The 72,089-nt window shown below is 45.5% G+C and overlaps 1 protein-coding gene across 1 annotated transcript; it reads left to right on the top strand.

Annotated features, from left to right (window-relative positions):
- Positions 1-13,437: 13,437 nt before the first annotated feature.
- NDUFA9 (NADH:ubiquinone oxidoreductase subunit A9) lies at positions 13,438-61,067 on the top strand. The gene is made up of 11 exons (XM_077468576.1): positions 13,438-13,587; positions 25,566-25,736; positions 25,863-25,960; positions 30,029-30,120; positions 36,806-36,947; positions 42,188-42,290; positions 44,716-44,783; positions 47,372-47,448; positions 50,153-50,248; positions 52,228-52,294; positions 60,794-61,067. The coding sequence occupies exons 1-11, from the start codon at positions 13,539-13,541 to the stop codon at positions 60,962-60,964; spliced, it is 1,134 nt and encodes a 377-aa protein (XP_077324702.1). The 5' UTR covers positions 13,438-13,538; the 3' UTR covers positions 60,965-61,067.
- Positions 61,068-72,089: the final 11,022 nt, after the last annotated feature.

The following is a 72,089-nucleotide window of genomic DNA, read 5'->3' as shown; positions in this document are numbered from 1 at the left end:
AAGAAACAAAACAAAAAAAAGTAAAAGAAAAAACTGGCAGTACATGTGCATAACTGTGAGGGTACTTTAAAGAGTTATTGGATCACCCCATTCAGATAGCTATCCTTTGTCTCGCTCCATATAGGGGTCAGAGAGGCAAACAACTGGGCCCCTGATATCCAAACCTCCATTTCGGCTTCAGTGCTATAATAAGCACTAAAGTAATGATAATGGAAGAAGTGCTGGCACATGTGTTTTCAAGAGCACTCAAATAAAGAAGGGAAAGAAGAAAAGTAACTATAATAGAATGAGGTGGAGAAATAGGGAATAGAAGGTAAAGAGAGAGAAAAAGAAAAAGGGGATGCACTCCAACCCCGGGGGGAATGCCCTCAAGCCTCGCACCAAATAAGCCCGTTACCCAGTTACGAGGTCTCTAATCCATGGATCCCACACTCTGTTGAACCAAGCCATTCTATCGGTAAGTATTGCCGATAAGCGTTCATTCACCATTATCCAGGACAATTTTGTTTTAAGTAAGTAAAAGGGTATTATTGGTGACCTCCACGACTTGGCTATGGAGATCCTCGCTGCCACAAATATAAAAGCTATACGTTTTCTCATTGGTTTTGATGCCCTCTCTACGGGGCATCCCAGCAGCGCATGCAGAGGCGACTTACGGAGGTTTACTCGGGTCAGAGAATATATAAAATTGTACGTGCGTATCTAAAACCGTCACACCTTCAGGCAAGACCACCATATGTGATACATGGTGCCGTCCGCATTACAGCCCCTAAAGCACCGCGGGGACGCCCCAGGGGCGAAGGTGGCCACTCGAGCTGGAACCATATACCACCTCATCAGCACCTTATAGTTTGCTTCAATCAAAGAAGTGTTAATAAAAGATTTAGATGCACATTGTACTATTTTGTTCCACTCTTCCATTTTCAAGGTAGTGCGCATATCCCCTTCCCATTTCTCCATATAAGGCAGCTTCTGAGAGGTTGAGAATAAGATGCTGTATACCCTAGATATATGACCCATGAGGTTGTCGTATGTCCTACAGGCAGTTTCCATTGGGGTGCATGTGGTGAGTTCAGATGTGCGACTCAATGTCGCCAAAAAATGCGCTATTTGAGTGTAGCGGTAGAATTCTGACCTCGGGAGCTGATACCTTTCTTGTAGGGACATTCGCGACAGAGCCCCTCTATGGTCACAGAGGTCAGCTATACGTAGCAAACCTTTGTTGGTCCACCATGAGAAGTCTTGAGGGCAGAGACGCGGGGCGAACATGGGATTATTAAGCAAAGGGGCTAGTGGAACATGCCTGGATCTGAAGGTGTGGGTAGTAGCTAGCCTATCCCACAAATTTAGAGAGAAGGACAAAGTCGGGCACATCACTTTAGGTCCGTCTTTAGCTTTCATCCACATTAAGTGGCTAATCTCTTTTCCTGGAAATTGAGAAGATTCCAATAGCATCCAGAGCGGTCTGGCTTGACGTGTGTGAAACCGAATTAGTTGTGAAATTTGTGCCGTCTGGTGGTATTTGAACAAATCCGGCATGCCCAGGCCACCCCTAGCCTTAGGTGTATACATCGTCTGTCTGTTCACCCTGGGTCTTCCGTGCTCCCATATATAATCCAACAGTTTTGTCTGGAACCTCTGGAGCTCTCGCCTATCAATAGAGATCGGAAGGGTCCTGAATAGGTAAAGCACTTTTGGTAAAACTGTCATCTTAATTGAACACAACCTGCCAAACCATGATGGGGGGCTATTCGACCAACGTTTAAGATCTGCAGATATTTTTTTTAAAAATAGTGGAGGAAAATTGTGTTTATACAATGAGGTAAGAGTAGGGGTCAGTGTAATACCCAAGTATGGTAAGGTCTTGTCCTGCCATTGAAAGGGAAAAGAGCTCCGTAATGCTCGGACTATATGTGGTTGTAGGGACACAATGAGTGCCTGAGATTTGGAGTGGTTTACCTTTAATCCTGTAAATGTCGTGAAATGTTGCAGTACCCCATGTAAATTAGGTAAAGAGGTGACTGGGGAGGAGAGAAGCAGTAAGATATCGTCTGCGAACAATGCACATTTATGTTCACGTCCGCCGCTTGTGATGCCTAGTATGTCTGGGTGTTCACGGATCTTAATGGCCAGTGGCTCCAAAGCTAATATAAACAGTAGGGGGGACAGGCGGGTCCCTCTGCGTATGTGAATGTTTGGTGACTGGCAACCTTTGATTACTAAATTTGCCGTGGGGGTGTTATAGATCATTTTAAGCGTGGTCAAGAAACTTGGTCCGAATCCATATTTTTCTAAAATAAAGAATAAGTAATCCCAGGACAGAGAATCAAATGCTTTATGTAGGTCGAGGGAGACCAGTAGTGCTCCCCTCTGTCCCCCTCCATCCCAACCTGAATTCAATGCGGAGATAAGATCGATGATGCGTCTGGTCTGGTCTGGGGCTTGTCTAGTAGGGACAAACCCCGACTGGTCTGGATGAATATAATGTGCTAAGAACCCATTCAATCGTGTAGCCATTATCTTAGTCATTAATTTGAAGTCCACATTGATTAGAGAAATGGGTCGGTAATTCGTGCAGTCACTATGGTCCTTGTTCGGTTTAGGTATCACATGTATGTAGCCCTATTCTCGTGTGGAGGTAAGGGGGAACCCCTGCGCAGTTCATTGTAAAAAGAGCAGAGATGAGGAGTCAGAATCTCGCTAATTTTGCGGTAATAGTGGCCCGAAAGACCATCAGGGCCCGGAGATTTTGTCGGGTTCAAGGATTTGATGGCCGCCGCTATTTCACTCTCTGTAAACTCTGACTTCATCATCTCCGCATGATCTTTAGACAGTGTGGGAAGCACAGCTCCTTTATTCTTGACCATCGGGTTGTTACGCCACCTTCAGGAGAGGACTAGGCAGAACATGTTAACATGTACAAAAAACAGAACTTTCTAGTTCAGCCCCAAGAGGCGGTCCCTTCAGTAGCAACCCCCAGCCTGCTTCCTGCAGCCTCAGTATGTCAACAAGCAGTATAACGTAATCAATAGGAGGGGAGGGTACTTTGTCAGTCAGTGAACTCCAGAGAAAAGGATTTTACGGTGAGTACAAAAATCCTATTTTGTCTTATGTTCACTGACTGACACAGCTCCAATCAGAAGTGCACCCTAACGAGGGAGTCACCACCTTATCTAACCGCATCAGAACTTGTGGTAACAATGCAACAGTGCATTATACTCAAAGGCAACTGTATTTTCTTTAAACAGAAAAAGGAGTGCAGAATTGCAACATTACACGGCCGTCCGCAAAACTTTGCGGCCAAAGCAGGTATCAGACGATGCGCTTACGTCCACTCTGTAGAATTTGGTAAAAGTGTGAACGGACGACTAAATTGCTGCCTTACACACCAGAGCGACTGACACTCGATGTCGGAAGCCAAAGAGGCCCCAATTGTCCTGGTGGAACGGGCCATGGCAGGAAAGGGGGGCACCTGCCCCTTCAAGGCGTAGGCCTGTACCACATCTGTCTGATCCACCTGGAAATGGTGGTTGACGAGACTGCCATACCTTTTTTTCAGACCAGCTACCGAAACTAACATAGAATCTAACTCCCAAAGGGGAGCCGTGACAGACAAATATATCCTTATAGCCCTGACCACATCCAGGGAATAAAGGGCCACCTCTTAGGATGTGTCGGTTTAGGACACAGAGATGGTAACACAATATCTTTATTGATGTGGAACGCCAAAACCACCTTCGGCAGAAAGGAAGGTTGTGGACACAACACCACCTTATCCTTATGAGTAAACATGTAGGGCAACTTGCGAGATAAGGCCGCCAGTTCTGAAACCCTCCTGGCCAATGTAATGGCCACTAGAAAGACCATTTTCTGAGAAAGAGTCAACAAGGGAATTCCTCTGATGTTCTCAAACAGCGGTTTCTGAAGTGCCGATAACACCAGGTTCAGATCCCACGGGGGTAACGGTGGATGCACCGGAGGAACTACAAGTCTGACCCCCTGAACAAAAGTGCTCACTAGAGAGTGAGACGCCAGGGGTCACTGAAAAAAGACAGCCAAGGCTGATATCGGTCCTTTAATGGTGCTTAAAACCAACTTCTGGTCTACTCCTCGCTGTAGAAACAGCAGGATCCTGGAAACTGAATAGGTGCACGGATGTCACCCTTTCTCCTCACACATAGAGATGTATGCCTTCCAGGTACGACGGTATATCTTCCGAGAAGAAGATTTCCGTGCTCTCAACATAGTTGAGATCACCGAGTCCGATAGGCCTCGGTACCTTAGCATCTGACTCCCAACAGCCATGACACAGAAGGTCCTCTCGCAACAGCAGTCGCCAGGGAGCCTTCGAACCAGGCATACTAGGTCGGCGCGTCAGGGACGCCGAGGCCAATCTGGGACATTAGTATTACTGGAACCCCCTCGGCCTTCACTCTGTGGAGAAGATGTGGTAATAGCTTTAGCGGAGGAAAGTCATAGATCAGTCTGACCTGATCTTGATTGGACGCCCTCATAGTCTCATCGACTATGTGGAGAGGCAAAGCCTGATCGCTTGGATTTCGAGCACATTGATCGGCAACTTGGGTTCCTCACTCGACCAGAGACCCTGGGTCGACTGTACTCCCAGTACTCCACCCCAGCCGGTCAGGTCAGGTCACAGTCCGATGCAGAGGTAGGACCTCAGCCACCAAAGCAGGGAGTCCCTGACTGACTGGCTCACCTGAATCTGCCAATCCAGGGATAACGGAGATATGTCCCATTTTGTCAATATCTCCTTCTGAAAGACTGGTGTGAACTGGGCATACGGTACTGCCTCGAGGGAGGCCACCATGAGGCCCAGAACTTGCATGCAGAAATGCAGCGACGACCACCTGCGGTTCAGCAATAGTTTTACCGCACTCTCGCTTCCATGGAGTACAGCGGTAAGCCTAGGTACTCCAAAGGCTGAATCGGTATGAGCACCGACTTTTTTAGGTTCAACAGCCACCCAAATTCCTGCAGGGTTTGCATGGCGATTGCCACATCCTCTAATTCTGAGGTGCAAGCTGCTCTCAGCAGGAGATCGTCCAGATAACCCGCGATTGCAATCCCGTGTTGTTTCAACAATGCCAAAATTGCAGTCAATACCTTGGTAAGGACTCGGGGTGCTGAAACCAAGCCAAAAAAAATGATAAGCCACAAACTGGTAGTGGGCTTCCCCGACTGCAATTTGCAGAACCCTCTGATGCCTGAGGCATAGGGGTATGTGCAGATACGCATCCTGGAGTCCAAAGACGCCAGGGAGTCCCCTTGATGGAGTGCAGTGACTACTGAGCGAACTGATTCCATTCTGAACCTCTGTACTTTAACAAAGCATTTGAGGCTATTAGGTCCAAGATTGGACGTACCCCTTCCTTTTTGGGGACTACAAACAGATTGGAGTAGAAGCCCTGGAACCTTTCTGACGCTGGCACAGGCACTACCACCCTGCGGCTTAGCAGGTCCCATACTGCCCCCAATAGGGCCTCCGAGCGAGCCGGGAGTAAGGGTATGCTGAAGGGGAAGAATCTGTTTGGTGGCCAAGAGAGGAAATCTATCTTGTAGCCAGGGGAAGTCAGTTTGCAGACCCATTGGTCAGATAGCCGAGAGGCCCACCTGGCTGCAAAGGAAGGCGACCCCCCACCTATATGACGGGTGGGGGCAAACCTTCATGCGGTAGCACTTTTGCTCGTAGGCTTGCGGTTCCAGAGACACTTTTGTTCCTCAGAGGTCGTCCTGTTGGACTGGGAGCATTTAACTGAAGTCCTGGGTGGACGAAAAAAAACTATTTTGAGCGGAAAATGAGGGCCCTTGCCTGTGGCGTGGCTCCTTAGTCTTCCTGGCCTGTGGGAGCAAGGTACTCTTCCCACCTGTGATTCTTAATAATGTCATCCAACGAGGCTCCAAAGAGCCACTCACCAAGGAAGGGTAGATCCGTCAAGGTTTTTTTTTTATTTTATTTTTTTTAAACAGCACAAGTTTATTGAACACCTCAGTTATAACAACTCATTACAGTAGGTACAGACATTAAACTCTTCATAGGTGAAGGACAGTAATATATCATACAGTAAGGAAGTTTCCTGACAATTGTGGTATGGACTCCAACACAACTCACTCCACACATGTATGTAGATTTTCCGCCCACCTATCCCATATTCTGTGGTATTTGGCTGGACACCCACGGTGTCTATATACTAGTTTAACCAAGGGTAGCTTACGATTAATGTCTATCACCCATTCCCGCATGGTAGGCATGGTTGGACGCATCCAGTATTTAGCCACTAGCTTTCGTGCAGTAAACAGCGTAGAGTGCAAAAATGTAGCCAAATATTTATCAACAGAGGTATCAGGAAATATGCTGAGTAGACAACTCTTAGGGTCAAGTTGAAGGGGTGAACCCATATGGTCGTGTAGGAACTTAACAATCTGCCCCCAATACTCCTGGATCATTGGGCATTGCCAGAGAAGATGGTAGAAAGTACCAGTCGTACAAGAGCATCTGGGACACTTCGGGTCATAGTCAGGGTGATACTTAGCTATCCGGACAGGGGTGAGATATGACTTATGCACCACATAGTACTGCGTTAGTCAGTCAGGTAAGTTAAGTGAAGCCTGTTTAATGTTCCTTCAAGGTTTTTTTTAGATGCCTGGTGTGCCAATCAGCATTTCAGCCAAATCAGGCGCCTCAGCACCACTGCTGACACTGAAGCCCTGGATAGCAGAGGAAGCGTATCCAGAATCACGTCCCAAAACGTACTTAAGGCCGTGCACTAACTGGTCTGCTAGTTCCACGCAGACGGGAGTAGCCTGCTGCTTCTCCAATTTACGGTGCAAATGTTTGCCCATTCAGTAAGTGTCTGCGACACAAGTGCTGTGGTCAGTACTGGTCCTATTGCCGACCCCCTCAACCATAAATAAGGAACAGGCCACTGCCTTGGTTCCTGCCCGTGGGGTCCTTAAACACAGGAGCCCCCTCTACCGGGATCGTGGTTACCTTATCTAACCTGGATACTGGAGGGTCCACGACCGGAGGAGCTGACCATTATTGCAGAAGGCTCTCCACAAGGGGGTAATGCACCGCCATGCTTTTTGGGACCGAAAAGGTCAATTGCGGTCGCCCCCATTCCTGTATATGAACTTATCTAAATAAGTCAGATATGGAAACACCTTAGGTGTACAGGCTGGCTTACGGGACCCAAAAGGGACCATTACTGCAGCAGAAGGACCTGCTGTATCCTAATCTTCATGGTATCGCGCACAGCTGTGATAAGTGATCCAACTAGTGCTTTTCTTGCGCGGGCCTGGATGGGGACTCATCCTCACTGTCCGATCAGTCCTAGTCAGAGTCATCTGAAACAACAGAGCAGGGGTCACCAGTCTCAGCAGGGGCCTGAGTTTGCATCACAGCTCTCCCCGGAGGATGGGGGGGGGGGGGGTAAGGGGCCGCTTTTTACCACCTTGCGCCTGCACACCACCTCCGCCCTGGCAACGAACGTTTTCAGGACCGCCGACAAGGTGTCTACAGTCACTGCACTGTCAGTTTCCAGACGAGCTGGTTGCAATTGCAGGGAGTTAGGGGGAAGAAACATCAGTTTCTGAAGCCATGCTGACCCACCCTGTCTGCCACCCTTGGGGACTTAGGAAAGGCGTATAGTCCCACCACCGCAGGAATCACCACCCTGACTGAGTTCTGCGCCATTCAGCTAGTCGTGCCTGTATCCTGTGTCAGCTCCCAGGTGTCTGTGAGAAGAAACTGCGCTGTTCTGAGCCTCAGGGACCAGAGCTGGGCATAAAAACTGCGCTGAGCTACAACAAAATGGCCGTGGGGCGTCCAGTATAAAGGACATAATCACAGGGAAAAATGGCCACCGAACTACAGTAAAATGGTTCCTGACCATGCTTCTGCCTGAGTGACACCAAACATGGCCGCTAACCAACTGTACAAAGAGAGGAACTGTGAAAAAAGACAGAGAAAATGGCGGCAGAACAGTGCTAAGGCGATCAGCATGTGCAGACCTCCAGACACCCAGCGGGGAGACAACAGACACCCAGGGGCACAGCCACCCAGCGCAGCCCCCCACCCAAGGTGAGAGCCCCCAGGGGACCTCTATCTATATGGCACACACACCGCTCAGCAGCCCATGCAGCATCCCCCACAGGGGGGGGGGATAGGGACATCGAGAGAAGTGAGGGAGGAGAGGAACCCCCGAATCAACCTCCCAGGGAATGCCTAGCTGCTCAGCTCCCCCGAGGCAGAGAGAGCTGTACTTACCATTCTGGGCGAGCTGGGGACATCCCATCACAGACCCACTTCCCAAGAGTATGGGGTGGCTGCTGCCCATGACATGACATTGCGCTCACCGACTTCCCCTGGAGCCTGAGGGGCATGTCGTGGCCAATCCAGCGAGTAGCTATGGTCTGCACATGCTCACTGGCCAGGCTGGAGAGTCTACAAGGATAAGGATATCCAGCCTGTCACCCAGCCGGCTGTTGATAGCAGATCACAGGATCTTAATCTTGCGCAAAAAAAACAAAAATTCTGCAAAACATCCATGGACCGATGGGCCCGCAGGGTTCCTAGGTACATCTCCTTCACTAGCCAAAAAAAAAAAACTGAAGCTGCAGGAAGCAGGCTGGGGGGTTGTTACTGAAGGGACCACCCCTTGGGCTGAGCTAGAAAGTTCTGGTTTTTGTACATGTTAACATGTTCTGCCTAGTCCTCTCCTGAAGGTGGCGTAACAACCCAATGGTCAAGAATAAAGCAGCTGTGTCAGTCAGTGAACGTAAGAGAAAGCATAATTAAATCCAGTGATAATTTACCAATTCAATATATGTCAATTACAAGAAACCCAATTCTTTCAGTAAGTGAATATATATATAATTATACATTCATAATCCTCTAAGTATTAAAAAATGTCCCATTCTTCCAAATACAAATAAACATAATATCAACGTCTCGTGTCTCTACTTTGCCGATCACCTCCTGTGCTAAAAGAACATCTTCAGTGTGCTATGGTTTCTCCCCACTAGGGGCCGGTGATCGGCTTTCCAGGTATAACAACCGATGCGGCTAAAAGCCGCTTGGCTGTTATACCGAAGGAGCGGGAGGGGACGCTGCGAGATACTGGTACCGTATGATAGTTCTCTAAATTTGTCTATGTCCCTCGGTTACGCTCAAGTCTGTGGCAGAGACTTTTCTCAAGTATTTCACATCCAAGTCTGTGGCAGAGACTTTGCTTTACTTAACACCCTGCCGGCTGCTAGGCCTAGTGAGAGGAGGTCTATCCGCAGGTTGTCAGAATCCAGCTGTGAAACGTTTATTCTCTATTTTTGCAGATCCAAAAGTACCTGAACTTTCTCCTAAACCCTCTATCCTTCATTAAGAGACTGTTCTATCTTCGAAATAAATAACCCAAAAGAAGATCCAGTGTCAGTTTCTGCATTTGTTTGGGCCATCTACCACGGGAAAGCCTAGACGGAGACGAGGTCAAGAAGGTAACGGTAAACCCAATAAAACTAGCAGCTCCTTCGGGGGTCAGTGCTACACACATTATCCACTTAACGACCGCCGCATGCCATTGTACGTCATCACAATGGCATGTACAGGCACAAGCACGTACATGTACGTGCTTGCCTTCCAGCGGGTGGGGGGTCCGATCGGACCCCCTCCCGCTGGATGCGGTGGTCAGTTTCACTTCAGGAGCGATCCGGGATGAGGGGATGGCCGTTGGTTTCTGGCCATCCCCTCTCGATCGCTCCTGGCGAATGAGAAGCTTCCTCCCACTGTGTATTGTATACACAGGCAGGGAGGAAGTGATGTCATTCTCCTCGGGGCGGTCTTTTTGACCAGACTACGAGGAGAAGACTAAAAGTAAGTGCACCAACACTACACTGACATGTAGGCACACATAGGCACACAAACCCCCCTCCCCCCGATCACGCCCCCCCTCCCCCTCCCAGTCACAGTGTCACTGATTGCAGTGATCATTTATTTACTGATCACTGCATTCAGTGTCAGTTGTAAAAGTAAAAAGTGTCAGGGCAGTTAGTGTTAGGTCCAGGGTAGCCCCCTACCACCCCCCAATAAAGGTTTAACCCCCTGATTGCCCTTAGAGTTAACCCTTTCACCCCCTTTTGCCAGTGTCACTAAGCGATCATTTTTCTGATCGCTGCATTAGTGTCGCTAGGTAGCTAGTTATTTTTTTAGGTTCACCGCCAGGTTTTTATAGCGCTAGGTACCCCGATATACTACCCAATAATGGTTTTAACCCCCTGATTGCCCCTAGTTAACCCTTTCACCAGCGATCACCGTATAAGTGTCACTGGTGACGCTGGTTAGCCAGTTAGTTATTTAGGTTCCCCGTCAGGTTTTTATATAGCGCCAGGGACCCCCATATATTACCTAATAAAAATTTGAACCCCCTGATTGCCCCTAGTTAACCCTTTCACCAGTGATCACCGTATAAGTGTTACGGGTGACTCTGGTTAGTTAGTTTGCTTTTTATAGCATCAGGGCACCCACCATTTATTACCCAATAAAGGTTTAACCCCCTGATCACCCGGCGGGTGATATCAATTAGGTTTTAGGGTCAGGGTCTGCGTCGCCCCAGGCAGTGCTAGGTTAGTGCCAGTACCGCTAACACCCACGCGCAAAGCATACACCTCCCGTAGTGGTATAGAATCTGAACAGATCAATATCTGATCTGATCAGATCTATACTAGCGTCCCCAGCTGTTTAGGGTTCCAAAAAAACGCATTGTTAGCGGGATCAGCCCAGCCCACCCAAGTGCAGTATTGATCGATCACTGTCACTTACAAAACACTAAACACATAACTACAGCGATCGCAGAGTCAGGCCTGATCCCTGCGATCGCTAACAGTTTTTTTTGGTAGCGTTTTATATTTAAATCCGGAAGGCAGTCCTTGGTTTTCGGGGTCCCGTACGTGGCTAGGCTCCCAAAAAGTCCCCCACATGTGGTATCCCCGTACTCGAGAGAAGAAGCAGAATTTATTTTGGGGTGTAATTTGACTTATGCCCATAGCATGTGTGAGCAATATGTCATTTAGTGACAACTTTGTGCAAAAAAAAAAAAAAATTGTAATATTCCTGCAACTTGTGGCAAAATATAAAATATTTCATGGACTCAACATGCCTCTCAGTAAATAGCTTGGGGTGTCTACTTTCCAAAATTGGGTCATTTGGGTGGGTTTTGTGCTATTTTGGCATTTTATGGCCTTCGAAACTGTGATAGGTAGTGAGGAGTGAAATCAAAAATTTGCACCCTTAGAAACCCTGAAGGCAGTGATTGGTTTTCGGGGTGCCGTACGCAACTAGACTCCCAAAAAGTCCCACATATGTGGTATCCCCGTACTCAGGAGAAGCAGCAGCATATATTTTGGGGTGCAATTCCACATATAACTATGGCATGTGTGAGCAATATATCATTTAGTGACAACTTTTTGTAAACTTTTTTTTTGTGTCATTATTCAATCACTTGGGGCAAAAAAAAATATTCAATGGGCTCAACATGCCCCTCAGCAATTTCCTTGGGGTGTCTACTTTCCAAAATGGGGTCATTGGGGGGGGGGGTTGTGTTAGTTTGGCATTTTATGGCCTTCGAAACTGTGATAGGTAGTGAGAAGTGAAATCAAAAATTTGCACCCTTAGAAATCCTGAAGGCAGTGATTGGATTTCGGGGTGCCGTACGCGGCTAGACTCCCAAAAAGTCCCACATATGTGGTATCCCCGTACTCAGGAGAAGCAGAAGAATATATTTTGGGGTGCAATTCCACATATAACTATGGCATGTGTGAGCAATATATCATTTAGTGACAACTTTTTGTAAACTTTTTTTTTGTGTCATTATTCAATCACTTGGGACAAAAAAAAATATTCAATGGGCTCAACATGCCCCTCAGCAATTTCCTTGGGGTATCTACTTTCCAAAATGGGGTCATTTGGGGGAGGTTTTGTGTTAGTTTGGCATTTTATGGCCTTCGAAACTGTGATAGGTAGTGAGAGGTGAAATCAAAAATTTGCACCCTTAGAAATCCTGAAGGCAGTGATTGGATTTCGGGGTGCCGTACGCGGCTAGACTCCCAAAAAGTCCCACATATGTGGTATCCCCGTACTCAGGAGAAGCAGAAGAATATATTTTGGGGTGCAATTCCACATATAACTATGGCATGTGTGAGCAATATATCATTTAGTGACAACTTTTTGTAAACTTATTTTTTTTTTTTGTGTCATTATTCAATCACTTGGGACAAAAAAAAAATATTCAATGGGCTCAACATGCCCCTTAGCAATTTCCTTGGGGTGTCTACTTTCCAAAATGGGGTCATTTGGGGGGGGGGGGGTTGTACTGCCCTGCCATTTTTGCACCTCAAGAAATAGATGAGGCAGTCATAAATTAAAAGCTGTGTAAATTCCAGAAAATGTACTCTAGTTTGTAGACGCTATAACTTTTGCGCAAACCAATAAATATACACTTATTGACATTTTTTTTACTAAAGACATGTGGCTGAATAAATTTTGCCCTAAATGTATGACTAAAATTGAGTTTATTCGATTTTTCTTATAACAAAAAGTAGAAAATATTTTTTTTTCTCAAAATTTTCGGTCTTTTTCCATTTATATCGCAAAAAATAAAAATCGCAGAGGCAATCAAATACCATCAAAAGAAAGCTCTATTTGTGGTAAGAAAAGGACGCAAATTTCGTTTGGGTACAACATTGCATGACCGCGCAATTACCAGTTAAAGCAGTGCAGTGCGAAATTGTAAAAAGACCTCTGGTCCTTAGGCTGAAAATTGGTCCGGGGCTAAAGTGGTTAAATAAAAAAAATTGGGATAACTTTACTGTTTCGTTTTTTTAAAGTTCATGAAAGTGTCCCTGCTCCCAAAAAGTTGCGTTTAAAACACCGCTGCACAAATACCGCGTGACATAAAATACTGCAACAATCGCCATTTTATTCTCTAGCTTCTCTGCTAAAAAAAAAATATATATATATATATATATATATATATATATAATGTTTGGGGGTTCTAAGTAATTTTCTAGCAAAAAAATACGAATTTTAACTTGTAAACGCCAAATGTCAAAAATAGGCTTAGTCGTGAAAGGGTTAAATACGGACCAAAAACATCGCCTAATAATAGGATGATATGGGGTGTTGAGTGTCCGCTCCCTCCTCCGAATCCCCCAGACATGTGTTGTAGTACACATGGATCTGGGCTCACGCTATTACACATCACGGAGCCCAGACACACTGAACCGCTTCTTTGTGCAGCTCTCTGATCGCTCAGTGCGCATAAGCGCTCTGCCTCTCTGGGACGTCACCTCTTTACCACATTCCAGCTCGAGGCCCCGTCCCTCGATGTGCGCTTGCGCGCTGGTCACGGCTGCGGGTTTCGTCTTGCGCATGCGCAATGCATCCCAGGCACTACTCGACAGAACACTGTCTGGTGTATACAGTGCGGCTTCCGTAGTTCGCGCAGGACTGTGGGAGGCCGGACAAGATGGCGGTGATTATCCTCTGTAGGGCGGCCGGAGGCCGGGCAATGTCACGTAAGTCAACCGGAGCTGTCAGTTGAGAGGGAAAGTTTGGAGTAAGGGTGGATTTTACATAGAGCTCACTTGGGGGTTATAATGTACACATCTATTAGAGGGAGAGTGTGCTGTTGTGACGTCCAGGTCATGTATAGAGAAGGAGGAGGAAGGGCACACCAACATGCCAACAAAAAGATCCCCTACAACCAGGACACAGCATCAGACATCACCCGGCATTACACCACAAGTCCGCCTGTTTGCAGTAAATTAATAAATAAAAAATGCACCCATATTGCAAAAAGTAAAAATGTCCAATTTGTATTTCTTTTATTTTTGCTTGCAATGTAACTGAGATGGGTGGAGTGTGGGTGCGATGCTCTGCCCGCTGCACACTATTCCTCTCTAGCCCCATGTCCAAATATAGGTACAGACCTTCATCTGTGGATACACGTCCTTCTATCACAGTGGAAGATGGCACCTGTTGTATTTTCATTCTTGGATTAATGGCGCAACTTACTGTGGCTGCACTGGTCTGGTGACACTATACTGGTTTGTGGGTGGATGGGGACACCGGCTGGCTGCACTGGTTTGGTGACACCATACAGGTGTGGGGGTGTCTGGGGACACTGGACAGGTGTGGTGGCAATGGGGGACAATGGCAGGCCGCAGCGGTACGGTGACACTGTACAGGTGTGGGGGTGACTGGGGACACTGGCTGGCTGCACTGCTTTGGTGATACTGTACAGGTGTGGGGGGGACTGAGGACACTGGACAGGTGTGGTGGAAATCAGGGACAATGGCAGGCTGCACTGGTACGGTGACACTGTACAGTTGTGGGGGTGACTGGAGACACTGGCTGGCTGCATCGGTCTGGTGACACTGTACAGGTGTGGGGGTGACTGGTGACACTGTACAGGTGTGGTGGGAATCGGGGACAATGGCAGGCTGCAATGATATGGTGACACTGTACAGGCATGGAGGTGAATGGGGATACTATTCAGGTGTGGGTGTGACTGGGGACACTGGCTGGCTGCACCGTTATGGTGACACTGTACAGGTGGGAATCGGGGACAATGGCAGGCTGCACCGGTATGGGGGTGACTGGCGACACTGTACAGGGGGGAATCGGGGACAATGGCAGGCTGCACCGGTATGGTGACTCTGTACTGGTGTGGGGGTGACTGGGGACACTGTACAGGGGGAATCGGGGACAATGGCAGGCTGCACCAGTATGGTGACTCTGTACTGGTGTGGGGGTGACTGGGGACACTGTACAGGGGGAATCGGGGACAATGGCAGGCTGCACCGGTATGGTGACTCTGTACTGGTGTGGGGGTGACTGGGGACACTGTACAGGGGGAATCGGGGACAATGGCAGGCTGCACCGGTATGGTGACTCTGTACTGGTGTGGGGGTGACTGGGGACACTGTACAGGGGGAATCGGGGACAATGGCAGGCTGCACCGGTATGGTGACTCTGTACTGGTGTGGGGGTGACTGGGGACACTGTACAGGGGGAATCGGGGACAATGGCAGGCTGCACCGGTATGGTGACTCTGTACTGGTGTGGGGGTGACTGGGGACACTGTACAGGGGGAATCGGGGACAATGGCAGGCTGCACCGGTATGGTGACTCTGTACTGGTGTGGGGGTGACTGGGGACAATGGCAGGCTGCACCGGTATGGTGACTCTGTACTGGTGTGGGGGTGACTGGGGACACTGTACAGGGGGGAATCAGAGACAATGGCAGGCTGCACCGATATGGTGCTGCTGTACTGGTGTGGGGGTGACTGGGGACACTGGACAGATGTAGTGGCAATCGGGGACAATGGCTGGCTGCACTAGTATGGTGATGCTGTACTGGTGTGGGGGTAACTGGGGACACTGGCTGGCTGCACTGATCAGAGAGACAAGAACCTTAGAAATCCTGTAAAGGGGTGAGCTCTGCATGTTGTCCATCCTGAAATATGGGTATAATATGAAACGTGGTCAGAAAGGTGGAGTTATCTTTTGATGCTCGCCTCTCTCTTTGCTCATTCCTCAGTGTTTCACTTTCTTGCAGAGCGTTCACATCAGGGTGGGGCCTGCGTCCCATAGCCGATCCAAAAGCCTCTGTGCCATGTGATCACTGTAGCCAATCGCAGTGAATAATAAAGTAAAATTCAGGCAAGGCAATCGACTGCTCAGATCCAATCACTGCATCCTGGGAAGAAGGGCAGGAAGTTGCATGCTTTCCCATACCTGAAAGTGGAGACTATTTCTCATATGTACTATGTATACACATACAGTCACCGGCCACTTTATCAGGTACACCTGTTCAATTGCTTGGTAACACAAGAATGGGGAAGAATAGGGAATTTAGCCCTGATTCACGTTGGTGCGATTTGACATGCCAAAACGGCAGCAATTGCCGGTGTTGTGCCATATAGTGTCTGGCCATCATATAGTGTCCGCGCCATACTGCGCATGCGCAGTACGGCGCAGACGAAGCTTCGGAAAATCTCCGAAGCTGAACGGCGCCTGCGCCGTGAGTGGAGGTGGTAGCCCCACCATCCAAGCGGACATAGGGTTGTGAATATTAGAGGGCCCCTCGCGGGTGAGCTTCGCTCGCCACGCTTCGGGCTCGGCCTCGCTGCGCTCGGCTCTTTTATATTCCTACTCTATGTCCACTTGGATAGTGGGGATAGAACCTGGACTCGCGACGCAGGAGCCGTTCATCCTCTGCAATTTTCTGAATCTGTGTTGCTGTGTACTGCGCATGCGCAGTACACAGCGGACACTTTTGGATTTTGGATGGAGGACCTTATATGATAAGACACTGGCAATGGCACCGATTTTCAAAAAGTTATTTCTTTACTACTTTTTGCAATTTTCAGGGTGCAATTTCCATTGACATCTATGAAGAAACCCACACAGATGTCTCTGAAATCGATGCCGAAATCAGTACTGATGTGTGGTAAAAAAATGCTGCGAGATCAGCTGAACTTGCACCATTTCATTCCCGTACTCGGTGTGAACCTGGGCTCAAGTGACTTTGAACAAGGCATGGTTGGTTGTGCCAGACGGGCTGGTCTGAGTATTTCAAAAACTGCTGATGTCAAAACACGATTCATCCATCTCTAGAGTTTACAGAGAAAGGTCTGAAGAAAAGAGAAAATATCCAGTGAGAGGCAGTTGTGTGGATGGCATTGCCTTGTTGGGGTCAGAGTAGAATGGGCAGACTGGTTTGAGATGATAGGCAACAGCACCACACCAGGTGCCACTCTTGTCAGCTAAGAACAGGAAACTAAAGCTAAAGTTCGCACAGGATTACCGAAAATAGAAGTTTGGAAGAATGTAGCCTGGTCTGAGTCTCCATTTCAGCTGTGACATTCAGATGGTAGGGTCAGAATTTGCAGTAACAATGTCAAAACACGATTCATCCTGGCTTGTATTAGCGGTTCAGACTGGTGGTGTTATGCTGTAATGGAGATATTTTCTTGGCACACTTGGGGCCCCTTAGTACTAGTTGTGCATCATTATAACACCACGGCCTACCTGAATATTGTTGCTGACCATGTCTATCGCTTTATGTGCCCATCTTCTGATGGCTACTTCCAGCAGGATAATGCACCGTGTCACAAAGCTCAAATCATCTCACCACTGGTTTCTTGAACATGACAATGAATTCACTGCACCTTTGGAATGTGGTGGAATGGGAGATTCGCATCATGGATGCGCAGCCGACAAATCTGCAGCAACTGCGTGATGCTATCATGTCAATATGGACCAAAATCTATGAGGAATCTTGTTGAATCTGTCATGAAGAATTAAAGCTACACCAAAAAAAATAAAAAATGAAAAGTCGCTGGCTAGCTGTGTCCTGGGTCCTGTTCTTCATGCCTTGGAAGGTGTCTGTGAGGCTATGCTGGTGTCCTGCGCAGTGCTGTGCTCACCGCCATTGTTTTTTTCCCTGTACCTCTTGGATCTGCATTCAGCGGCCATTTTAGGTGTGGGCTAGGGCAAGCATGCTCTCCTGGGCCTCAGCGGCCATTTTCCTTGTGATTGTCCCTATACAGGACGCCGGCGGCCATTTTCTTGAAGCCTGAACACGTGGTTTATTTATTTATTTTTAGTCTTCTCTAGCGGCAGCATGTACTCTAACGCCATTTTCACTATGTTTTATGTGCTTGTGCTGGACGCTGGGCGGCCATTTTCTTGAAGCCTGAGCACACTTCAGAGCAGTTTTACCACCATTTGCAGCTGCTTCCACCGACACAGCACTGTTTCCTCTGCACCTGGGAGCTAACAGGGACTACATACACTACCTGCTGGATAGCGCAGAACCCCTCAGGGTGGTGAGACCTGCGGGAAAGAGCCCCTCAGCCAGCGGCAGTAAGGAGGGTGGGACTGTCACTCTCCTAAGTCCCCTTCGGGTGGCAGACAGGGTAGGGTCATCCTGGCTTCAGAAACTGGTGTTTCTTCCCCCAAAATCCAGGCAATTGCAACCGGGTCTCCTGCGGACTCCGCAGTGCCTCTGGAATCCCTGACGGCGGTCCTCAATTTGTTCGTTGCCAAGATGGAGGCAGCACATGGGCAAAAAGGTGCAAGAAAGCTCTGACGGATCTTCCCTTCCTTGGCGACCGACTTTTCGGAGCCTCTTTGGATGACATTATTAAATATGCCACCGGTGGTAAGAGTACCCTACTCCCACAGGCCAGGAAGGCTAAGGCGCCACGCCGTAGGCAGGGGCCCTCCCTTTTCCACTCACAAATGGCTTTTTCATCTGCCCAGAGCTTCGGCTAAATGTCCCCAGCCCGACAGGACGACCACGGAAGGATAGAAACGTCCCTGGAACCACAAGCCTACGAACAAAAGTGCTACCGTGTGAAGGTTTGCCCCCACCCATGTCTCGGGTGGGGAGTCGCCGTTGGGAGTTTGCAGCCCGGTGGTCCTCTCGACTATCCGACCAATGGGATTGCGATCTGATTTCCTCAGGCTACAGGATAGAGTTTCTCTCTTGGCTGCCAGATTCTTCCCCTCCAGCATACCCGTATCCCCGGCTCGCCGGGAGGCCCTCTTGGGGGCAATAAGGGACTTGCTGAGTCACAGGGTGGTTGTACCAGTTCTGGAATCGGAACGTTTCCAGGGATTTTACTCAAATCTGTTTGGACGTACCCCTTCCTTTTTGGGAACTACAATCTTGGACCTAAAAGCCCTCAATCACTTTGAAAGTGCAGAGGTTCAGAATGGAATCAGTTCGCTCAGTAGTCGCTGCGCTCCATCAAAGGGACTCCCTGGCATCCTTAGACATCCAGGATGCATACCTTCACATACCCATATGCCTTCGGCATCAAATGTTTCTGCGATTTGCAGTCGGAAGCCCACTACCAGTTTGTGGCATCAGCCCCCTGAGTCTTTACCAAGGTATTGGCTCCAGTTTTGGCGTTTCTGCGGCAACGTGGGATCATGATCGCGCGATGCTTAGACCAGGGCTTGACAAATTTGTTTGGAATCTAGGAGCCAGCTAAAAAAGTTAGGAGCCAGGTCCGTAACTGCAATCCGGACCTGTCCCTGGCCTGACATGGAGACGAGTGAGGAGAAGAGAGCGCGCCCCCCCCCCCCACCTGTCTCCAAGTCATTGCCCATAGCTCTTAGAGGGACATTTTATTTATTTTTCAAATGACAATTGTTTTTTTTTTTATTCATTTATTTTTTTTTTAATTGCATTTTAGTGTAAATATGAGAGATGTGAGGTCTCTTACCCCAGATCTCATATTTAAGAGGACCTGTCATGCTTTTTTCTATTACAAGGGATTTTTACATTCCTTGGAATAGGAGTAAAAGTGACAATTTATTTTATTTTTTTAAAAGAACAGTGAAAAAAAAAAAAAACAAAGAAAAATAAGAAAAAAACATTTTTTTTTTAAAATGTGCCCTGTCCCGCCAAGCTTGTGTGCAGAAGCAAACGCATATGTGAGTAGCGTCCGCATAGGAAAGCGGTGTTCAAACCACACGTGAGGTATCGGCGCGATTGGTAGAGCGAGAGCAATAATTCTAGCCCTAGACCTCCTTTGTAACTCAAAACATGCAACCTATAGAATTTTTTTTTAACGTCGCCTATGGAAATTTTAAAGGGTAAAAGTTTGTCGCAATTTTGAAGCGTGACATGTTGGGTATCAATTTACTCGGCGTAACATTATTTTTCACAATATAAAAAAATTGGGCTATCTTTACTGTTGTCTTATTTTGTAAAAAATAATTTTTCCCCAAAAAAGTGCGCTTGTAAGTCCACTGCACAAATACGGTGTGACAGACAGTATTGCAATGACCACCATTTTATTCTCTAGGTTGTTAGAATAAAAAATATATATAATGTTTAAGGGTTCTAAGTAAAGGGGAGGAGGTGGGCGGGCAGTGAAAGCTCCATTAGCATTGCTGGCTGTCATACCAACAGCCACCACTAGAGGGCACCAGATTCTAGAAGGAAACATTCGACCGCAGAAGGCCTCAAAGCCGCAGCCTCAATTGCCGGCGGCGGCACGGCCCAACGCGATCACGCCGGGGGGGGGGGGGGTGCACGGAGACAGGATACCCCAAGCTGTGCTGCCCCAGGCGCCAGGCCGCAAATGTGACCTTGCGCCCGGGGGTTTGTTGAGCCCTGGCTTAGATGATCTACTGAGAGCATCTTCCTCCTCAGAATTGGAGGAGGATGTGGCGATCACCATGCAGACCCTGAAAGAATTTGGGTGGCTGTTGAACCTAAAGAAGTTGGTGATTGTACCGACCCAGCGTCTGGAGTACCTGAGCTTGCTGCTGGACTCCAGGGAAGCGAGAGTTTTTTTCTCCCTTCAGATAAACTGCAGACTCTCAGATCTGCGGTAAAATTGCTGATGAACCGCAAGTGGTCGTCGCTCCACTTCTGCATGCGAGTCCTGGTACTCATGGTAGCCTCTTTTGAGGCAGTCCCATATGCCCAGTTCCACACCAGAGTCCTGCAGAAGGAGATTTTGACAAAGTGGGACAAATATCAGTTGTCCCTGGATCAACAGATCCAGGTGAGCCCGTCAGTCAGAGATTCCCTGAACTGGTGCCTGAGGTCCCTGGTGATTCAGTCCGGGAAGTCGTTCCTACCTCCTGAAGTGGACAGTGATCACAACGGACGCCTGTCTATCCGGCTGGGGTGGAGTGATGGAGGTTCAGTCGGCTCAGGGCCTCTGGTCGGTGGAAGAATCCAAGTTGCCGATCAGGCTGTGCCTCTCCACATGGTTGATGAGACTACAGGGGTGTCTGGTCAGGATCCAGTCAGACAACGCCATGGCTGTGGCATACGTCAATCGCCAAGGAGGAACAAGAAGCTCAGCCGCCACACGGGAGGTCGCTCACATACTTCAGTGGGCAGAGTGACATGTGTCGGCCATTTACATCCCAGGAGAACTGTCAGGCGGACTATCTGAGTCGCTAGATGCTGGACCCAGGAGAATGCGGAGGTATTCAGGCTACTGTGTCTGAGGTGGGGCACACCAGACGTGGATCTTCTGGCCTCCCGTCTCAATCAGAAGGTGCCGATAAGAGATCCAGGACAAGAGATCCGTGGGCAGATGCATCAGACGCGCTGGTGGCTCCGTGGGATCAGTACCAGCTGATCTACGCCTTTCCTCCACTGAAACGTACCACGTCTGCTCCACAGAGTGGAAGTCGAGGGGATCCCAGTGATTCTGGTTGCCCCAGATTGGCCTCAGTGACCTTGGTAGGCAGACCTAGCACGCCTGGTGGCAGACGCCCCATGGCGACTGCCGTTGCGAGAGGACCTTCTGTCTCAAGGTCCGATTCTCCACCCTGCTTTACCATTGTACCTGGAAGGCTTACATCTCCATGTGTGAGGAGAAAGGATGGCATCCGTGCTCCTTTTCTATATCCAGGATCCTGCTGTTTCTTCAGCAAGGAGTAGACCAGAAATTGGCATTTAAAGCGGGGTTCCACCCTAAAGTGGAACTTCCGCTCATCAGAACCCCCCCCCCCCCCCCCCGGTGTCACAACAGGTATTTGCACCCACTTCCGGGCATCTTCCTGTCCCTGCGCGCTGTCTGCTGGGACACACACGGGTCCCAGAGACAGTGCGGACAATTCCTATTGCACTGCGAGACTCGCGCATGCACAGTAGGGAACCAGGAAGTGAAGCCGCAATGCTTCACTTCCTGATTCCCACACCCAGAATGGCGGCGGCAGCCACCGAGAGCCGAGCGAGCGATCGGCCTCGGCTGCCGACATCGCTGGATCCTGGGACAGGTGAGTGTCCTTTTATTAAAAGTCAGCAGCTGCAGTATTTGTAGCTGCTGGCTTTTTAATTTTTTTTCACAGTGAAATCCCTCTTTAACCACTTCAGCTCCGGACCAATAAACACCTTAAGGACCAGAGGTCTTTTTGCAATTTCGCACTGCGCTGCTTTAACTGGTAATTGCGCGGTCATGCAATATTGCACCCAAACGAAATTTGCGTCCTTTTCTTCCCACAAATAGAGCTTTCTTTTGATGGTATTTGATTGCCTCTGCGATTTTTTTTTTTTGCGATATAAATGGAAAAAGAGCGAAAATTTTGAAAAAAAAAGATATTTTCTTCTTTTTGTTATAAGAAAAATCGAATAAACTAAATTTTAGTCATACATTGAGGGCAAAATTTATTCAGCCACATGTCTTTAGTAAAAAAAATGTCAATAAGCGTATATTTTTTGGTTTGCGCAAAAGTTATAGCGTCTACAAACTAGAGTACATTTTCTGGAATTTACACAGCTTTTAATTTATGACTGCCGATCTCATTTCTTGAGGTGCTAAAATGGCAGGGCAGTACAAATCCCCCCCAAATGACCCCATTTTGGAAAGTAGACACCCCAAGGAAATTGCTGATGGGTATGTTGAGCCCATTGAATATTTATTTTTTTTGTCCTAAGGGATTGAATAATGACAAAAAAAAAAAAAAAAAATTTTTTTTACAAAAAGTTGTCACTAAATGATATATTGCTCACACATGCCATGGTTATATGTGAAATGACACCCCAAAATACATTCTGCTGCTTCTCCCGAGTACGGGGATACCACATGTGTGGGACTTTTTGGGAGTCTAGTCGCGCACGGCACCCCGAAACCAATCACCACCTTCAGGATTTCTAAGGGTGCAAATTTTTGATTTAACTCCTCACTACCTATCACAGTTTCGAAGGCCATAAAATGCCAAAATAGCACAAAACCCCCCCAAATGACCCCATTTTGGAAAGTAGACACCCCAAGCTATTTACTGAGAGGCATGTTGAGTCCATGGAATATTTTATATTTTGCCAAAAGTTGCGGGAATATTACAAACTTTTTTTTTTTGCACAAAGTTGTCACTAAATGATATATTGCTCACACATGCTATGGGCAGAAGTCAAATTACACCCCAAAATAAATTCTGCTGCTTCTCCCGAGTACGGGGATACCACATGTGGGGGACTTTTTGGGAGCCTAGTTAACTAGCTACCTAGCGACACTAGCGACACTGATGCAGCGTTCAGAAAAATTATCGCTTAGTGACACTGGCAAAAGGGGGTGAAAGGGTTAACTAGCGGAAATCAGGGGGTTAAAACCATTATTGGGTAGTATATTGGGGTACCTAGCGCTATAAAAACCTGGCGGTGAACCTAAAAAAATAACTAGCTACCTAGCGACTGTAGCGACACTAATGCAGCGATCAGAAAAACGATCGCTTAGTGACACTGGCAAAAGGGGGTGAAAGGGTTAACTAGCGGCAATCAGGGGGTTAAAAACATTATTGGGTAGTATATCGGGGTACCTAGCGATATAAAAACCTGGCGGTGAACCTAAAAAAAATAACTAGCTACCTAGCGACACATGCAGCGATCAGAAAAATGATCGCTTAGTGACACTGGCAAAAGGGGGTGAAAGGGTTAACTAGCGGCAATCAGGGGGTTAAAAACATTATTGGGTAGTATATCGGGGTACCTAGCGCTATAAAAACCTGGCGGTGAACCTAAAAAAATAACTAGCTACCTAGCGACTGTAGCGACACTAATGCAGCGATCAGAAAAACGATCGCTTAGTGACACTGGCAAAAGGGGGTGAAAGGGTTAACTAGCGGCAATCAGGGGGTTAAAAACATTATTGGGTAGTATATCGGGGTACCTAGCGATATAAAAACCTGGCGGTGAACCTAAAAAAATAACTAGCTACCTAGCGACACTAGCGACACATGCAGCGATCAGAAAAATGATCGCTTAGTGACACTGGCAAAAGGGGGTGAAAGGGTTAACTCTAGGGGCAATCAGGGGGTTAAATCTTTATTGGGGGGTGATAGGGGGCTACCCTGGACCTAACACTAACTGTCCTGACAGTTTTTACTGTCACAACTGACACTGAATGCATTGATCAGTAAAGAAATGATCAATGCAATCAGTGACACTGTGACTGGGGGGGGAGGGGGGGCGGGGGGGGGATCGGGGGGGGTTTGTGTGCCTGTGTGTACCTACATGTCAGTGTAGTGTTCGTGCAGACTTACTTTTACTCTTCTCCTCGTAGTCCGGTCAAAAAGACCGCCCCGAGGAGAATGACATCACTTCCTCCTTCCTGTGTAAACAATACACAGGGGAGGAAGCTTCTCATTGGCCAGGAGCGATCCAGAGGGGGTGGCCGAAAACGAACGGCCATCCCCTCATCACGGAGCGCTCCTGGACCGAATCGGACCGCCGTAACCAGCGGGAGGGGGTCCGATAGGACCCCCCACCCGCTGGAAGGCAATCACGTAGATGTACGTGATTATGCCTGCCTGTGCCATTGTGCTGACGTACAATGGCAATACGGCGGTCCTCAAGTGGTTAAGCACTATTCTTCCACACACTTTTCTTTTTTGTGGGTAAAGTTTCACTAGTTCCCACTTGCCATGGTGGAAGTTTTCTATGCTGTGTTTTCCCACCCCTCGTTTGGCAATGCTTGGGGAAGTCCCAATGGCTAAGAGAGGAACTGTGTCAGTCGGTGAATATAAGAGAAAATAGAATTTATTTATTTATTTTTTATTTTTTGTACTCACCGTAAAATCCTTTTCTCTGTAATTCACCGACCGACACAGCACCCGCCCATCTTTACTCTTTACGTTATACTGCTTGTTGAGGTACTGATGACTGCATGGCAGGCTGGAGGGTTGTTGCACAAGGGACCGCCCCCTGGGCGGAACTGAAATGTTCTGAGTGTTACATAACAAGTATTCTCCTTGTGGTGTGCATAACAACCCAATGGCTAAGAGAGGAGCTGTGTCGGTCTGTGAATTACAGAGAAAAGGATTTTACGGTGAGTACAAAAATCCGATTATTTTTATTTTATTTTTTATTTATTTTTTTCGGCATTTCCTGCAAGTACAGCAGCTCATTCAAGTGAAAGGGCTGCTCTGCCTGTGCAAACTTGGGACACACTGATCGCAGAGGTGTGAACCAAGCCTTAGGCTTTGTTCACATGGGTGTACTATAGCATTTGCTCATGTGAGCGCCATGTTTTCCCGCACAGGAATGTGCAGGTGTTTGTTTACCTCCACCTTGCAGGCAGTCCCATTCATGTCAATTGAAAAGCAGCAGCTGCATGGACACAGCCACTGCTTCCAATTTTGACATCCATGTGGGTGCATGGGCCCAGATGTAGACGGCATGCCTTTTTTAATGCGCACCTTTCACCCTCCAGATGTCGAATAGAGAACACCCATACATCCCCCTGCAGATAAACACATCCCTTGCATGGACGTATGCTCGTGGGAATGAGGTCTTAGAAACACATCCAGCTTTTCTTTTTTTTTTTTTTTTTTTGTAAAGTCATCTGGGTGGGCTAGGACCATCTCCTGTGGAAGTCTATTCCATGTTTTCAGAACTTTCCATGAAGAAACCTATTTCCCTGCAGATGCAGAGTGCCTCCTTTTTAAATTACACATGTGGTATTCGTTAATATATCATTTTATTAAATTTTTATTTTATTTTTTTATTTAGGGCCTCCGATTTCATCTTTGGCAGCGTCTGTCCCAGTTATTCTGCAGCAGAGGAATGTCCACCATGCGGTCATTCCACACGGTAAACCTGGGCGCTCTGCAGTTAGCGGTGTGGTGGCCACAGTCTTTGGAGCCACAGGGTTTTTGGGCCGATATGTTGTCAACAGGCTTGGTAAGTATCAATACACACAATACAGTGTTATTTTATGCAGGATGGTTACTGTTCTTGACTTTCAGCTTTGGCATCTAGAATTGTATTTCTTTTTTACTTATTTTTTATTTTATTTTGGAATTGTAGGACGCATCGGCTCTCAGATTGTAATACCCTATCGCTGTGACCAATATGATATAATGTATTTGCGACCAATGGGAGATCTTGGACAAATACAGTTCGTGGTAAGGATCTAACGTTTCTTCTTGAAATTCTTAGAATAGGTCATCTTATTGTGGTATAAGAAATAGCACTGTATTGTTTTCAAGGAAGAGGGGAAATTTCTGCAGGTATAAAGTGCAGCAGCCCTCCTAATTTACACCCCTTTCACACCAGGGCGTTTTGCAGGCGCTATAGCGTTAGAAATAGCGCCTGCAATCCACCCTAAAGAAGCTGCACCATTGTTTGTAGTGTGAAAGCCCAGAGGGCTTTCACACTACAGCGGTGCGCTGGCAGGACGTCAGAAAAAAGTCCTGCCAGCAGCTTCTTTGGAGCGGTGAAGGAGCGGTGTGTTTACCGCTCCTCCACCGCTGCTCCCCATTGAAATCAATGGGGCAGCGCTGTAATGCCGCCGGCAAAACGTTGCTATTGCGGCGTATTGGCGGCGGTTTTAACCCTTTCGCGGCCGAAATGCGCCGCAAATCCGGCGGTAAAACGCCACTAAAAATAATGGCGTTTTACCGCCGCCGCAAAGGGCGGTGTGGTGTGAAAGGGGTCTTAGTATTGCAGTTAGCTGCTGAGCTGTTCTAACTAGCAAAGCTCTGACACATTAGGTAGTGTCAGAACTTATTGTACCTAAATGCAACCTTGTTTCCTTTTGGCTGGAGCCACCAGGACACCTGTCAGGATTTCATTGCTGTCTGTGTGCCCCCATTAGGGAAATGTAGTCTCTCTGTTTTGTCCTGTATATCATTCATCTTCAAAAATAAAAGGAAAAGAAATCCTAAATTTTAGGTCACCAAAAAGCTGTTGCTGTGACAGGCTACTTTCACACTGGGGCGTTGCGTGCGCTGGTGGTAAAACGGTGCTTTACCGTCTATGCGCCCACTAGCGGGGGTTAAATCTGCCACGCTAGCGGGCGCATAGCGCCGCTAAAACGAAAAAGGGTTAAACCGCCCACTACGGCGCTTTGCAGGCGGGTTTGCAGCGCTGTCCCATTGTTTTCAATGGGAAGGGCCGCTTTTAGGAGCGGTAAATACAGCGCTCCAAAGATGTGGCTTGCAGGACTTTTTTTTGACCGCTCTGCAAGCGCACCGCTCCAATGTGAAAGCCCTCGGGGGCCCTCGGAAAGCCCTCACACTAGAGAGACAGCCGTGGCTGTTTCAGGGTGCTTTGCAGGCACAATTTTTAGCACTTTAGTGCCTGCAAAGGGCCTCAGCGTGAAAGCAGCCAAAAGGGTTGGATAGGCAACTACTTTTCATACATGCAGCAATGTTCTCTAGTAACTGGCACTCTTTAGCTGAATGACAAAATACATTCATGTCTTGCTTAAATTACAAAATGTCCTCTTTAACTGATGAAGGCGGCACTGACTGGTATCTCTACTGGGCACTGTTTGTACTGATAACCAGGGCTCTGATTATCTGTGCGGGTCTCCCCTGGGAGGAAATGCTGCTTATTGGTTCTCCTCTCCTCACACTGTTAGTGTGAGGAGAGGAAAGCCGATAACCGGCATTTCCTTGTTTACATGTCATCATCTGTGATTGTATAGAGCAGTGATGGCGAACCTTGGCACCCCAGATGTTTTGGAACTACATTTCCCATGATGCTCCACTACACTGCAGAGTGCATGAGCATCATGGGAAATGTAGTTCCAAAACATCTGGGGTGCCAAGGTTCGCCATCACTGGTATAGAGGGTAAAAGAGCCTCGTCATCGGCTCTTTACTGAGATCGGGGATGCGCCATATCCCAGGGACACAGTGCACCACCGATCGCCATGATGCACAGCCCAGAACGAGAGGGTCACCAATTGTTAATTGATTGTAAAGTATATGTGTGTGTGTGTGTGTGTGTGTGTGTGTGTATATAATATAAATATAAATATATATATATATATATATATATATATATATATATATATAATTTTGTTATGATAAAAATGGTATTGCACAAAGCAGGTAGGAGGGGGGGTTTCTTGCCCTCCTCCTCCTCTTCTTCTGGAGTCTGCCCTTGGCATTGTCCGCTCCTCCTCTTCTCTGTGCTTGCCTGTTCTCGAGCCAGGTTGTGTGCATCCATAGACAAACAGCGGCTCAGCCATGCCCCCCTTTCCCTGCTCCTAGGATTTGAATGAGAGCAGAAGAAGCTAATGGCTCCCGCTGCTTTCAAGATGTCCTGTGAGAGCATCAAGTGAAGAGAGAGGAAGATGCAGCTGGACACAGTGCTCGACTGATAGAGGAGCCAGGTGTAATTCTTTAGGGGGGGAAGAACAAATGGTATAACGATTTTTACTTTAAAAGTCAAGTATGGGGTTTACAAAAAAATAAAATCATACTCACCGAGATAGAGGCCTCATTGATCTGATGCTGCATCTGTGCTCTGCCGCCTCTGCACTGAGAAACGAGTGATAAAACTGCTTAACGCTCAGTTCTCCCCTCCAGAGCAGAGCGCTGTGACTGTCAGTTACAGGGTGTCTGCTTTGCCCCTCCAGCACTCACTGGTGCACTGGGCTGGGGATTGGAGATAGCAGCTGGCTCAGTCTCCCAGCCTTTCATTTAGAGTCTGAGCCAGCTGCTAGTTCAGGCATCTGGGTGGATCCTGACTGTAAAGTTAGGATCTTTCCCAAACCGAGTGACATCAGCTGACAGTTTGCTGAAAATTGTCCACAGGAGTACAGAACAAACTGCACTCCTGTTATCCATATAAGTATAGCCAAACAAAGCTTCAGCCATACTTCAGAAAATGCATTAAGGCAAGGGTCTCAAACTGGCAGCCCTCCCACTGTTGCAAAACTGTAAGTCCTATCATGCCTCTGCCTGTGGGGAGTAATGCATCTGGCAAGCTTGAGAGGAAATTTTCTCTCATTATGTACAGGTTTTCAGTTGCAATACTTTTTGTTGCATCTTAAATATTGCAATATTATTTATTGCAGACTAGATTTCTAAGCCCGTTTTTATTCTTTGAATAATGCAAGAAAAATTCAACTTTAACCAAGGATCCCCAAAGCACTGTGGATTATTTAGCGTCAAAGTGTCTCTTTTCATATACAACTATCTCTTGGAGCAGTGGTCCCCAAACTGGGGCTCGGGGGGACGGATGTGGCCCTCTGCTTGCCTTTATCTGGCCCATGTGGCTTTATCCTCCCACTGTCAGCAATGGGGCACTATTCCTCCCACTAATGGCGCACTGTTATTCCCACTTCACCAATGTCGGGGCACTGTTTACGTCCACTGGCACCAACAGTGGGGCACTGTTTACTCCACTCCCACTAATGCCAGTATCTTTTCTACTCCCAATGGCCACACTCCGGCCCCCTGAAGTATGTAGAACAGTAAACTGGCCCTTTGTTTGGAGACCCCTGTCTTAGAGACTTCAGAGTGAGCCGTCTGATAAAAGATGGATTATTGAACTAACACTTCCTGTTCTGTGTGAAAATTTCACCTTGAGCTACTGATCGCTACACACAAGTGTTCTTCATTATGTGGTAGAAAGTGAGAGTAGTGAACAAAGCACAGCGCAATCAGCTGGTTGGGTAAACGGCTACATAATATATGCAATATTTTATAATTGTCCAACTTAAAATGATGATCTTCCTGTATTATTACAAAAATGTACAAAACCACTACACCTTCTCTTTAAAGGAGTTGTAAAGGCAGGAGGTTTTTTTTTTCTTCTCATAATGTATTCTATGCATGAATATAAAAACTTTCTCTGTGCATCAGCCACCCTAATACTTACCTGAGCCCCATTTCTCCAGCGATGTCCAGGACTCTCCTCCTCATTGGCTGAGACACAGCAGTGGCGCCATTGGCTCCCGCTGCTGTCTATCATAGTCAATTAGCCAATGAGAGAGAGGGCGGGGCCAAACCACAGCTCTGTGTCTGAATGGATACACAGAGCTGCAGCTTGGCTCAGGTGCCTGTGGGAGCACTCAAAGGGGAGGAAGGGGCCAGGAGAGCCAAAGAGGGACCCAAGAAGAGGAGAATCCAGGCTGCTCTGTGCAGATCAAACATTATAAGTAATGTTCATGTAAACAGTGTAAATGACACCTGAGTGAAATGCAGCTCATTCCTCCAATCTATTTTCTTCTTTTAGGAATGGAACCCAAGAGACAAAGAATCTACTCTACAAGCCCTACAATGCTCCAATGTAGTGATTAATCTTGTGGGAAGGGAATGGGAGACCAGGTAAACATGGAAAAAATTCACCTGGGGTTTTAGTGCTGCAACATGCAGTGTCCTGGTTTTGAAAGTAATTGGTGGGGTGTCTAAGAAATATTTGTTGTCCTATTTAGGATGGTTAATTTGACGTTGGGTACATACAACAAATATATCGCACATGTTCAAAAAGTGTCCTTTTTTCTGAGGCTTATTTGACTATTGCACACAAAGCAGTTTTCTCCATCCTTGATTAGAAACCTGTTCTCGGCTGAAGAAATACTAGCTTCACATTACCTGAAGTAAAATGTCACTGTCGCCTTGCCCATGCAGGGCAAAGTGACAGTATCTTTCCAAAGGGCCTTCCCTTGTCTACCCTTACTCACTTTACCTGTGCTCCCTTGCAGCTCTTTGCTCCTCCACAGCCAGCGAGAAAACCTGGAACTTTGTTTTGTGGGAGCATGTAATAGAGCAGAGAGAGGGTGCTACTACCCAATATGATCAGATTTTATTTTTTTTGAGCTACCTGGGAAAGGCAGTCACACAGCTGCAATAGCAATCTTAAGAAAAAATGGTCCGCAACTTGCTTGCACTTTAAAATCTTCAAAATGTAATGATTCTCCATAAAAGACTCAGGAACAGACAACAGATGTAAATGCATTTCAGTCTTGTGGGCCTTGTTCACAAAACCCACAAGGCTGAAACACTTTTACAGCTGCAGTATTTTTCGTGTGTTTTTTGTGGAGAATCAATACATTTTGAAGATTTTAAAGAACAAGCAAGAAGTTGTGGACCATCTTCTCATGTGGAAGCATGTGACCTGCTCCCCTGGGACAGTACCTGGGCCTAACAGACCAGTTGGCTGACATAACCCCTCTCCTAGGTCACCAATACAGCTGAATTCAGGTCTGACTGAGGAGGAGCAAGGTACTGTGAGGAAGACCAGGTAAGGTGGGTATGAGGGGCTTGAAAGGTGCCCTTTGCTGAGACACTGGTAACTATCCCTGCATGGGCAAGGTGACAGTCTAAATACTGGTCACATAGTACATCCCCAGAAAAAGTAATTTAAAAAAATGACCCTTAGGGGTTTGATTAACTAAAACCGGAGAATGCAAAATCTGGTGCAGCACTGCATAGAAACCAATTGGCTTCCAGGATTTTTCGTCAAAGCTTAGTGGAAAAAGCCGAAGTTAGAAGCTGATTGGCTACCATGCACAGCTGCACCAGATTTTGCACTCCCCAGTTTTAGTAAATCAACTTCTTACTGTCAACAAACATTTATGGGGTCCTATGCTACTAACAGTCACACACATGTGGATGAGCTGGAGTCCATGCTTCCTCCTCGGCTCCAGTTCACCAGTCTTCTCTGCATTGGTTGATTGCACCTCCGTGTAAAGACCTTCACTATACCAGCGGCATAGCCAATGAAGCTGCAAAATGGAGACTCTCAGCAATGATCTGCAAGGGCTGGAGGCAGAGGAGACATCTGGGCTCTAATATTGGCTTTTATAGAATATTTTCTTTTGCATACATCATGTGACACAGGGTTGGGCTAATATTCATTACCTGCTGAGTTATACTCCATCTACAGGTGAATGGACACTGGTATACCAAAGGTCTTTAGACAGGAAGTGATCCCCTGTATAACCCCTCCCATACAGGAAGTACTTCCGTTTTCTACCAGTGTCTGCAAAGTGGCAGGCACGGTTTGTTTGAGCTCTCCGAGCTCCAGATCTCCAGTTCAATAAACGGTTCCTTAATCAAGGGATTGACCGATCGGATCCATTTGACACAGGCTTTATATGCTTAGATAAATGGTACCCGAGCCTTGCAAAGAAGACTCCAGATTCTGTGAGGTTTTGCCTGCAATGTGTCCTCCGGGCACTGGACCCTGCAAAGTGAAATCCTGGACGCCACAGCGCTAAGGCATTCCTGCAGGGTGCTGTACAGGTCCAAGGGAGAGTAGACCCAACATGAAAAGGGTACCTAGTCCTTAAAGGTCCTCATGTGACGGGAAACCTGATGTGATGGGTAAAGTTTGGGCTCTTAGTTTCTAAACTGCCCTGCGCCTGGACGGGTAAGTGAAACCCCTTTACTTATTATTGGGGGGTGTCCCAATCAGTCAATCTACCTAGAAGCTGGATGCCTGTGTGCGGTTACCCTACGGGGGAGTTTTGGGCTAGCTGTGGGTGTTTGCAAAGTGTACCTTTTTTTGCTAGTGCCCATTTGTTTTTCCCATATGAAGGCGGACGACGGTGCACCATTTTGTCTTGGTTCACCATGGCGCATGTGCGTTGGCAAGAGTGCCGCTGTGTCCAGCAGTTGTTTGGCGACCATGGCCCACGCGCATTTTCAAAAGCGCCGCTGGACTTGTTTGGTGGCCATGGTGCACACAGCTTCTCCACGCATGCACAGTAGCCTTTATCTAGGCACAAGATTTCTCTCCATGTTTTTTTCCTGAGCAACTGCAGATTGAAGTAACACTCCTGGTACATCCAAGCAGAATTTCCCCACCAAGGGCAGCAGTTGCTCAATCTGCCCAAGCTTCACCTGAGCTGTCTTTTTAACTAAAGGGGTCATGGTGAGTAGGCTACTTACCATTATCCACTGGGTGACGCATTTACTTTTGTATTACTTCCAAGTGGTGACTATGCATAGAATCTACTCACTTCAGTTAAACTTTTTTTCAATAATATGGACACTTTCTGAGTTTATTCTATTGATATTAATCTAATACAATATTGGAAATATATATATATATATATATTTATTTTTATAGTATGTGTGTATGTCCCTGGAGTAGAGAACGGGAAGGCAGATTAGCCACCAGCAGATCTACCCGAGGAGAATTGTCCCTACACTCAGGAAATTTGCAAATGTCTGGGATGGCTAGAGGTTAACCTATTGGCATCCAGGTTCAACAACAAGCTACAGCAATTTGTGTCCCAAACAAGGGGCCATTTGTTGCGCAGGATTCAGAGGGGGGGGGGGGGGTTTCTAGGCATTCTGGTGGCACCAGTCTGGCCCAGAAGGCCCTGGTTCCCGGAGATTGTGAGACTGAAAACAGGCCATGGATGCTTCCACATCCCCCCCGATCTACTGTCTCAAGGACCTATATTCCACCCCAATTTACATTTTCTAAAATTGACGGCATGGCTATTGAAGCCAGCGTGCTGAAGGACCGTGGCATCTCGGGACCAGTAGTGTCTACCCTAGTGAATGCTAGTAAAGCTGTCACTAGAAAGATTTTATCATAAGGTCTGGAAGACTTATGTTGCTTGGTGTGCAGCCAGAAAATGGCATCTTCAGATACGTGATTGGGAGAATTCTCTTTTGTACAGTCAGCTGTGGAAATCAGATTGGCTTTGAGTACAATCAGAGGTCTGATTTGGGCCTTGTCAGTATTCTTCCAAAGGCCTTTAGCATCCCATTCGTTAGCCGGAACCTTTTGTGCAGGGGGCGACTCATTTGCTTCCCCCGCTTAGGTTATCTATGTGTCCTTCGGACTTGAACTTGGTGCTGTCTGTTTTACAGAAACAACCATTTAAACCTATCACGGAAATTCCATTTAACTTGCTGTCAGCAAGCTAGCCTTCCTGATATCTATCGCCTTGGCTAGAAGGGTTTTGGAGTTGGCAGGCCTCTTGTGCAGGGAAACTTGATCCTTCACCACATTGTTACAACCTGTTCCATCCTTTTTGCCAAAAGTGGTGTCTGCCTTTCATTTAAATCGGGACATTATTTTGCCTTCTTTTTTTCTCTCAGCCTCGTTCGGCGGAAGAGACACAACTGCATTCTTTGGACATTGTCTGGGCAGTCAAGGTTTATTTGTCTAGATCTGTGGAGATCCAAGGATCAGACTTATTTTTTTTGTTTTACCAAAAGGACTCAAGAAAGGGCAGGCAGCTTCCAAGGCTTCCATTGCCAATTGGGTCCATCATTTGATCCATTCAGGCCCACGGTCTGAAGCATAAAGCTCCTCCCTTTAGGATGAGAGCTCATTCTACTGGGGTGTAGGAAACCTGGGCTTTTCGCCATCTGATATCTGTGGCTCAGATTTGTAAGGCTGCTACAGTGCCTTGCGAAAGTATTCGGCCCCCTTGAACTTTTCAACCTTTTGCCACATTTCAGGCTTCAAACATAAAGATATAACATTTTTATTTTTTGTGAAGAATCACCAACAAGTGGGACACAATTGTGAAGTGGAACGAAATCTATTGGATTTTTGAAACTTTTTTAACTAATAAAAAAATGAAAAGTGGGGCGTGCGAAATTATTCGGCCCCCTTGCGTTAATACTTTGTAGAGCCACCTTTTGCTGCGATTACAGCTGCAAGTCGCTTGGGGTATGTCTCTATCAGTTTTGCACATCGAGAGACTTAAATTCTTGCCCATTCTTCCTCGCAAAACAGCTCGAGCTCAGTGAGGTTGGATGGATAGCGTTTGTGAACAGCAGTTTTCAGCTCTTTCCACAGATACTCGATTTGGATTCAGGTCTGGACTTTGACTTGGCCATTCTAACACCTGGATACGTTTATTTGTGAACCATTCCTTTGTAGATTTTGCTGTATGTTTGGGATCATTGTCTTGTTGGAAGATAAATCTCCGTCCCAGTTTCAGGTCTTTTGCAGACTCCAACAGGTTTTCATCCAGAATGGTCCTGTATTTGGCTGCATCCATCTTCCCTGTCCCTGCTGAAGAAAAGCAGGCCCAAACCATGATGCTGCCACCACCATGTTTGACAGTGGGGATGGTGTGTTGAGGGTAATGAGCTGTGTTGCTTTTACGCCAAACATATAGTTTTGCATTGTGGGCAAATAGTTTGATTTTGGTTTCATCTGACCAGAGCACCTTCTTCCACATGTTTGGTGTGTGTCCCAGGTGGCTTGTGGCAAACTTTAGACAAGACTTTTTATGGATATCTTTGAGAAATGGCTTTCTTCTTGCCACTCTTCCATAAAGGCCAGATTTGTGCAGTGTACGACTGATTGTACGACTCTCCCACCTCAGCTGTAGTTCTCTGCAGTTCATCCAGAGTGATCATGGGCCTCTTGGCTGCATCTCTGATCAGTCTTCTCCTTGTCTGAGCTGAAAGTTTAGAGGGACGGCCAGGTCTTGGTAGATTTGCAGTGGTCTGATACTCCTTCCATTTCAAAATGATCGCTTGCACAGTGCTCCTTGGGATATTTAAAGCTTGGGAAATCTTTTTGTATCCAAATCCGGCTTTAAACTTCTCCACAACAGTATTACACCTGCCTGGTGTGTTCCTTGGTCTTCATGATGCTCTCTGCGCTTTCAACAGAACCCTGAGACTATCACAGAGCAGGTGCATTTATACAGAGACTTGATTACACACAGGTGGATTCTATTTATCACCATCAGTCATTTAGGACAACATTGGATCATTCAGAGATCCTCGCTGAACTTCTGGAGTGAGTTTGCTGCACTGAAAGTAAAGGGGCCGAATAATTTTGCACGCACCACTTTTCAGTTTATTTGCTAAAAAAGTTTAAAATATCCAATAGATTTCGTTCCACTTCACAATTGTGTCCCACTTGTTGGTGATTCTTCACAAAAAATTAAAATTTTATATCTTAATGTTTGAAGCCTGAAATGTGGCAAAAGGTTGAAAAGTTCAAGGGGGCCAAATACTTTCGCAAGGCACTGTACCTGGTCTTCAGTGCATACATTCACAAAATGTTATCAAGTGGGATGTTCAAGCAGCTGAGGATTTGGCTTCCGGCCGCAGTGTACTGCGGGCTGCTGTGCAAGTTCTGATGGCTATCGTTTGACAGGGTGTCTCCCTCCCCTTAAGGCTATTGCCCTGGGATGTCCTAGCAGGTAATAAATATTAGCCTGACTTTGTGTCCAATGATGTATGAAAAATCCTTTTGAGTACTTCATGGGACACAGAGATCCCTCCCCTCAATTTTGTAGCAAGTACTTCCTGTATGGGAGGGGTTATTTAGGGAATGACTTCCTGTCTAAAGACCTTTGGTTTACCAGTGTCCATTCACCTGGAGCTGGAGTATAACTCAGCAGGTAATGAATATTAGCCTGGCTGTGTCCCATGATGTACTCAAAGAAAAGCATTTTACAGGTAAGTATGACGAAAAAATCCTATTGTAATAAAAAAACAGTGGGTCTGGTCTTTGCTGTGCTTTTTGAGATCTAGATTGATGACTTTATCTGCTCCTGGCCAAGGATACAGACAGTAAACCAGGAAAATATATATTTTTTTGGGCTTTTCAGCAGAAGTGGTGCCTCTACCTTTTTTGTTTTCTTCACTTGTGATTTGGTGGAATTCTTTGCTATCTGATAGAGCCCAAGCTTCTGATCACTGATCTTACCCAAGTTTGTAATGGGGATCGCTGAAAAAAACCAACCTCCAGTGGGAATTCTGACAGTTTTTTGAAGTCCATTTACAGTATGTTTTGGGTCTGTGACTTAAAAGTACTAAAATTGAACACAGCTAGGTATTTAGCATTTTCAGGAGGTCAGCAATGCCAACTTTTGTACTTCAGCCATGACAGTCACTTCAAGACAACAGCCAATAGGCCTTATTGCAGCCTTCCTGTCTTCAGAGACAAAGTGTTAACATGTTGTAGTTTACAGGTTTAAACCGTTCATCAAGGAAATGTACACTGTATTTATTTCTGTACACCAATTAAAATGTGATAGACCCTTTTCTTCAATTACAATCTCTTGTGTTTTAGAAACTTCAGTTATGAAGATGTGTTTGTGACTATCCCTAAAAACATTGCTCTGTTGGCTAAGGAGGCTGGAGTGGAAAAATTCATCCATGTGTCCCATCTGAACGCTGACATCAAGAGCCCCTCCAAATACCTGAGGAACAAGGTGACTAAGGCAGGAATGTTTACTGCTGAAAGACATGATCCTAATGTGAACCCGTCAGTATGCTCATATGGCAAATGATCTACCTAAATAAGAAAAACATCAGGTTCTCTTTTATATGGCACTCTCCTTCATGATGATACTTGACAGTCTTTTTAAAAGCCATGCATCTACAAATGCAGTTGTATGATCATCACAATTCATCCGCCCTTTACAACAAGAGCTGCCTTGCGTTAAATGACACACTATATACAATTTGTAATGATTGCCCTCTTTGTACGTAATACGACTTTGCGAGGTGTGACTATGGTTGCCCATGCAATGATCAAGTGGTTGGATTGGTGCTAGGAAATTTTACCACCCCCTCAACTGCACTCCCCCTTTTGCTGACAAAACCGTGGTTGGGGGTGTACACGCATCAAGATTCTTTGCTTTGGGGCTGCAGCAGGAATTATGCATCTTGCTCGGCAGGCGAGTGCGACCCATTCAAGTGAATGGGGCGTAATGCAACCCTCCCCGCAATCGTACATAATGTGTGTAGTTGAGGGGTGCTTTTCAGTATTTAAGGGGTTAAATAGGCAATGCGAAAGTGATACACATCCTCACCACTTTTTTTATAAAGGATGGGAAAAATGCTGTGCTTAGGATAAGTTAGAAAGGTGGCTGCCTCCCCTTATGGGGCTCCCTTAGGGGGACTAGATATATAGTAAATAGACAGGAATTGGGGTCAGTGGCGCTACCTGTTAATAGAAGGTACAAAGGAAAATGCAATAGAACTAAACACCTATCTAGATGTTAGAGCAAGCCCCCTGTGGGGGTAATACCCTGAGATATGTACAAGTGTACAAAACAGACGCCTTTAGTATACGTGCAAATGAACAAATTCACAGTATAACCCCCATAGGCGAATTATACCAAAATAATGCCTAAGGGTTCCTAGTAAGGGTGTATATACATTAATCTCATATAACAAAGTATATAGTGACAAAGATATATGTACCATAAGTGAGTCAGTCATACCAATTACCCTAGATAAAAAGAACAGGGTGTACTATGCAAAAGTGTGTATTATAGTGTCCCAATACAGTCATGTAACATATGGAAGTCCATATCATGCATTGCAATCAAAAGGATATAATAGTGTTGTGCAATGGTGTTTCATCCAAAACACAAAAAATATAGAATAAAAATTTTTTTAAATATAAAAATGCAAATGAAAAAACACAAAAAAGATGTGAAAGTCCAAAAATCAAAACGCCACCCTAGGAAACATATAAAAGTCTATATATGTAAGTGAAGGAATCTAACATTTCCCGTATAGATAATCGTCAGGTTGTCGATGTAACTGTATCAAAAAAAACAATCGCAGGTGACTTGTGCTTGCAGTATCTCCAGGTGACTTGTTTGCACCCTCTTCAGGGTCTCCACTCACGCAAATCCTATTGCCCCTACAGGGTAGTATGCGTATAGTCCCACTCTGTTTAACCTGTTCAGCCAGGTGTCCGCTTTGTACACTCCAGAGGCGTCCCTTGGGCTCCAGGTTAGATGGGCTAAAACATTAATGTATTCCACATGGAAGAAAGAGATCAGCTCCCATAGTATAGTATAAAAATCAAACTCTTACATTTTTATTAAATGTGTAAAAAGTCAAACTACATAAAAGCAAGCAGCGTATATGTCTTCAGGAAACTTCCATATAGCTGTCGGCTAAAAAAAAGCACAGACTGACTGCTGGTATGAGCCCGAGCTGGGAAACGGCAGCGGCAGTGTTCGCTCCAGCTGCGTTCCACCCTCTCGAGTTCCCGGAAGTGATGTAGTGTGCGTGGCTCCACTGTACACGTTTCGTCAGACGTCTTCATCAATGCATGTTATGGACTTCCATATGTCACATGACTGTATTGGGACACTATAATATGCACTTTTGCATAGTACACCCTTTTCTTTTTATATAGTGTAATTGGTATGACTGACTCACTTATGGTACATATATCGTTGTCACTATACTTTGTTATTTGAGAATAATGTATATACACACTAGGAACCCTTAGGCATTATTTTGTTATAATTCGCCTATGGGGACTATACTGTGAATTTAATTTGCACGTATACCGAGGGCATCTGTTTTGTACACTTGCACATATCTCAGGGTATTACCCCCACAGGGGGCGTGCTCTAACACCTAGGTAGGTGTTTAGTTCTATTGCATAGCCTCACCACTTGTCTATTGCTGTCCTAAGACCGATCCGAATGCAGATTGTGCTTCAAACAGAAAAGCAAGTGTAAATGAGGCCTTTTGCTTCAACACAGAATTCACTCCATGTGCAGTGACTGCTGTTTTTCTGCACCTAGTTAAGGCCAGTCACTGCTAGCACACACAGAAAACCATTACTTTCTATATGCTTTGTTCTGTTTGCAATGCTGGTGTAATATGTGCTGTGGAAACATGCAAATATATGCTACGTTTTGCTGCTACCGATTGTATGACAACTCAGGTCATGATGCCCTACAGTTCAGAGACCCGTATAGAGTGTAACTTTCTACACTCTTGGGTTACTGTCACACTGGGGAGAGGGCCGCATTAGCGGTAAAGCTCCCCTAGATTTAGCAGCGCTTTACTGCTCTTATAGCAGCGTTTTTCGGCTGTTGGGCAGTTTTAAACCCCACTGCCAGCTGACTAAAGGGTTAAAAGCGCTTTGCCGGAGCTTCGGCAGCACAGCTCATTCATTTCAATGGGCTCCCGCACCGCCCCAAAGATGCTGCTTGCAGGACTCATCCAGTCATGCTTTATTTTGTTGAGAAATCACTTAAAAAAAACACCCGTCCTAGCATTTCTGGAAGTGGCCATCTTGACCAAGGACAGATGATTCATGTAGCATTTACTTCCTGGAATCCGCTCAGGGATACAAGCAGGAGAGGGTGTGCTTAGCTGAGAGAGCCCCTCCTTAGGACTCCTGGGATGTATGACGACATTTGCCTAGGCATGTAACCCAGAAACTAACTGAGGGGAATAAAAGTATGAAACAAGCAAATATGATATACTCTCCTCTCTGTTTTACTAATACTAGCAGCATGAGCATTAAAGTGATTGTAAACCCTGTTACACGACTATCTACCTACAGGTAAGCCTATAATGAGGCTTACCTGTAGGTACTGTAAATATCTCCTAAACCTGCATGGTTTGGATGATATTTAACATATACGCTTGCACCAATGTCATCGGCGCATGTGTACTGAAGAAACTGCCTGCTCGTGCCGGTTCTTTAGGGCCAGTGCCGTGACCGGCGGATTCCATGTGCATGCGTGGGAGTGACGTCTGTGCAGCACCAGCCAATCGCAGCGCCGGAGCCCGCGAACCCAGAAATAACTCCGGGAGACATGTTGCTGGTCAGAGTGGTGTGCAGGGACTACTGCAACAGCTTTGACTTAAAGTAAATATTTCATAATGGGCTAGTATATGATGCATACTAGCTCATTATAGCTTTGTCTTACAGGGTTTTTTTTTTGGTGTGTGTGTGTGTGTTTTTTTTTTTTTCGGTTTACAGCTACTTTAACAGTAGTCAATGTTGATTGAGAGTGTGAAGTTAAAGAGGAAGTAAACCCTGATGGGTTTTACTTCCTCTTTTGCTCACTGCTGCAGCCTGCACATGAAAAGCATGATGGGCTAGTATGCATCACATACTAGCTCATTATGTGCCACTTACCTGAAAAAGAATCCAGCGACGCCCCCTGTGTGGGCAGCATCCATCTTCTGGCCCTCTTTCTTCTGGGCCGCAGACTCCGGCTCTGCGATTCACCGTAGCCACGTGACGTCACTCCCGCCCATGTGAAGGAGCCGCAACTAACACCACAGGCTAGAGAAGAAACAGCACTTAGTTTAGTTTCTTCCCCTCGCATGTGCCGTATATGAATATTAGGGGGACTTCAAGTGAAATGTCCTAAACGGTGCATGTTTAGGAGATATTCCCACTACCTATAGGTAAGCCTTGTTCTAGGCTTACCTATAGGTAGAAGTCCAAAAAGTGGGTTTACAACCACTTTAATGATCTAAGTCTCACAAAAAAAAAAAAAAAAAAAAAAGGGATCAAACTTCTTGATGAATTTCAAGCTATCTGCTGTTACCGATAAGGTTTATGAGTAAGCTCCGGTGAAACACACCAAGGCATTCTGAAGGTTTTTTTTTTTTTTTTTTTTTCTCGCGTGAATCTCCTTTAAACAAACCTACTGATCTCTCCTCAGCACTGCTTGAACATTCTTGGATTTGTGGCTAATGCTAGGTAGCATTGTGTCTAGGCCAGTGGTTCTCAACCTTCCTAGTGCCGTGACCCCTTGATAAAATTTCCCAAGTTATGGGGACCCCTAACAGTAAAATTATTTTCATAGCCTGGGTTGTCAGCACCCAAGGCAAGACAAGTAATTTGCGCTCCTAACCCACAGACATTTAAAGCTCCGAGTCCCTTCCAATTGTACAGTATTAAAACCCCTTATGGTACATTTTAGGATGTACCACTCTCTCTTTGTTCTCTTTTTTTTTTTTTTTCTCCCTTCTCTTACTCGTCGGTGAGGGTGGAGGGAATGGGATGAGTGGCAGTGCTAGGGGCAGTTCTGATCAACCATCTTAGGTTACTGATCTGACAACTGTAGTGGGGGCTTTTAATGGCAACTCTAATCACACGTAGTGTTACTGTGGTTCCAACTTTGATGTCTGGTAGCAGTGACACCTATGCCAAAATCAAAAGATGGGGTCTCCTCCAGCCCCTCCCACTTAACATTCCTCACCAATCAGCTGACCTCTAGTCTGTCCCCCAGCCATGCCGTGAACTGAATGGGTGGCTGCAAAGAGGTTAAGTGGGCAGGCACGGGCTCAAGGATCAGCCCAGCTGGACGGCCATGGCTCCAGGAACAGCCCAGCTGGGCGGCCGCAAAAAAGACTGGGAGACCGGTGCAGGAACAGGCCAGGATTCGGTGACGTCTGGCAAATCATCATTCGACCCATTCCTCCCCCCCCCGGTTGAGAACCACTGGTCTAGGCCTTATTAATTGACTCGCCATGCCACACAGGATGCAGGAGGAAGCAGCAGTGTCATATCTACAGGCTGAAGAACTACAAACTAAAGAAAATGGATAAAGCTGGAGTTTGGGTTTAAAGCCAGATTGTTGATTTACATATTAGCTTACATTGTTTCATAAAAAAGATAGCTGATCTTATTTTGTGGCATCCTTTTTAATAAATGCTTTGTTAATAGGCAATTGGAGAAGAGGCAGTGCGGGAGGTCATCCCGGAAGCCATTATCGTTAAACCCTCAGAAATATTTGGTCGGGAGGATAAATTATTGAACTATTACGCAAGTATGACTCTTGGTTTTCTAAACATTAGTAAGCATGTGTCAATGTTTTTAAGTGCCACCTGTGCTGTAGACAAAAGTATACTCCTGAGGAGAGTAGTGGAGGGAGACTTAAATTCATTCCCCAACGGTTAAACATTTCCAAAGCGTCATGTTGACTGCCTACATTAGTCTTCTGTACCTCTACTGTTTACAGTTTATTTATAACAGAGTGTCATTGTTTTGTTTAGACCCCTTTCAAACTGAGGCATTTTTCAGGGGCTTTTGGGCTACAAATAGCTCCTGTAAAGCGCCTGAAAAACGGCTCCCCTGCAGTCTGTGTGTGAAAGACCGAGTGTTTTCACACTGAGGCGATGCGCTGGCAGGACATTAAAAAAATTCCTGCAAGCAGCAACTTTGGTGCACTATATACACTGCTCCTAAACCGCTCCTGCCCATTGAAATGAATGGGCAGCGCCGCTGGCAAAGCACCGCTGCCGACGCCCCAGTGTGAAAGCAGCCTTAGAGATGGATAACATCTATTATGAGTTCAAGCCTAATTCAGTCTGCTTACCTCGTGTTTTGTGCCCAGTTGTGGAGCTGACCATACAAGGTTCCTGCTGAACTGGCTAATATTTGAACTATTAATGGGCAGGCTGAATGTACCAAGTTAATCGATCAACTCTGGTACAGCGTTCCTGCCGGATTCTCTACTATCGCTAGTGGCTGCTATTGTCGCTAGCGATAATTACGGCCTTCTAACAGGAACGGCTTCCCCTGTCGGGAGAAGACCATCGCTGATTCCGCTGTCAACACTGTGTTGATGGGGGAATTGTGCAAATTTTTTTACTACGGACTACTGTTAATTGTGATGTCAAATTTCGGTTTAATTTAGTCTGGTTTAGCCACTTCAGTCCCACAAGGGGCCATGCCATTTTTTTTTTGTGACACGGCACTGCATCGCTTTAACTGACAATTGCATTATCGTGCGATGTTGTACCCAAACAAAATCTATGTCCTTTCTTTCCTCACAAATAGAGGTTTTTATTTTTTGCGCTATGAACAAAAAAAGACCAGCAAGTTTGAAAAAAATATTTTTTACTTTTTGCTGTAATAAATATCCCCAAAAAAATGTAGCGTTAACCACTTCAGCCCCGCACCATTTTGCTGGTCAAAGACCAGACCACTTTTTGCGATTCGGCACTGCGTCGCTTTAACTGACAATTGCGCGGTCGTGCGACATGTCTCCCAAACAAAATTGACGTCCTTTTTTCCCCACAAATAGAGCTTTCTTTTGGTGGTATTTGATAACCTCTTTTTTATTTTTTGCGCTATAAACAAAGAGAGAGTGACAATTTTGAAAAAAACGCATTATTTTTTGTTATAATAAATATCCCCCAAAAATATATAAAAAAAAATTTCCCCTCAGTTTAGGCTAATACGTATTCTTCTACATATTTTTGGTAAAAAAAAATCGCAGTAAGTGTTTGATTGGTTTTGCGCAAAAGTTATAGCGTTTACAAAATAGGGGATAGTTTTATGACATTTTTATTAATAATTTTTTTTTTTTTTTTTTTTTTTTTACTAGTAATGGCGGCAATCAGTGATTTTTATCATGACTGCGACATTATGGCGGACACATCGGACATTTTTGACACCATTGTCATTTATACAGCAATTGCTGCTACATAAATGCAGTGATTCCTGTGTAAATGACACTGGCAGTGAAGGGGTTAACCAGTGGGTGGCAGTGTAGGGGTTAAGTGTTCCTAGGGGTGTGTTACTAACTGTGGGGGGGCTGGGCTTTCATTTAGTGAACACTGATCTCTCTGCTCCAATCACATGGAGCAGAGATCAGCGTCACTAGTTGCTAGGCAGAACGGGGAAATGCTGTTTACAACGGCATTTCTCCGTTCAGCCACCCCGTGAGACGATCGCGGGTATGCCCACGGCGATCGAGTCCGCGGGACCCGCGACCGGACTCACGGGGGTCCCGACCGGCACGCGAGCGCGCTGGCGGCGTGCTTGCGTTGGCAAAGCAGCATTAAAGATTGGACGTACCTATACGCCAATGCCTGCCCGTGCCATTCTGCCGATGTACGGTCGGGAACCGGATAATCACTGTCTTTTCCCAGCGAGAAATGGGCAGGCTAAATGTACCAAGTTGATCGCCTTGGGTACAGCAAGCCTGCCAGATTCTCGATTATCGCTAGTGGCTGTTATAGTCGCTAGCGATAATCAGTCTTCTCCTGACAGGACTGCTTCCCCTGCCTGGAGAAGACACTCGCTGATTCCCTGTCAACACTGTGTTGATGGGGGAATTGTGCAAATTTCTTTCCTGCAACCAAAGAAATTCACACAGTGTATGACCGGCCTAAGTACTGGTATGAAAATATTCTAAAATGTGCCTATAGTGAAATTGTTTTCCTTGTATTGCTGTTTCCCCCTAGACATGCGCTGGTTTGGTGGAGTGCCGTTAATGGCTTATGGCAAGAAGACAGTAAAACAACCTATTTATGTGAGTAATAATGAAACCAAGTTGGTCTGTTTCTTTTTTTAGGTCCAGATTCCAGTGCCCTGGATGGTAGTTAGTTGCCTTAAAGTGTTTGTAAACCCTCACATTGTAAAACAACCCATTCAGCTTAACCACTTCAGCCCCAGAAGGATTTAAACCCTTAACTACCAGGCCATTTTTTTGTGATGCACTGCATCATTTTAACTGACAATTGCAAAATTCCAAAGCAAAATTGATGTCCTTAACCCCCCCCCCTGACAAATGGCGCTTTCTTTTGGTGGTATTTGATCACCTCTGCGGTTTTGATTTTTTGCGCTATAAACAAAAAAAGACTGACAATATTTGGTAAAAAAAAAAATCTCAATAGGCGTATATTAATTGGTTTGCGCAAAAGTTATAGAGTCTACAAAATAGGGGATAGATTTATGGCTTTTTTTTTTTTTTTTTTTTTTACTAGTAATGGCGGTGATCTGTGATTTTTATTGGGACTGCAACATTATGGCATGCACATCAGATGCTTTTGACACTATTTTGGGACCGTTGTCATTTATACAGCGATCAGTGCTATAAATAGCCACTGATTACTGTATAAATGACACTGGCAGGGAAGGGGTTAAACACTAGTGGGCGATCAAGGGGTTAAGTGTGTCTTAGGGAGTTATTCTAACTGTGGGGGGGGGGTGGGTGGACTACCACTGACAAGACAGCGATCACTGCTTCTGATGACAGAACAGGGAAATGCCTTGTTTGCATCTCCCCGTTCTGCCTCTCCGTCTCACAATTGCGGGCCTCCGGCGAACATCGAGTTCACGGGACCCGCAAGCACGCTCCCGCGTTGTGCTCGCACCCGCAAGGTAGCAAATTCAAAGGGACGTACAGGTACACCCATTTGCCTGTATGAGCCATTCCGCTGAAGTATGTGTGTGGTGGTCGGCAAGTGGTTAAGCGGTTTCTGTATTCCTATAAAGCTGTATAAAGTCTATGAAGAGGAGGGAAGCAGCTCACACACCGGACACAGGCTCTAAGGCCGCGTACACACGCGGGGACTGTTCGCCCAACTTTGTCCGTGAAACAGTTTCGGCAAACAGTCCGCTCAAAATTAGCATGGACGGACATGCCCACACACGACGAACGAACAGTTTGCTGAAACCGTGCGCGATGACGTGAACGGCACGTACGACGGGACGAAAAATACGACGTCCTATACACTGCATTATAACTTTCGGCGTGTAAATCCTTTCTGAGCATGCGCGGAACTTAGTTTGACGAACAAGCCTACACACGGGCGGACTGTTCGCTCAAACAAGGTTTCAGCGGACAGTTTTACGGAATTTCCGAAAAACCTTGTTCGTCAAACTGTCCGCTGAAACTGTCCGCTGAAAGCCCACACACGAGCGGACTGTCCGCCCAAACACTGTTCAGCGGACAAAGTTGGGCGAACAGTCCGCGCGTGTGTACGCGGCCTAAAACAGACCACTGCAGACATATCATGCCACTTTAATCCGCTGCTGCATGTGAAAGCAAATCCCTGTGTAAGCTATGGGCCACTGGAGTTGTAGTTTATACAGGAATATAAACGATCCTGCTGACAGCACTGATTCATCTATAGCAATCGCAAAGCTTGATTTAAATGCTCCTGCATACTTGGAAATTTAAGCAAGCACTTGTTGGTCCCTATTTTTTTTAGATTGGACATTTACATATACAATTTTAAATGCCTGACTGGTTTGCTTGGAGGGTTTCCTGTGTCCCCTGTTTGACTGTACAATCTCCTTTAGCTGGCCATTCATATAACAATCTGACTACTGTGTGCAACCCCCTTTAGATTGGCCACAACCATGAAAAGTGAGTGCCTGCTTAAGCAATACATTTGGTATGTATACAGTCAGATAGGCCCCTGCATCACAGTTATTGGTAGAGATAAAATATTGTACAGTCTGATTGTAGTGTGTGTGTGGCTCTGGATTAACCAACAAGTATGTAGTGCAATGGAATAATTTGGGCCATCCCTTGCACTACCTAGTAATGGATACAATTTTAATGGCGATAGTACAGTGAGATTGTTACATGTCTGGCCAGCTTTAGGAGCAGATCCGGTGTCATCTCTGAACATGACTTCTTAGTTTGGTTCCTGCGAGTCACAAACGTATCCCTATCTCCACGTCTGATTCTTTTATATTCTGAAACAAGAGGAGTGAAAATATCCAGTTGTCGCAGCAGTATAAGCGAAGCTGGGAACTGTTTGTGGACAAAGGGGTCCCCAACAGATATTAAAATCAACCCAACAGTCTCCACCTATAGCCAAAATAACTTTGTGTGCTATCCCAGTTAGTATCTTTTTGTCCATTTTTACTCCTTTTATTTAGTCGTAGTGATTACTATTGAGTAGTGGTGATCAGAGCACTCCGATATTATTTTTTTTTGTTTTTATGTTCTTTTTTTTTTTTATGTTCTTCTTTTTTTTTTTTTTTTTTTCCTGAATCTCCAGTTAAACTCTTTTGTCTTTGTATGTAGCAAAAGATGTTGATTGGTGCTCCTTCCTTCTTTTTTTTTTTTTTCAGAATGTAACAGGAATTTTTTGACTTTTTTAGGTTGCAGATGTTGCCCGAGCTATAGTAAACATTGCCAAAGACCCTGACTCGCTAGGAAAGACCTATGCTTTAGCTGGGTAAGATATGTTGATCGCTATTTTAGTATCTTCTACACAAGTACTGCCCTTGTTGCTACTCTGCTTATTATTGTTAGTATTATTATTATTGTTTGTGGCTGTCCTTAGAGTGTCACTCCCCCCAAAAATTGTATTTTGGTAATGGATGCATGCAAGTAAATCACGTGCTTGTAATTCTCAGGGACTACAGCAGCAAGAAATCCCTGTTGCAATGAATGCCTCCAAGTACCTTTTTGCCATGGCATGCCACTTCACTTATGTGATACAAAACATAAGCTGGTTTGCTCTGGTTTGTGCAGAGATGTGCTGCTTCCAATATGACTACTGCTCAGCTAGTCATAGATACTAGTGACCCCTGGAGGCAAATTTTGAGGATATTTCCACATTTGCAGCCAAACTTGGATTATACCTACCTTAAAGAGTAACTCCACTTTTGTTGAGGGGAAAAAAAAAATTCCCTATGGGTGATCAATGTACATTGCAGGGATTTTAACAAGCTCCATGTTGCCATATGGAATTGAATTATACTGATGATGACAGAGCTGCAGTTTGAATGGGAAAGGAAATCTCAATAATGTTTAAATTGCTGTATGGCTTGTGTAGCAATTGTATATGCTATATAATATCTGTGTATTGTATTTATTTCCACAAAATTGGAGTTACCCTTTTAAATTTGTTACATGTCCTTTTTATTAGCATAGCATGACCTAAAAAAAAAATATATATATATATATATATATATATATATATATATTTTTTTTTTAGATTTTCTTTTCTGGAAGTTCCAGTAAGGAAAAAATCTGCTTATTTCTCTCTCATGATCCCTGGGAAGTTGTGTTTTTGTTTTAATTAACCCTGCCTGTACTGTGCAGGCAAACATCTCATCTATTTTATTAGATCTGAACACTGCCTTGGCAAAAAGTTTAGGAGCTAGGTTTCACTATTGTATGGTAATGAGAATTGGACTCAGCCAGTCCCCAGACCAGCTATTAGTACAGATCACACTGAGCTGAGAAATGATTGCCATCACCCATATGACACCATCTCCGCAGAAAGTGGAAATATTAACCCCTATGTCTGTTGAAGTGTGTCCAGCCAAAACACGTTTGTAAGTTTTTGTGGAAGAATTAGAAACCCTGTCAGGTTTTTTCCCTCATTCCCTTGGTGAAAGAATTGTAACCATCGTAGTAATTTGAGGGGAAATGTAACAAAGCCCCGTATAACAGTAAAAAGCTGACATGGATTTGAATTCTTTCCCACTCTATCCAAAACGAAGTAAATAGTGATTTAAATAATATATTGCAACTCTCCGGTCTTCAGAAGTGAAGGCCACATGTTTTTTTTTTTTTCCCCCAGCTCAGAACATTTATAGAAACCTATTAAAAATACTGGTTTACCACTGATCTAACAAACCATGTTAATTTTTCCTTTGTAAACTACTAATTACATCAACCGTAATGCAATCTAGATGAACAAAGGCAGACATGTTTGAAATCTTAATATCATTTTTTTTTCTTGCGCTCTTCTACAAGCCCCAGCTGCTTTATTGGTTATCACCCGATACCTTTTTACTCAATACACTGTGCTACAAATGGATATTGTATAGAAAAAAAGAAACTAGATATTTAGACTACTTACTGTACTGAAAATATTAAATAAAGCTCCTACAATAAATCCTAAGCATTAATGTAACATCCTAGTATAATTGCCAATTAACCACTTCCTTTGTACTTGTTTTTTTTTTTTTTTTGTCAATATTTGCTTAGCCCAAAGTTCAGCTTTAAAAGCTACTGCTTACTTGCAATAAAAAAGTACCAGAGTTCACTTTGCTGAATACAAGCCAATAAATGTTGGATTCTGACTAGTTACCATGGGTTACTGTACTCTTTATTGAATAAGTTTGAAAAAATCTTGTATAATATATTCCCTTCTAGGTTAATATTTATCATTTTTAACCGTAGGGCGTACCCTCATGTCCTCAGTTTGAAGTGGTTATACCAGGATGTTGGCTGCAAGTGCAATGGGCTTTCTTATCTAAGTGAACTGAGCTGCTTTACAGCTGCTTTGTCACTTCTACAGGGTGCAGAAGTGCCACCCTCCCACCGCCCCCTTCATCAGGCTCTCCCGTGTGTTCCGAGAACTTGGTACCACTGCTGTTAGAATCACTGGTACACTGAGAAGAGAGGAAGATACATTTGTACCCACCTCCTCTCTGTGATATAAGAAACTGGAAGTGACAAGGATTTTGTCACTTCTGGTTTGTTTGTTTATAAGCAGTTACTGGCTTGTAAAGCATCTGATCAAACCGATCTTCGTTTGTTTAGATACTTTTGAACACAGTGAGATCTGAGGTCTAATAGACTTAAGATCTCTCCGTAAAGAGGGCCTATCATGGCCCATGCTATCACAAGCAGTGTCCAGGTACTTCCTACTAGCCGATGACAAAGCTGAAGCTTAGCTGAGCTGGGAGAAGTTAAGCTTGAGCAGGAATGCCTGCCTTTTTTACCCAGTGGTTATTCGCCTGAAAGTGGGGGCATAATCCAAGTAGTCATGAAATATCATGCCTTCTATGTCCTGAGATTTACTCCTTGAAAAGGATCTTGCAGGTAAATCAAAAATTCTAATTTATTGATGAAGGATCAGCATTCTTTGTTTTTGGTTTGTGTTCCAACTTCTAATAGTCCTCCTATTGTCTTCTGTTTAGACCTAACCGATATCTCCTCCAGGACATGGTGCGATATATTTTCGCTGTTGCTCACAGACCTTTGTTCCTGTATCCATTACCTCGCCCTATCTACCAGTAAGTACACTGTTAACTATCACTATAAACTTGTTTGGATAGATAGTATTCATTACACAGGAATGCATATACTGGTGAGTTTATTTTTTTGCAGTTTATGCACCAAATTAGGACTGGTGCTTGCTCCCTCTGTTTTCATTTATTGTATGCTGTCCTAACCATTGGATATCTTGCTGGTTGGCAGCACTATCTGGTTTAATTTTATCTTTTTTTATGGAGAGTTAATGTCTCTCAGGTGCACATTTGTGATCAAACTAAAAAATATTTTAACGTTGATCCTCTTGTGAGTTATGAAATGTCAACAGATCTAGTTGTGATTTTGAGAATCTTCTGTTATAACAGAAGTGTTCCGTGCATGTAATCATACCAGTAAACCAATTATGAACTATCCTAACGAGAGCACAGGCATTAGATCTAACTATGTACTGTTACGTAGTTGGCTTTGTCTGTCCAAAAAGACAAAAAGGAAAGTGATGTCACCTCCCAACCATCTTCAACCAGTAAACACTTTGCATTCATTCAGAAAATGCAAAGCTTTCTCTGAGTGGCACACATCTTCAGTAGCCAACCTCCTGTGTTCACAATGCATCAGGCTAGATGCTTAGCACAGGACCCAGAAGGAGATCACTGGAGTAACAGTGTCTACAATGATTTCAAGAGTATAGATCTAGTATAATACTGTACGTGGTTACATTGGTCCAAGCTGGACTAATGTAGTCATGTAAAATAATACCATGTCTGGAAAAATCCTTTTTAAAGCTAAACTCGAGACGGATATAAGCGGCACAAATAGTGCAGCTATACTTCTTGATCCATCATTAGATGTATTTTTAAATGGAATAAATGTAGGTACCTGCAATTGAGTGATAGTAGCCTTGATGTCTCTCTATGACACGCTGATAAGAGGAGAGAACAGAGTGATAGAGAAAGGAGATCATCAGTCTGCTGCTTCTCCTTTCACAGCCCAGTCTTAGGCTGAGGGAAGGACAGAACCTGCAATTGTTTAAACTGCAGGGCACTGACCTTGCCAGACAGGACTGTGAATTATGGTAGAGCTGTGTAAATCTCAGGGCTGAAAGAAATAAAAATCCTTTGTCAGGAAAAACACCGCCTATGTTTTTTTTGTTTTGTTTTTTTAATTGGTTTGCCCAGACTTCAGCTTTAACATGCCAATGTGGCTGACATAGACCAAATGGAAGTGGGTGACTGCTTAGGGACCTGGGGCCACATGTGATCCTCTGGCGTTCAGTGTGGCCATCAGGGGCCCCTGCATATACTGTTCTGTTTCCCTGTTATAGCAATTTATTTCTAGCAGTGTTATGTAAAATGTCTCCAGTCTTTGACTGTCTTCTGAACCATATCTCCAGTTTTCCATAACTCCTATAGCATGTTCAGTCTATGACCATCTCCTACAGCATGCCCCCAGTCCTGTCTCTTGTATCCTATCTGCAGTTTATAAATCCTATGCAGTCTGCTGTCTGAATATTCACTGCATTTTATGTGTGGCCCATTTGGTGAGGGCCATACTTGAGGCCTCCCATTTTAAGAAAGTTGACCACTGGCTTGCAGTCCTTTGGTACTTCCTGTGCAGCTCTCAGACCTCAGCTGTCAGTAGTGGGAGCAGAAGCATTGATTTTATTAAGAGGTAATAGCAGTTATCTCTACTGGCCTCATGTAACAGGTTTTTATTCTCGCTGCCTTCTGCAGCATATTATCAGTAAAACCTGTAGCATTACAGTCTCTGATAGTCTCGTCTCTTGCATTACATATACTGAACTTTGCATGTTGTTCTTTGGTGATGTCAGGAGTCACGGTTGAGCTCAATCACCGGCTTGCAAACTTGTCACTGGTTTTACAGATAATTAAGCCAGATAAACCCATAAACTGTAATTCTTTAGAATTTTTAATTGTAGCCACTATTACTTTCTTGTCATTTTTTTCAAGGATTTTAAATTCTGACTCTTGCTTACTTTGTCTAGCTCGCTTGTAAAGTTTTTTGAACTGAATCCATTTGACAGTTGGACATCAAGGGACAAAGTGGATCGAGTGAGTATCAATCATGTTTAGCTTTCTTTAAAATTTTGTTTATTTTGTTTTTATTTTAAAGTATCACCTAAATTTAAAAAATGTATTTCAAAATTTCTAAATTTAAATGAAGGAAAGTTTGTCTTCTGAGAAAAAGGAAACAAATTAGAAGGGAGTTGTGTAAGATTAAATGTAAAGAATTGTATATAAAATAAAAAATATATATATTTTGAGACCACAGAACAAACCTGTGATGTGCTGCAGTGTACCTTGAGTAGGAACACTTTTATTTTTTATTTTTATTTTTTTACGTTTTAGACAGAATATGGACTGGTTAAAGCGGAGCTCCACGCCATTTTATGTACTTTCTCTTGATGGACCCCCCTTGCACTTCCTTTTTACCAATGCAAATCCTTTTTTTTTTCTTTTTTCTTTTTGTAAATGTAAATATCTTTTTGGATTACCTGTTCTCCTTCGCTTCCTGCAAGGGTTCCTGGGATAGCGGCGTTGTGTATCCCAGGAGTCCTTTGCGAATCCTACTGCAGAAATCTCACGTTGGCAACCTGTCAGGAAGGAGAGCCAGGCAGAGGAATTACTGTGCATGCTCGAGATCGGGAGGTGCATGCTGGGTAGCCAGCTGCACGGAAATCCCGGAACTGAAAACAGGAGGGCTTCACATGGTCACATCTAAAATGAAACCTATGTTTGGGTTACTGGAACTCCTCTTTAAAACCCCTGCCAATTTTTTTTTTTTTTTGCTGTTTGTATCATTGGAGACATTTCCCTTCTCTTGGTAAAAGATTCACATAGACAAATGTGTGGGACATTAAATATACCTCCCCAGTGTTCTACATGAAACATAATAATTATTATTATAATACAGGATATAGAGCCAACAGTTTACACAGCACTTTACAACTTGAGGGTAGACAGTACAAATACAATACACTTTAATACAGTAGGAATCAGAGGGCCCTGCTCCTTAGAGCTCACAATCTAAGAGGGAAGGTCAAGAGATACAAGAGTTAATAATTGTGTGAGTTGCAGTAGTCGAGACGAGGGTGGGGGTGTAACAACTTGATAGTTGAGCCGTTGATATTGACAGAGAAATCGGGGAAAGTGATGCTTGGGGGAGGAAATATCATGAGCTCGGTTTTGGATAGGTTGAGTTTGGGGAATTGATGCGACATGCAGGCTATGTCTGCTAGTAACTTGGTGATGTGTGAGTAGACAGATGGGGAGAACTGAGGGGTGGAGAAATAGTTTTGGGTGTCATTAGCGTAGAGATGATATTGAAAGCCATGGAAGGCAATCAACAGACCCAGGGAGGTGGTGTAGTTTGAGAAAAGGAGAGGTCCAATAACAGAACCTTGGGTACCCCCGACGGAGAAAGGGAGAGGAGGAAATGGAGTTGGGACACTGAAGGAGCGTGGAAAAGGTAGGATGAGAACCAGCAAAAAGTACAGTCACAGAAACCAAAGGATTGGAGTTTTTTTGAGGAGGGGGGGGGGTGGTCCACCGTGTCAAAGGCAGCAGAGCGGTCCTGGAGACGTAATACAGAATAGTGTCCATTAGTTTTAGCCGTTAGGTCGTTTGTAAGTTTAAGGAAAGCAGTTTCCATTGACTGTTAAGGGTGAAATCCGGACTGAAGGGAATCGAGAAGTTTGTTCAGGGTGAGATGGTCGCTCAGTCAGTTGTAGATCAGTCTTTCAAGAAGTTTGGAGGGGAAGGCGAGTAAGGCGATAGGGCGTAAGTTGTTAAGATTGGTGTGATCCAGTGAGGTGTTTTAAGTATGGGGTGACTAGCATAAGTTTTAGAGAGTTTGGGAAGATGCCACAAGAGAGGGAGAGGTTGAAAATGTGAGTTAGAGAGTGTAGAATCGAGTCAGAGGGTGAGCGTAGCATTTGCGGGGGAACAGGATCCAGGGGTTAGATGAGTGTTGGATAAAAGTTTAGCAACCTTGTTAATACTAGCAGGGTTGAATGAGGGAAGTAATGATTGTATCTGTGGACATGGGGTGTTGAGTGGGAGAGTTTTCTGTGCATTGAAGATCTTCTGATGAATTGTATCAGTCTTATTTTTGAAGTGATTGGCAATCTGGGCAGTGAGTTAATTAGAGGGTGGAGACAGTGGATGACAAAGTAGAATGTTAAGGGTAAAGAAGAGTTGACGTGGACTGGATGAGAAGGTTGTTAATGAGTGTGATAAAAATTGGTCTGTTTGGCAGTGTGGAGGCCAGAATAGTGTTTTAGGAGGGTAGATTTGTTTGAAGTCTTCCTGGAATGTAGTCTTATGTCACAGATGTCCAAGAGCGCAGCTACGTTTTCTGAGACTTCTGGTGTCTGTCTGCCAGGGTTGTTGCGGTCAGGGCCTGATTCTGTGTGTAGTGAGGGAGGCAAGCTTGTCTAAGGAGCAACACAGTGAGCTGTTGTAGACAAAAGTGGCTAGGTTGGGGCAGGAGAGGTGTGAGATTTTGTCAGAGGTGATCAGTAGCAGAGTAGAGAAGGTTTAAGGTGGCAAAGGTTTCTACGGGTAACTGTTTGGCAGTTTGCAGGAGAGGAGGTGGAAGACAGGGAGAGCGCAAAACGAATAAGGTGGTGATCAGAGAGGGGGAGAGGCTTGTTGGAGAGGTTGCACAGATAGAAGACGAGGTCAAGGGTGTTCCCATTGGAGTGAGTAGGAGCCTGTATCAATTACTTCAGGTCAAGAGATGAGGTTAGACTGAGACGTTTAGAAGTAACAGTAGTGTTAATGTTAACAGGGATGTTGAAGTTACGGAGCATTGTTTCAGAAGAGAGAAAGTAGGGTAGCCAGGCAGAAAAGTCATCAAGGAAGGTTGATGCTGGTCCAGGGGTCTGGTCGATGACAGCAATTCTTATGCCGCGTACACACGGTCAAACTGTATGACGTACTTAGTCTGGCGGAAAAGTATGCCAGACTGTCCGTCGGAATTTCCGAACGGGCTACTTGCCCACACACGGCACTTTTTGAGCGGACTAATGCAGCGTACTAAGTCCGCGTCTCCGGGTAGGCGGGGCCCGCGAAGGAGACGTCGCTGGCCCCGCCACCTGGTATGGACTTAAAGGGGAACCCCAACGCCGAAAAAAATCGGCGTGGGGGTCCCCCCAAGTCCACAATAGACCCTTGTCCGAGCACGCTACCCGGCCGGCCAGGAAAGGGGGGTGAGCGAGCCATACCAGGCCCCCCCCACCCCAAAGCACCTTGTCCCCATGTTGATGAGGACAAGGGCCTCTTCCCGACAACCCTGGCTGTTGGTTGTCGGGGTCTGCGGGCGGGGGGCTTATCGGAATCCGGGAGCCCCCTTTAATAAGGGGGCCCCCGATACCGGCCCCCCACCCTATGTGAATGAGTATGGGGTACAATGTACTCCTACCCATTCACCTGTAAAATAAAAGTACAAAAAAAAACACAACACACGAGATAAAATACTTTATTGCACAGCTCCGGGGGTCTTCCGTCTTCAGGGGTCTTCTCGCTGGACTCCTCCGCTATCTTCTTGTAGCTCTTTTGCTAGCGGAGGAGTCCGGCTTTCTTCCTCGCCGCCGGCCTCTTCTCCCGACTTCGGGCGTCTTGTCCCCCTCTTCGGTTCTTCTGCCGGGCCACCGCGCCTTCTTATAGCTCTTTTACAGGCGGTGGCCCGGTCTTCTGTCGCCGCCACCTTCCGTTCTTCTTCTTCTTCTTCTTCTCCTTCTTCTCCTTCTCCTTCTCCTTCTCCTTCTCCTTCTCCTTCTCCTTCTCCTTCTCCTCCTTCTCCTTCTCCTTCTCCTTCTCCTCCTTCTTCTCCAGGAGATGTTGACTCGACGATCTCTCCGGCCACAATGCCAGGGCTGCGCTGCGCGGCCACTTATATAGGGACAAGGGGCGGTGTCACATGGGTTGGTGTCACATGGTGACCCCGCCCCCTTACGATGTCATAGGCCCCATGTGACATCAACCCATGTGACCAACCCATGTGACATAAAGCCATGTGACACCGCCCCTTGTCCCTATATAAGTGGCCGCGCAGCGCGGCCCTGGCATTGTGGCCGGAGAGAGCGTCGAGTCAACATCTCCTGGAGAAGGAGAAGAAGAAGAAGAAGAAGAAGAACGGAAGGCGGCGGCGACAGAAGACCGGCCACCGCCTGTAAAAGAGCTATAAGAAGGCGCGGTGGCCCGGCAGAAGAACCGAAGAGGGGGACAAGACCCCCGAAGTCGGGAGAAGAGGCCGGCGGCGAGGAAGAAAGCCGGACTCCTCCGCTAGCAAAAGAGCTACAAGAAGATAGCGGAGGAGTCCGGCGAGAAGACCCCCAAAGACGGAAGACTCCCGCCCGGAGAAAAGTACGGCGGACTGGCATACACACGGCCGGATTGTCCGCCGAAATGCGAGTACGACGGACAGAATTTCGAAAAAAACTAAATTCTTAGTACGCCAGACTGCACGCTGAAAAAGTCCGCTGAAGCCCACACACGAGCGGACTGTCTGCTGAAATGTGTTTCGGCGGACTAAGTACGCCATACAGTCCGCTCGTGTGTACGCGGCATTAGAGAAATAGGAGAAACTAGACAAATGCAATGTGCCCCAAAAGAGAGAGTGTCAGAGAGGGAGGTGGGTGACATGCCTGTATGGGGCTAGGATTCCCACTCCACCTCCCTTCTGCCCACTTGGTCTGGGGGAGAGAGTCCAGAGAGGACCACCAAGGGAGAGGGGAAACAGGAGAAATAGTATCTGACTCATGAAGCCAGGTTTCGGTAATGGCAAGTAGGTTAAAGAAATTTGTGATTAAAGAGGTCGTGGAGGGCAGCGAGTTTTGTTATAGACAGAGCATGTATTGCAGAGGGCACAGGAGAAGTTGAGGCTGGTTTTGGGAAGAAGAGGAATAGAAACTTCTGGCTGCTGCCAGAGGGTGTAGGGAGATGGGATTGTCAGGCAAAGACAGATGATGGAGGCCCAGGGTTTTTGGATGTCACCAGTGCTTAAGAGAAGCAGGAGGATGAGGGAGGTAATGTGGGAGTGTGATTTATATGAAGGGGCATGCCTCGGAGTACTGGAGGTTTTATCGATGTAGAATAAGCAAGAGTTGGTAGGAGCAGTAATAGGGAGAGGACAGAAGGCCGGGTGATATGTATAAGCAGTGGGGTAGAGAGAGGGGGGGGAGGTAAGAGAGTTTGAGGAGAGAGGATATAACTTTCAGAAGTAGTGGTAGCATGTTCACAAGTGGAAGGAGAGCTGAATAGAGCAACAGGGTCACCTGTAGCCTGTTAGGTGCTTTCAGTGCAGTTTGCTATGTATGTTCACTTCATGCAATCGCTTGTAGTGCATATCACTTAGAGATGGAAGCCCCTGCAACGTGCTCCCCCAGCAACGTGCTGACCCCTTAACCACTTCTGCCCCAGAAGATTTGGCTGCTCAATGACCAGGCCATTTTTTGTGATACGGCACATCGCTTTAACTGACAATTGCGCGCTGTGCGATGCTTTACCCCAGGGTTGGCCAACCTTTTTAAGAGCGAGGACCACTTAAGCAACTTGGTAACCAGTCACGGGCCACAATGAGTGGAGCGGGTGGATGACAGGTCAAGGCTACTCTATAGGCCCTCTGATCCGATCCACCCAGATGGAAGGGTTCGAATTCCCTTCCATTTTTTGTATCGGATTTTTAGGATCAGATTGGAGGCAGGCGGGAGTAAACGGACAAAAGTCTGTTTACATCTGCCGCTCTGTAGAGGTGAATTGAGGAGCCGATTGGGTAGGGCCTCTCGTGTGAAAAGGACCTAAACTGCTTTCACACTGATGTGCTCCGGTATCCCCACACCGCGGGTACAGCGTAGTGCACCCGTTTCTATCCTGCGGGTTAAGTGAACTCTGCCATAGACTCGGCCTCTTGCAAAAGCCGACGCTGTACAGGAAGCATCGGCTTATGGGGCTCAGCCACTTTCTTCCTCTACCACCAGCTTCATTCACAACACCGATGCTGTGGTATGACGGGTCGGCAACCTGCGATCTGGGCTTGCTAACCCGCCATTCCAGAGCATGAGGTCGCGGGCCACTTCCGAGGGCCACATGTGGCCCCCGGGCCGCTGGTTGGCCACCCCTGCTTTACCCAAACAAAATTGACGACCCCCCCACAAATAGAGCTTTCTTTTGGTAGTATTTGATCCCTTATTTTTTTATTTATTTTTTTGCACGATGAACAAAAGACCAAAATTTTGGAAAAAAAATTTTTTTTTTTTTTATTTTTTTATTTTTTTACTTTAATATCCCAAAAAAAAAAAATGTTTTTCCTCAGTTTAGGCAGATGTGAATTCTTCTATATATTTTTGGTAAAAAAAATTGCAATAAGCGTATATTTGGTTTGCGCAAAATGGGGGATAGATTTAGGGCATTTTTTTTTTTACAGGGAAGGGGTTAACACTAGGGGGCGATCAAGGGGTTAACTGTGTTCCCTAGGTGTGTTCTAACTGTGGGGGGGGACTGACTAGCAGGAGAGAGAGATCGGTGTTCATACTTGGTATGAACACACGATCTGTCTCCTCTTCCCTGAGAGAACCGGGACCAGTTCTTGCTCTCATGAGCGATCGCGGGTGCCTGTCAGTCATTGCGCCAGCCAAGCACTCACCTGCATGCCCCTGGTGGTGCGCCCCCTAGTGGTGAAAAGGTGAATCGACGTAAGGTAACGTTTCACCCAGGGGGGCTAACCTGCTGCAGTACAACTGCAGCGGCTGGTCAGGAAGGAGTTAAAGTGGATGTAAACCCGAAAACTTTTTTTTAATTAAGACTTACACCTTTTACAGTATAGGATTTCATGTAATCTGTGCCCAGTCTTGCCGTGAAGAGTTAATCCATCTCTGAGCGGTCCTTATTCTTTTTTCAGTGAGATAAAAACACAGAACTAGAAGTCTGTTTCTCCCCCTTGCTGTGAGTAATGGGTGATTTACATATCTCATGCAGGAGTCTGAGAGAGACATTCTGTGTACTTCAGATCCCCCTCCTCCTTTCTTCTCCAGCTCTCCCAGGATAAGCTGCTCCACACCTCGGCATGATTGGGCATGCTGAAGTCATGTGGTGACTTTTCTGGGTTATTACTGGATGTTGGTGATGGCAGCAGAGGTTCTGTTTAGGAAATACATATAGACAAGGGGAGTGTAGAGGTGGGCAGGGAGTCTACTGACATCCCAACTCCACCCACCAAGCTCTGGACAACAGACCAACCCACAGAATCTGCAGTTTTTCATGACTCATAACGGACAGATGGGAGACATTTGACAGGTAGGGATACACGCAGGAGGCATGTATATCCTTATAGATAACCACTATGGCAGCAGTTTAGAAAGGATGAGAGTGTGTGTACATCCTCTTTAAGGGTGCTCAAATTTATACTTTTATAAGGGTGGGGGTGGAAGTTTAATCATGAGTGAATATAAGGATGCCTAACAATCAAAGTGGACCTTGTACTTCTAAAGTCAGAATACCGAGAGGCCAGAAGTAAAGACAAGATCAACACATAAAACTTCGGAAAGATCGTCCAGAGCAACAAAAAACATAATGGTTATGCACACAGGGCAACAGATAGAGAAGGCCACATACACAAAATTAGCAAGCAGATCTCCGTTTCATTTAAAGGTGGAAGATGTGGTTGAGCTGACAAATACCTGTGGAGAGACAGAGAAGAAAATACAAAATATCCACTTAAAACACAATTTTTATTATACAAACATAATAAAATCCCATATTAAACATATGCCCATAAACTTGGAATGTAATAATATAATCTAGACACCTAAGCTTCTGTCTATACGTTTTCACTTTCTCATGATATTCACTGGAGCCATTTGTATGTCAGACGAATAAAAGGATCATACTCCATCTGAAAATAGATTGACAAACAACCATCCACGAACTGTAAATATATCCAGACTTAATGTAGAATAAAAAAACAGACAGAACAAAAACAAAATACCAAATCAAAGACCAAAACAACAAACACAAGTTTGAGCGTGACATCTACATGTGACCCAAATTTATATGATTAACATGACGACATGTTGTACAGTAACATATGTCAACTGAGGTGATAATTGTGCTCCCACCCCACCATTTCCCATCACTTTCTGCCCCAGAGACGCAACAGTAAGTTGGGGAGGGGAATTCCCCTCTTAGCTAGATGTCGCTGGAAGAGATGTCCCGCTTTTGATTTTCCTTCACCCTTTGTTCTCTTCACCTTTAGTTTCTTTCACCATGACAAACTCTATAAATGACACGCACAGCAATAAAAACCTGACATAGGATCTTTCCCTTCACCATGTCTAAAACTGAAGAGAGGTTTTGCCTAGAGATATTCTTTAACCATGATTTCTGTGGCTATATTAGGTTGTGATGTTTAAATTACTAGAATATGTTTTTGTTGGATGGTATGATACGTTAGGAATCTGAGTGGACAAGCTTCTCATTCCCCTACAATATGCATTAAAAACCACCTGTAAATTCTTCTCAATGCTGCCTTTACGTTCTCCTCCTATTTAGTTCCACACTACAGACAAGCAATTCCCTGATCTACCAGGCCTGGAAGACCTTGATATCATCCCCACTTCACTTGAGCAGAAAGCCATTGAGGTGCTGCGCCGTCACCGTAAATACCGCTGGTTGGATGCTGATTTGGATGTGGCAAAACCGGCCACACCTGTGAACTATTAATGTCCTCTGCTGCCTATTTCAGAGTTTGCCAGCTGTTCTTCATGTGGTGTGTGAAGTCTGATTGATAGCACCTGATATGTATATAAATAAAATATTATATAAAGTTTGGGTCTACCGTGTGTTTGTTTGTACCTTTTTTTTTTTTTGCAAAGTTTTTCTAGCAGCAGACCTCTGTCTTGGTGCGACGGGCCATAAAGTAAACCTTTACTGTTTCAGTAGTGCGATGACTGTACTGAATTCCCCCCCCCCCCCCTTTTCTTTATAACCTTTCCTTTTTCATTTATGATTTGTGTTGTTTGCAATCCCCAATGTTCAATTTCACACCTTTACATGTGTATTTCTGTTATCCTTTTCATTTAAATAAAAATTACCCTTCGTAAGGGTGGCAATAGGGAAGCAGCTCTTACTGACTTGATTTTTAAAGGTGGGTCAGTCTTCCTCATCCTAGCTCTAGTGCAAGTGGTTCATGGACCTGAAACGAGCATGAAGACAACTCAGCTTGAAAAGTATTATTTCCCATTCTGCTTATTTGTTGCAGGTAGGTGGGCCTACAAGTGAACAGTGACCGCTTTCATATTGTACTTAAAGGTTTCCTATCAGAGGAAACCTGTACTGAGAGAGGAAGGATGTTATTTCTGGCCTCCATAAAATGTTAGCCACCTGGCTCTGTGGCCTTCTATGAGTCATTGACTTGGGACAGAAATTAAATCGGTAAAGTCAGAGCAAAGTCTGAACTTCTCATCTTCATTTATGTTTCTGGTCCATGATTTAGAAAGTAATGAAGTCTTTGAATCAGCACGACAGCCAGGAAAATGGTTTATTTAGAGTGTAAGGGCAGTTCCCATATATTTGCTGTCATGGGTTTGCGTTTGTGTGTTATAATTGTTGTGACACACCGCATTGATGCAGTAATTCATGCAAAATGAGCCCCAACTAAATGCATACTATACTGTACATGGACATACTTTTCAGTAAGCAAGTGTTGTGATCCCTGCACTGCGTTATATGTGATATTTGTGAATAAACTTACAAGACAAGAGATAAAAGGTATGTATTCCTTTCAAGTATGTTTTGTTTGTGTATGTACTCAGCGCTGTCTAAACATAAAAATAAATATGCACCTTTAAAACATGTTTATACCATGATTCTTCATGCAGAATTCATACAAGCTTTCATAACAAATCAGTGTTTTGTGCAAAAAAGTTTATGTAAACCGTAAGTCCTTATGCAATTGACAAGTCTTTCCGTGCCAGTGGTATCAAAGTGCTGTGCTCGCCTCATGTGATCACCAACTTGTAGTGGGTTAAGCGCCTATGTTGAAAATAGAAGGAAAAATGGGACTTTGGATGAGATAGATGACTTTGTGGAGGCAGACTGAAAAAAAAATACAAATTTTATTAGTAGAGTATTATATGAAATATGGCAATGTTGGAAACCACATATACAATAGGTATACTGATTCATAATAACTCCACCCACACATAACATACAGGTGTGGCATGAGTAAAAAATTATTACACAGGTATAATAATTTTAAAATGGTTACTTATTACATTACATTTACATTGGATAAGTTCATATATAAACAGCACTAGCAGCAAGAGTATAAATATGTAAATGGAACCATAAATGATGAATGCATGAATATCAAAATTGATAGTCTACTGCAGACCAGGATCAATATGTCCATTACAGACATAGGTCGGCATCATGTATGCCCGATGCATTTCGTGAAGACAATCTTCAGGGGTGGATGCTCAAATGTGTCTACAGAGTGTTTAAAAAAAAAAGAGGTACCAGTCTAGTTCTAATTAATAATATACAGGAAGGCATATTAGTCCATCCTAAATACTCACAAGGGGTCCAATACGGTAAAAAATGGCGACCGTGCAAGGTCCCAAAGTATTCTTCCCTGGGAACTGAGGTATTTAAAGCCGTGTGCAGCAGGGCCCATACAACAAAAACCTCCCAATGGTCCAAGACGCTGCTGCATGGGTGAAAAATGATGTCTGAAAAGTGTGACAGCAAGATTGTGTCCGGGGAGGCAGTTTATAAGGGCCCTGCACACGTGCACGCCGCCCTATTGCCAGCGTCACGCTAGCATGATGTGGGCAGGGAGGGGCTTCGGCGGAGGTGTTAATCGCCGCCCTCCGCAGAAGCCTGTATAGTCCACCAAGCAGCTGAGATAGAAATCACGTGTGCTGCGTGTCGGCGTCAAGCATGAGCGCCTATGTTGAAAGGGCTTGTAATCTTCCAATAGTAGTTGTTAAGATGGGGGTTTCTTTTCCCTCTGGTATTCCAGCCGGTAGGTTAAAACTCTTCATGTAAGTATAGGTAAATAAAACCAGGAGAAATCTATAGCATAATTCTGTTTTTTATTAGTGAAAAGACATTAAAAACAAATTGCGCACTTACAAAGCTTTCCTCTTGTATGTGGGCAACCAGGTAAGGAGTACAAAGACAAGTGTGCCTTGCCTTCAATCAAGCATGGTGGTGGGAGTGTCATGGTCTGGGGTTGCATGAGTGCTGCCAGCACTGAGGAGCTACAGTTCACTGAGGGAACCATGAATGGCAGCATGTACTGTGACATACTGAAGCAGAGCATGATCCCTTCCCTTTGGAGAAGGGCAGTATTCCAACATAATGACCCCAAACACACCTCCAAGACGACCACAGCCTTGCTAAACAATCTGAGAGTAAAACTGATGTGCGCTGATGAGGCACAAATATGCCACACTTGTGGGCACTGATAGGCAGCATTGGGCATTGCTGGGTGGCACTGATGGGCAGCACTAATGGGAACTGATTGCTGGCACTTCTGGTGCTATATTGTAATCGAGGCACTTATGATCAGTGCCCTGATTACATGTGTAGAGGTCCCCCTGCGAGGAGATGCCGCTGATCGGCTCTCCTCGCCATACACTCTCAGTGTGAGGCGAGGAGCACCGATTACCGGCATCTCTGTGTTTACATGTGATCAGTTGTGATTGGTCACAGCCAATCACATGGTTATAGAGCCTGGCTGCGGCTCTTTATAGAGATCGGTGTCATGCCGCATACAAGCACCACGGCGCAATCGCTGCTCGTGCGAACGGCCGTTCTGGGACTCCAAAATGAGAGCCGCACCTCTCTTCTGTCAGTTGACGGCGGGCGGCAAGTGGTTTAATTATTTACATCAATTACATGAATATCCCGATTGCACTGCATAGGTGTCATAGCTTGGCTTGGGCACTTGTTTATTCCTTAGTCCATATAAGACTTTGTGACATCATCTAGTGTAAGGCAGGGTATATAAAGCGTGGGTGGGCAGTAACAGTCAATAGGAAGTGGGAGTGTGAAGCTTTGCTCTGCTCTGTAGAATGTGTGTGTTTCTATGGAGAAAGGGACTGGGTCACGTGGCGAGAGTGCACAACGGAGCCATGGCGTCTTATTTAAGCCACAGAGGAACAATGCTGCGCCACAGTCTGGAAGGAAAGCCTTCAAACGTACAGTCTACCTTACAGTGAAAGAACAGACAGCATGGATGCAGCTGAACCATGTGGCAGTGGCTACAGCTCAGGTAGGCGGACACGGGTGCCTTGGGGGGGGGTGTGATGGACTACTTGTGTGGCCCGTTTTGGTTTCCCCCCTCTTTTTAGATAGGATCTGGACTAATGAGTCTTGGGAATCCTGTCAGCAGCTGGTGGGGGTGCACATAGGTGTTGGTGAAGGACATCCTAGTTTGCTAAAGGTTTTTTGCTGATGGTAGCTTGTCTTTTGTTTCCCTTCCTTTTTTTTTCTCTTTCTCTTCTTTCCTTCTCTTGTCTTAGGCTCTTCCCAAAGAACTGGAGAGGTTGAGGGGAAGAGGAGGTGTCCGTCATGTACCAACACATTTAAGGAAGGGTGGAACAAGCCCCTCTGCAAACCCTGTATTGATAAATTGGTTTACAAGGAGGCTCCGGGGGCCTGCAAGGAATTGATTTCTGGTGTTCAGAAAGAAATGAAGACCATTGAGACAATGCTGGCAAATCTTGAAACCCCAAAGCAACCAGTCATCGCCTCCCCCCCCCACTTCTGCCCCAGAGGAAGGGTGATGAATTGGGGGGGGGGGGGGAGGGGAGAGGAATTAGATTCTTTTGGATGACCTAAGTGAGGAGGCATCATCCAAAGATATTCTGACCCAAGGGACAAGTTCACTCAGATACAGGCTCTCACTTGAGGAGGTTTGATGCCTTATTGGGGGTGATCAATGAGACACTTGGAATTAAAGAAGAGCAGGTCTCCTTGTCTTTGCATGAATGGATGTATCAGACCCTGAAGGAGGAGCCAACCAGGGTTTTTCCAGTACACAGCGCACTGGCAGTCAGAATTGTCCCTAAACAGAGAAATCTTCAACTGATGGTACAGAAATGGGCTCTCCCAGAGGTGGACTTGTTCGCCAACAGAGCAAATGCCCAGGTTCCAGTGTACTTCTCGCTAGAAAGAGAAGCAGGGGCCAAAGGGATAGATGCCTTGGCCCAGAAGTGGACCTTTTCCACTTGCTATGCTTTTCCCCAGTCAAACTTATTCCTCTAGTCCTGAGGAAATTTCTTCAAGAACAGACCACGATGATATTTGGCGGTTCTGTATTGGCCGAAGAGGCCGTTTGTTTTCCAAACTGTTACACCTGTCAGAGGATCCTCCCCTCATGCTGCCCAAAAGGAAGTATCTGCTGTCCCAGGGCCCAATGCCGTTACCATAGATATAGACTTTAAAATTATCAGCTTTGTGTCTGAAAAAACCCTTCTGAAATCTAAGGGGCTCTCGGACTGGGTGGTAAATGCAATTCTTTCTAGTAGAAAGAAGGTAACCCTAACGATTTATGTTAAGTTTTGGAAAGTTTTTTTGTTCATGGTTGGATACCAAGAAGTTGTCTGTAGGTATTCCGGCCATCTTATGCCGTATACACACACACGACTGGACTTTCGGGCAGACTAGGTCCGACTGTCTTCCCGACGGACTTTCGGCAGAGTTCCGATGGACTTTCCAAATGAACGGACTTGGCCACACACAATCACGCCAAAGTCTGACGGATTTGAACGTGATGACATACGACCGGACTAGAATACGGAAGTTCATAGCCAGTAAACAATAGCTGCCCTAACGTTGGTTTTCGTCCATCAGACTAGCATACAGGCAAGCGGATTTCTCTATAGGAACTGGGTTCGGCAGATTTTTGGACAGCAAAGGTCCAATGGAGCCCACACATGATCGAAATGGATTAGTTCCGTCGGACCTTTGCTGTCAAAGTCTGATCGTGTGTACGCGGCATTAGAGTTTTTACAAGACGGCGCAGATAAAGGACTGGCCATTAGTACTTTAAAGGTGCAAGTTGCGGCTTTATCTGTTTGTTTTTTTTTGGTTTTTTTTAGAGCAACTCCTGGCATTAGACCAGCTAGTTAGCAGGTTCTTTAAGGGGTTAGCCAGAATTAGATCTGTTCTGTGTAAAATTTTGCCAAAATGGGACCTGTCGACAGTAATACAAGGTTGGATAAAATGGTCACAGGAAGTAGAGCTTTCCTTAAAATGAGTTGTGCTCAAAACTGTCTTCTTAGTGGCCATATCCACAGCTAGACACATTAGCGAGCTTCAGGCACTCTCCATTAAAGAGCCTTTTTTGCAAGTTTTTGAAGACAGGCTGGTACTATGCACAGACCCAGGGTTTTTACCTAAAGTAGTGACAAAATTCCATAGAACTCAGGCAATTGTTCTACCGTCATTCTGTGGGTCACCCAACAATCCAAAAGAAATAGAATTTCACCAACTGCACGTGAAAGCCAGTGTCATACTGTATCTGGAAATGTCAAAAAGCATTAGAAAATCCAATGCTCTATTTATCTGTATATGCAGGGAAAAAAATGTGTCTCAAGCTTCAAAAAATACAATCGCAAGATGGATCAAGCAAGCTATTGTGGAAGCCTACAAAATTAGGAAAACGGAATGCCCCTTTTCCCCCATGGCTCACTCCACATGGGCACTATGGGCTTCTTGGGCGGAGCGAGCTGGTGCGACACCAGAACAACATGGTCAAATTACTCTAATTTCATGAAGCACTATAGATTGGACCTTATTTCAGCGCAAAACCAAGCATTTGGGAGAAAAGTCCTCCAAGCGGTAGTTCCTCCCCCCCCGATCTGGTAAGTTCTCGTTGATCCTCTCTAGTGATGTCCTGGATAGATGACTAGAGAAAACTAGAGTTAGACTTACCGGTAACTCTGTTTCTAGGAGTCGTCCAGGACGGCATGGATTCCCTCCCTATATGCTGTTAGAACTTTGGACTAGTGTTTTTGTTGTTTCAAAAGCTGTTCCAGGGAAGTTCTCGGTTAAAGACTGCGGAAGAAGGGACGGGAGCCGCCCTTTAAAGATCTGGTGATGTGTTTCCTGCCTCTGGAGGTGGAGCCTATCTCTCTAGTGCTGTCCTGGACGACTCCTAGAAACTGAGTTACCGGTAAGTCTAACTCTGGTTTTCCTTTTGACCTTCAGGTTACTGGCTACCAGAGTAAACACTCTCCTTCCCTCTTTGGTTGTTGGACATTTTGTGGTTACCTTTACAAAATTATAGTGATGCTTGTTCACTGAAACCGCCATTTTAGAATATACCCACTACCCTTGTGTGTGTCTACCAGTACTTCCCTGCTGAATTTGATATTGTGTACCTATATTGAGCTGATGGTAAGCTATCTTCTGATACATATTTAAATACTTTGCTTAACAAATCTGATGATAGATCTATGGGGTCTTTTTAAATCCCAATCTAGAGACACTGACCATGTATTAGTATATATGTTTGTATGGGCATGTATGCGTATACATACATATGCTGTTATTATGTTTCCTTTTCTTTATAGATTATTTCCCATGATTGGATTTTTGGGACAAACTTTTTGCCCCTTAATATGCTACCAATCTCTATATTGTGTTATTCTATACTTTCCTAGCTTTGTAAGTATCTATTTTCTTAAATGTATATTAGCTATGTATACATTTGTAAACTACATGTTTCAACTATTGTCCACTTGTATATGTAACCAATATTTTTGTATAATTGGTGGTATGAGAGTCAATGAGGTTATTTATTTACATACTTTTTAATATGCGTTTATATACATTGTTTTTAACTTTATCTGAATAAAATGTAAACAATTTTTTACATTAAGTCTATGCATGTGCCTCTAAAGTCCATATCTCTATCCAAACTCTTTTTCGAATTACCGGGACGTTGACACACTATTGCCTATCCAAAGCATCACCCTGTGATGATACAATAGATTCACTTTTTACATCAAGTTATCGTGGTGGAAGCATCCATTAATTGTTTGTGACTTTTTACAATTTCATACAATCTATTGATACCTGTAATTATTCAGAGTTACTTTAATATGGACTTTGTAGGTACAGCCTGGACAGGCTACATGAACGAGATCCAGACCAACTGTAATGCCAATACATCAGCCCCATTGGACTGACAATACAACTATACCCCTTCTTTCAAAATGGCAGTCCTGAACTTAAGACATCTTGGGAAAAAATATTGACACAATGCAGCATATAACTTGTAAAGCTACTCATTTCTCATTATCAGATTGAACTGACAAGTCTTGACCAAGATTTTATGTCACTACAATCTACAGTACCAGTGACAATATAAAAAAAAAAAATCATGTACAATTTACAAAGAAATGTCAGGAAGTCAAAGTCTATATTAACTAAAGATATTATTTTTAAAAAACAGAGTAAATTGGTTAAGGACAGGATGCCATTTGGGGAGGGTTTTGCCTATTGTTGGCCGACCCCACTCCAAGGGAGGGGACCTAGAAAGAATCATAGAAGTCAACGTTTAGTAAACAAATTTGGTGTTACTGACGAGGATACAGAATCTGACTTGTCCATGACTACTTTCCCTTCAAGGTTACCGACAATTAGAGGAACTACTACTGCACACAACGACTCGAGTTCACGTAAGCCAAACTAACTATGGTGCAGGGCACTATACACCCTATTCTAAAAAGAGACCTGATAATCAGGACACTAGATCCCTTGATTATTCACCACGCCAAGGTTTCACTTCCTGATAACGGTGTGGAGAATATGTCACAAACCAAATACATGGGCCCCACTGCCATAGAAGCACTACAAATATTGACCACACAATCTTGGATGCAGAACACATCGTCTGCCTCTCATATCCCCAACACAGTAGGCACTCCTTTGACCAGTACACAATTGTCGCCTGCACCTACAGTAGGTGCCGCCGACATTGTGTTTCCAGCGCGACAGTATCGCGCTGGTTCCCGGCGACAGGCTTCTCTAACCAGCGTGATCCTGTTGCGCTGGCTGCAATAGGAAGATGTCATTTTCCTATAGCAGTCAGAGCGACACTACAATGTCGCCTCACTCATGAAGCCTGCATGCCTTCTCGGGGGCATACCAGGCCCTTAGGTCTGGCAGGGATTTTAAGGGGAATCCCCTTCGCCCAAAAAAACGGCGTGGCCCCCCACCAAAATCCATACCAGACCCCTATCCGAGCACGCAGCCCGACCGGTCAGGAAAGGGGGTGGGGACAAGTGAGTGCCCCCCCCCCCCCTCCTGAGCCGTACCAGGCCGTGTGCCCTCAACATGGGGGGGGTGCCTTGGGGAAGGGGGGGCCGGACAAGGGCCTCTTGCCGACAACCCTGGCCGTTGGTTGTCGGGGTCTGCGGGCGGGGGGCTTATCGGAATCCGGGAGCCCCCTTTAATAAGGGGACCCCCGGATCTCGGCCCCCCACCCTATGTGAATGAGTATGGGGTACAATGTACCCCTACCCATTCACCTGTGAAAAAAAATGTTCAAAAAAACACACACACAAGGGTTAAAATAGTTTATTGCACAGCTCCGGGGGTCTTCCGTCTTCGGGGGTCTTCTTGCTGGACTCCGCTATCTTCTGCTAGCTCTTTTGCTAGCGGAGGAGCCCAGCTTTCTTCTTCGTCGCCACCCTCTTCTTCCGACTTTGGGGGTCTTGTCCTCCTCTTCCGTTCTTCTTGCTGGGCCACCGCTTCTTCTTCCAGCTCTTTTACTAGCGGTGGCCCGGTCTTCTGTTGCCGCCGCCGACTTCCGTTCTTCTTCTTCTTCTCCTTCTCCTTCTTCTCCTGGAGATGTTGACTGGACGCTCTCCCCAGCCGCAATGCCAGGGACGCGGTGCGCTGCGACTTATATAGGGACAAGGGGCGGGGTCATCGGTTGTCACATGGCATACCAGGCCCTTAGGTCTGGCGGGGGTGACTGTCATGGGGACAGTCCCAGCATCCTCCGGGACTGGGACATTGTAAGGGGGCGGGGTCACCATGTGACATCAACCGATGACCCCGCCCCTTGTCCCTATATAAGCCGCCGTGCACCGCGTCCCTGGCATTGCGGCCGGGGAGAGCGTCGAGAAGAAGAAGGGAAGGCGGCAGTGGCGGCGACCGAAGACCGGGCCACTGCTAGTAAAAGAGCTGGAAGAAGAAGCGGTGGCCCGGCAAGAAGAACCGAAGAGGGGGACAAGACCCCCAAAGTCGGAAGAAGAGGGTGGCGACGAAGAAGAAAGCCGGGCTCCTCCGCTAGCAAAAGATAGCGGAGGAGTCCGGCGAGAAGACCCCTGGAGCTGTGCAATAAACTATTTTAACCCTTGTGTGTGTGTGTGTGTGTGTGTGTTTTTTGTAAATTTTTTTTTTCACAGGTGAATGGGTAGGGGTACATTGTACCCCATACTCATTCACATAGGGTGGGGGGGCCGGGATCCGGGAGCCCACTTATTAAAGGAGGGTCCTGGATTCCGATAAGCCCCCCGCCCGCAGACCCCGACAACCAATGGCCAGGGTTGTCGGGAAGAAGCCCTTGTCCTCATCAACATGGGGACAAGGTGCTTTGGCATGGGGGGCCGCGCGGCCCCCCCTTCCCCAAGGCACCCCCCGTGTTGAGGGCACGCGGCCTGGTACGGCTCAGGAGGGGGGGGGCGCTCGCTCGTCCCCACTCCCTTTCCTGACCGGCCGGGCTGCGTGCTCGGATAGGGGTCATCTGGTATGGATTTTGGGGGGACCCCACGCCGTTTTTTTCGGCGAAGGGGATTCCCCTTAAAATCCCTGCCAAACCTAAGGGCCTGGTATGCCTCCCAAGGGGGAACCCATGCCGTTTTTTTTATTTTTATTTTTTACATGTGGCGTGGAGTTCTCCCTTAGGATTCATACCAAACAGTGCCTGGTATTGGCGGGAATCCAATTCGGATCCCCGCACCAGTGTCAACCCGGCCAGCGATGCTTGTCGCTTATCGGGAAAGGAAAATAAACATTTTTCCTTTCCCGATGCGAGCCAGCTCGACGCTGGCTCCCGCGACAGAGCTCGTAGGGTGTCAATCTCGGCGGCACCTACTGTATGAATATTATGTCACTGCCTAATGCACTAAATCCACATCCACACCTAACTTGCTCCCTGCTATGCAGTTACAAATGTTCACAAAACAAAGCACTCCTTGACACTCATATCAATCAGTCAATCACATAAACTCGCCTGGTGAGTGGCCATTCTATAAGGTGGTGGTGGCACATTTTTTTTTTTTTTTTCGGTGACGTGGAATATTTATCAGAAGATGAATCGGACCTGAGTTGAAACAGCTTGATCCGGTTTAAAGAACCATTGCATATAAAAGAACTCTGAACTAATGAGATACACACTTACACTAATTTTGTGGTTTATATTATTAATAGGATTAGTGATTTTGATGTATACCTTTTGGGGGGTCTCCTTGGGTGATCACCATTTACATGTTGTTATAATTGAGTTTGGTATACACATAGTTTAAGTACTTTTTGGGGTTAGTAGAGAGAGGAGGCACAATCCCTAAGTTTATTTTGTAAAGATGTCTATATGTTTATAAGAAATCTTACATACAAATTTATGTTTGATGGGGACCGTTTACAATCCAAACAAGAATGAGAACTCTCAGAGAATATTAAGCATTTGAAGATGGAGGATTTCAGAGCCCTCCGAGATCTCATGCTACTTTTAGGTGAGAATGAGGACTCCAATACAACAGTACATGATGTAACACCAATTTCCCTTAAATTTAAACTAAAATCTAAAAATTTACAGGAA

This window comes from Lithobates pipiens, unplaced genomic scaffold (assembly GCF_037356315.1).
Source record: "Lithobates pipiens isolate NorthernLeopardFrog02 unplaced genomic scaffold, aLitPip1_a1.2 Scaffold_8, whole genome shotgun sequence".
In the NCBI taxonomy this organism is placed as follows: domain Eukaryota; kingdom Metazoa; phylum Chordata; class Amphibia; order Anura; family Ranidae; genus Lithobates; species Lithobates pipiens.
The sequence above is the reverse complement of the archived record's forward strand: the minus strand, read 5'-3'. Positions and strand labels throughout refer to the sequence as shown.

Excerpts from the sequence above, each read along its gene's own strand:
- NDUFA9 (XM_077468576.1), top strand. The coding sequence starts at position 13,539 with ATGGCGGTGATTATCCTCTGTAGGGCGGCCGGAGGCCGGGCAATGTCA. Across the intron at positions 25,961-30,028 it reads TTGGACAAATACAGTTCGTG|GAATGGAACCCAAGAGACAA; the intron begins GTAAGGATCTAA and ends TTCTTCTTTTAG. Across the intron at positions 47,449-50,152 it reads AAGACCTATGCTTTAGCTGG|ACCTAACCGATATCTCCTCC; the intron begins GTAAGATATGTT and ends TCTTCTGTTTAG.